Below are 72,089 nucleotides of genomic sequence, written 5' to 3'. Positions count from 1 at the left end.
CTTGGCATTCTGACGAAACGCCATCAGATCCAATTCCGGTCTGCCCCATCTGAGGATCAGAGTGGCAAAAACCTCCGGAAGGAATTCCCACTCCCCCGGATGAAACGTCTGTCTGCTTAAAAAGTTTGCTTCCCAGTTGTCCACTCCTGGGATGTAGATTGCTGACAGATAAGAGTGAGCTTCTGCCCACCAAATTATATTGGATACTTCTGTCATCGCCAAGGAACTCCTTGTTCCTCCCTGATGATTGATGTAAGCCACAGTCGTGATGTTGTCCGTCTGAAAGAGGATGAATTTGGCCGAAGCCAACTGAGGCCACGCCTGAAGCGCATTGAATATTGCTCTCAATTCCAGAATATTGATTGGAGCTTTCAGGGAATTCCAGACTGCACCCCAGCCTAGTAGACTGGCGTCCGTTGTCACTATAACCCATGAGGGTTTTCGGAAGCACATCCCTTGGGACAGATGATCCGGCAACAACCACCAAAGAAGAGTCTCTTGTCTCCTGATCCAGATCTATCTGAGGAAACAAATTTGCATAATCTCCATTCCACTGCCTGAGCATGCTCAGTTGTAGTGGCCTGAGATGAAAACGAGCAAACTGAATGATGTCCATCGCCGCCACCATCAATCCAATTACCTCCATGCACTGAGCCACTGATGGCCAAGGATTGGACTGAAGAGCTTGGCATGTATTCAGAATCTTTAACTTTCTGACCTCCGTCAAGAAAATTTTCATAGACATGGAATCTATTAGAGTTCCCAAGAAGGGACCCCTTGTCTGTGGAATTAATGAACTCTTTTCTAGATTCACCTTCCACCCATGAGTCCTCAGAAAGGACAGAACCATGTCTGTATGAGACTTTGACAGATGGTAAGACGCCTGGATCAGAATATCGTCCAGATAAGGCGCCACTGCAATGCCCCGCGGCTGAGAACCGCCAGAAGTGACCCTAGAACCTTTGTGAAGATCCTGGGTGCTGTGGCCAACCCAAAGGAAAGAGCCACAAACTGAAAATGTTTGTCAAGAAAGGCAAACCTTAGGAACTGGTGATGATCCTTGTGGATAGGATTATGAAGATATGCATCCTTCAAGTCCACGGTAGTCATATATTGACCCTCCTGGATCAATGGCAGAATTGTTCGAATAGTCTCCATCTTGAAGGATGGGACTCTGAGAAACTTGTTTAGACTTTTTAGATCTAAAATAGGACGAAACGTGCCCTCTTTTTTGAGGACCACGAAGAGATTTCAGTAAAACCCCTGCCCCTGTACCAGTTCGGAATGGGACGAATTACTACCATAGTAGAGAGGTCTTTTACACGACGTAAGAACGCCTCTTTTTATCTGGTCTACAGACAATCTTGAAAGAAGAAACCTCCCCCTTGGGAGAGAATTTTTGAATTCCAGTTGATACCCTTGGGACACGATTTCCAGTGTCCAAGAATCCTGAACATCTTACCCAAGCCTGGGCAAAGAGAGAAAGTCTGCCCACTACTAGATCCAGTCCTGGATCGGGGACCGCCCCTTCATGCTGTCTTGGTAGCAGCAGCAGGCTTTTTGGGTTGTTTACCCTTGTTCCAAGCCTGGTTGGGTCTCCAGACGGACTTGGCCTGAGCAAAAATTCCCTTCCTGTTTGGTGGAAGAAGAGGAGACTCCTTTAAAGTTCTGACAGGAACGAAAATTATTTTGTTTACCCCTCAATTTAGCAGTTCTATCCTGAGGTAGGAGATGACCCTTACCTCCCGTAATGTCAGAAATTATTTCTTTCAAGTCAGGCCCGAATAGGGTTTTTCCTTTGAAAGGAATAGCCAAAAGCTTTGACTTAGATGACACATCAGCAGACCAAGATTTTAACCATAACGCTCTAAAATAGCAAATCCGGCATTCTTAACCGCCAATTTTGCAATCTGAAAGGCGGCATCTGTAATAAAAGAATTAGCCAGTTTAAGAGCCTTAATTCTATTTTAAATATCCTCTAAAAGGAGTCTCAGTCTTAAGAGACTCTTCCAATGCATCAAACCAGAAGTCTGCCGCAGTGGTAACTGGTACAATGCAGGCCGTCGGTTGAAAAAGGAAACCCTGATGAATCCCAGAGACTTTTTTTTTACTTTCTGCGATGAGATTTTTTTTAGTGAAAATTTTTCTGCAGGTCATTTTTAAATAAAATTGTAAATTTGTCAGTTACACTAAAGCACCAGATCAATTGCAATGTGTTGGTTAACTGGAGAATAAAGCAATATTTAAAGTTGTATAATCTAGTGCAGTAGTTGAAAACTGCATTGCAAATCAGCTGCAGACAAAAAAAGTAATTGTAAAATGTCTCTTGAATTAATTTGTTTTCTTTTCTCTTAGTCTAACATAGAAATGTAGTAATAAAAAAGGTGCATTGCTCATACGAACATCTTACATTCAGAGGAAAACAGCTTTGCAGCCTGTGAAAAGCTAGGGAACGAGCTTGCAAAAATCTCAGAGCCAGACAACAATCTATGCACTGCTTCTTTGTAGCACTACTGCATATTTGACTGTCGTCTTCAAACAGCACTTTGCTCTGGATGCACTGTTAAGGAAAACTTATACAATGCAGCCAGAGAACAGCTCTGTTTAAAAAGAACAGCCTAATGTGGAGCAGCACTGAAAAGTGCCAACAGTTCCTGTTCTTTCTGCAGACATGCTGCATTTTCTGCAATGACATCTCAGATCACTCTATGTTCTGCCTTGGGGCTGATGAATAAACAGTTTCTTTAGAAGACCCTCCAATTTCTTATCCATAGGGTCTTTGAAAGCACAACTATCCTCAATAGGAATAGTTGTACGCTTAGCCAGGGTAGATATAGCTCCCTCCATCTTAGGGACTGTTTGCCAAGAGTCCCGAACAGTGTAAGACATGGGATACATTTTCTTAAAATTAGGAGGTGAGAACGGGATACCCGGTCTGTCCCATTCGCTCTTAATAATCTCCGAAATTCTCTTAGGAACCGGAAAAACATAATTTATGTAGGAACTTACCTGATAAATTCATTTCTTTCATATTAGCAAGAGTCCATGAGCTAGTGACGTATGGGATATACATTCCTACCAGGAGGGGCAAAGTTTCCCAAACCTTAAAATGCCTATAAATACACCCCTCACCACACCCACAATTCAGATTAACGAATAGCCAAGAAGTGGGGTGATAAGAAAGGAGTGAAAGCATCAAAAATTAGGAATTGGAATAATTGTGCTTTATACAAAAACATCATAACCACCACAAAAAGGGTGGGCCTCATGGACTCTTGCTAATATGAAACAAATGAATTTATCAGGTAAGTTCCTACATAAATTATGTTTTCTTTCACGTAATTAGCAAGAGTCCATGAGCTAGTGACGTATGGGATAGCAGATACCCAAGATGTGGAACTTCCACGCAAGAGTCACTAGAGAGGGAGGGATAAATAAAGACAGCCAATGAAAAAATAATCCACAACCCAAATCAAAAAAGTTTTAATCTTATAAAGAAAAAAACTGAAATCATAAGCAGAAGAATCAAACTGAAACAGCTGCCTGAAGTACTTTTCTACCAAAAACTGCTTCAGAAGAAGAAAACATCAAAATGGTAGAATTTAGTAAAAATAAGCAAAGAAGACCAAATTGCTGCTTTGCAAATTTGATCAACAGAAGCTTCATTCCTAAAAGCCCAGGAAGTAGAAACTGAACTAGTAGAATGAGCCGTAATCCTTTGAGGCGGGGTTTTACCCGATTCCACATAAGCATGATGAATCAAAGATTTAAACCAGGAAGCCAAAGAAATGGCAGAAGCCTTCTGACCTTTCCTAGAACCAGAAAAGATAACAAATAGACTAGAAGTCGTTCTGAAATCTTTAGAAGTTTCAACATAATATTTCAAAACTCTAACTACATCCAAAGAATTCAAAGACCTCTCTAGAGAATTCTTAGGATTTGGACACAATGAAGGGACAACTATTTCTCGTCGTAATGTAGTTAGAATTCACAACCTTAGGTAGAAATTTAAATGAAGTCCGTAACACTGCCTTATCCTGATGAAAAAAATCAGAAAAGGAGATTCACAAGAAAGAGCAGATAACTCAGAAACTCTTCTAGTAGAAGAGATAGCCAAAAGGAACAATACTTTCCAAGAAAGTAATTTAATGTCCAGAGAACGCATAGGTTCAAACGGAGGAGCCTGTAAAGCCCTCAGCACCAAATTGAGACTCCAAGGAGGAGAGATTGACTAAATGACAGGCTTGATACGAACCAAAGCCTGTACAAAACAATGAATATCAGGATAATTAGCAATCTTTCTGTGAAAAAGAACAGAAAGAGCAGAGATTTGTCCTTTCAAGGAACTTGCAGACAAACCCTTATCCAAATGGTGAGAAGAAAAAGAGAGCGCCTCATAGTGCAGATATCTCTTAACAGGTAGAAAGTATTTTGTAAACCAAAAAGCAGGTACTCACAAGTGGAGTGGCACTTTTCATTAAAAAAAGTGCAAACAAGCAGGCTGACATTCTCAGCAGTCAGCACGCTGACCAAAGCAATGTGGTGCCGGTCTGTAAATGTCTCACGGTCAAAAGACAACTTCCAATTTCCCTCTGGTAGTGTTCGATGCCGTGCTTAGCAAGGTGTTTCTTTGTTCCAGTCGGGATCGAGACCTCTTAGGCAAACAAACAGTGTGAACTGTTAAAAGATTAAAATTCACGTCTCTTTGCACATAAAAACAAAACTCAGTCCAAGCTGAGTAACTGGGAAAAAGTTTTTTATTTTTGGAGCTGATAACGCGTTTCTCGGCCGTTAGCTCCTGGCCGTTTCATCAGATCAATTACATACATTGTTAGCAGGTACATTTAAAAAGGTGTGCATATCACCTGATTGGATAAAACAGAACCAATAGACATATTGATAACATTGTTGCAAAGAGACGATTTTGTTAGGCATTCTTCTAAGTGGCTGGGAGGTCAATAAGATACAATTTTTAAAAGAATAAAAAACAAAGTAAACTAACTAATTGAGAACACATATCTATATCAATCAAGTGGATAGAATTGGTAAAAAAGCTACATTTAAAATTATTAAAGTAAGTCTGTGACGGGAAAACAATTTTTCTGTAATACAAGACAGATTAGTCAATTTGTAGGAGGGTTTTTCTCTTTTTCCTGGTAAAGGATAAACAGTCTGCGAGTAACCCAGATTCTTTTTATTCTTGTTTGTTGAAAAAGATGTTGACGCTATCAAAATATATACATGCTAAACATGTTTGTCAATAGCTTGTAAATATTTGGGAAGTGTTTGAAGTAGGAATCTTCCTATTGCAGGTCAATTCTTTTCTTTTATTCTAGTTTCATAATGCTATGTATATGAAAACACTGGTTTTTATGTTATCGTTTGTTGAGGAGTTGGATCGTATGAGACATCTATAGATGACACTTGGCTATTAGATAAATCTGTCGATAAGATTGTGGATAATAAGGAAAAAATGCATTTTTTAAGAAAGTAGTGGATAAATCTGACCAAAAATGCATTTAACCTAAAAAAACTGGGGTATAATATGAATCTTTCATTGGACCTAGGAGTAGAATGGAACGTAATGTTTAACCTTTTAAAAACAAAGTTTTGTGAGAACTAGATACAGACAACGCTTAAATACACCTGAAGAGAATATATTCACGGTGCATTTACATCGTAGAAAAAAGTATGGTCAGTATGGGAACAGATGTTTGTAGTAATGAAATGGGGAATAAAGGTCACTGAGACTTCCACTGTGTTTGCGTATATAATGTTTGTATCTTCAATGATAGAAATATATAATAGACATCAAAATGCATATGAAACGAGTAAACAATCAGTTAAAGGCAGCTAAATCTAAATTGGAGTTGAGGCCTGCTGGATACAAAGTTTTTAATTTGTGAATCCAGAAAGTCTTGCGTTGTCTAAGTGAAATCATTCTGTTATAGTCTGTGGACGGGGGAATGAAGTCTATCGGATAAAATTTGAAAATAGAAGGATTGCCACCATGTTTTCGGAGGCAATGTTCGGGTATACTATGTTTAATAGTGGTCTTTTTACAGTTCTTGCAATTACGCCAGTGCTCACCCCAGCGTGTTCTGGCCTTTCTGGAGGTGTGACCCACGTATTGTACCCCACAAATGCATTCCAGAACATATATAACATAGCTGGAATTACAATTGAAAAATCTGGTTATTTCAAAAGTTTCTCCTGTTGAAAATGATTTAAAAGTTTTTTTGCCTGAAGTGATGTGTTTACATGTTTGACATCTCTTCATGCCACATTTATATATTCCCACCTGTTTTAGGAAAGAGTTTGCTTTTTTAAGATTAAGATTGGAAACTTTGTTTTACTTTTTTGCTGGGGGCCAGTTTGCTTCTTAATGTGGGGACTCTAGTGTACACAATTCGGGGATGTTCTGATAATAACGGTTTTAGAATTGGATCTCTACAGACTATGTGCCAGTGTTTATTCAGGATATGATAGATTTGTCGATAATTGTTATTGTATTGGGTTATGAAAAGAGGGTCCGACTGTAAAGTGTTGTTAATGTTGTTTTTTCCGGATTTTTTCTCTAAGAGAGTGTTTCTGTCTAGTGATCTAGCTTTATTTAAACAGTTATCTAAAAGTTTTTTAGGATATCCTTTGTCAATGAATCTCTCATAAATGATGTTACTCTGTTGATCAAAGGTTTCTGGGTGTGAACAATTTTGTTTTATCCTTTCAAATTGGCTATAAGGAATATTTGCTAGCCATTTTTTGTGATGATTGCTGGTAAAATTTAGATAGCTGTTACTGTCTACTTGTTTGAAAAACGTTTTTGAGCAAAAAGAACCCTCATTATCCCAACTCAAAGATAGATCTAAGAAATCTATTGATCTTTCGTGTATAGCTGATGTGAAATTAAGACCCATTTGGTTCTCGTTAAGAGATGCAACAAAAGCTGTAGCTGATGTTTGATCTCCTCTCCATAGAAAGATCATCTATATAACGGCCATAGAACACCAGACTCGCCCCCATTGAGGAATTATAGATGTAATTTTCCTCAAACATGCCCATAAACAGATTGGCAAAACTGGGGGCGAATAACCAGATTTTTCAATTGTAATTCCAGCTATGTTATATATATATATATCCAGAAAGGCCAGAACACGCTGGGGTGAGCACTGGCGTAATTGCAAGAACTGTAAAAAGACCACTATTAAACATAGTATACCCGAACATTGCCTCCAAAAACATGGTGGCAATCCTATTTTCAAATTTTATCCGATAGACTTCATTCCCCCCTCCACAGACTATAACAGAATGATTTCACTTAGACAACGCAAGACTTTCTGGATTCACAAATTAAAAACTTTGTATCCAGCAGGCCTCAACTCCAATTTAGATTTAGCTGCCTTTAACTGATTGTTTACTCGTTTCATGTGCATTTTGATGTCTATTATATATTTCTATCATTGAAGATACAAACATTATATACGCAAACACAGTGGAAGTCTCAGTGACCTTTATTCCCCATTTCATTACTACAAACATCTGTTCCCATACTGACCATACTTTTTTCTACGATGTAAATGCACCGTGAATATATTCTCTTCAGGTGTATTTAAGCGTTGTCTGTATCTAGTTCTCACAAAACTTCGTTTTTAAAAGATTAAACACTACGTTCCATTCTACTCCTAGGTCCAATGAAAGATTCATATTATACCCCAGTTTTTTTAGGTTAAATGCATTTTTGGTCAGATTTATCGACTACTTTCTTAAAAAATGCATTTTTTCCTTATTATCCACAATCTTATCGACAGATTTATCTAATAGCCAAGTGTCATCTATAGATGTCTCATACGATCCAACTCCTCAACAAACGATAACATAAAAACCAGTGTTTTCATATACATAGCATTATGAAACTAGAATAAAAGAAAAGAATTGACCTGCAATAGGAAGATTCCTACTTCAAACACTTCCCAAAATGTACCTGCTAACAATGTATGTAATTGATCTGATGAAACGGCCAGGAGCTAACGGCCGAGAAACGCGTTATCAGCTCCAAAAATAAAAAACTTTTTCCCAGTTACTCAGCTTGGACTGAGTTTTGTTTTTATGTGCAAAGAGACGTGAATTTTAATCTTTTAACAGTTCACACTGTTTGTTTGCCTAAGAGGTCTCGATCCCGACTGGAACAAAGAAACACCTTGCTAAGCACGGCATCGAACACTACCAGAGGGAAATTGGAAGTTGTCTTTTGACCGTGAGACATTTACAGACCGACACCACATTGCTTTGGTCAGCGTGCTGACTGCTGCGAATGTCAGCCTGCTCGTTTGCACTTTTTTAACGAAAAGTGCCACTCCACTTGTGAGTACCTGCTTTTTGGTTTACAAAATATTTTCTACCTGTTTAGAGATATCTGCACTATGAGGCGCTCTCTTTTTCTTCTCACCATTTAGATTTCTGATTCACCGACAGCACCAAGAGAAGCAGCCTCACTATACGGAACCCGCCTGTTGATTTGATTTTCACAAGACTTTTTTGTTTCACCAATGGACTTTTTGGGTTTGCATTAGTTTCTAACGCTCAAACATTGTACTATATCACTTGATTATTTGCATTAGTTTTTAACGTTTAAACACTGTACTATATCCCTAGATTATATAAGCACTATTATTACTCACTTCACTTAGTTTTTTTCTTGCGACTGTTTATTCGTATATATATTTTTTCAGTTTTAGATATATCACAAATATCACTTCACCAATTGAAATATTTCTTGTGATTTATAACAAATGTTTCGCCACAGACACACACTTTTTCCAAGGCATTTTTTTACAGCACGTAACAACGCACCCATTCTTTCAAAATTTTCTATACGGCGCCCCCTATTTATATTCAATAATATATACCCTCTTTAAACCCTTATCCAAACCATCTTGAAGAAATTGTAAAATTCTAAGAATTCTAAAAGAAAACCAAGAGAATTTATGTGAAGAACACCAAGAAATGAAAGTCTTCCAGACTCGGAAATAGATCTTCCTAGACACAAATTTACGAGCCTGTAACATAGTATTAATTACTGAGTCAGAAAAACCTCTATGACTAAGAATTAAGCTTTCAATTTCCATACCTTCAAATTTAATGATTTGAGATCCTGATGGAAAAAATGGGCCTTGAGACAGAAGGTCTGGCCTTAACGGATGTGTCCAAGGTTGGCAACTGGCCATCCGAACGAGATCTGCATACCAAAACCTGTGAGGCCATGCTGGAGCCACTAGCAGTACAAATGACCTCTCCATTAGGATTTTGGAAATCACTTTGGAAGAAGAACTAGAGGCGGAAAAATATAAGCAGGATGATAATTCTAAGGAAACGACAACGCGTCCACTGCTTCCGCCTGAGGATCCCTGGATCTGGACAGATACCTGGGAAGTTTCTTGTTTAGATGAGAGGCCATCAGATCTATTTCTGGAAGTCCCCAGATTTGAACAATCTAAAGAAATACCTCTGGATGAAGAGACCATTCGCCCGGATGTAACATCTGGCGACTGAGATAATCCCCTTCCCAATTGTCTAATTTCTGTGGTTCATATCCCAGGTATAGACAAGAGCTGGATTCCGCCCATACAAGTATCCGAGATACTTCTTTCATAGCCTGAGGACTGTGAGTCCCCCCTTGATGATTGACATACGCCACGGTTGTGACATTGACTGAAAACAAATAAACGATTCTCTCTTCAGAAGAGGCCAGAACTGAAGAGCTCTGAAAATCACACTGAGTTCCAAAATGTTGAGTGGTAATCTAGCCTCCTGAGATTTCCAAACCCCTTGTGCTGACAGAGATCCTCAGACAGCCTCCCAACCTGAAAGACTCGCATCTGTAAAGATCATGGTCTAGGATGAAAGAACCGAAGAGACCCGTAGAACTAAATGATGATGAACTTAACCACCAAATCAAAGATAGATAAACATTAGGATTCAAAGATATAAAAAGTGATATCCTAGAATCCCTGCACCATTATTTAGCATAAAAAAACTGAAAAGGTTTCCTATGAAAATGAGCAAAGGTAATTGAATCCAATGCTGCAGCCATGAGACCTAAAACTTCCATGCATATATAGCAACTGAAGGAAATAATAGAGACTGAAGATTCCGACAAACGGAACCCAAAAAAATTGTCACTTGTCTGTTAGAGACAAAGACATTGACCCAATCTATCTGGAAACCTAAAAAAGGTGACCCTTGTGTGAGGAATCAAGGAGCTTTTGATAAAAAGAACCTCTAACCATGTCTTGAAGAAACAAAGTGAATCGTATGAGATTCCGCAGAACGAAAAGACTAAGCCAGTACCACGAGACCATCCAAATAAGGAACACCGAGAACCTTGAAAAGATTCTTAGAACTGTCGCTAGACCAGAAGGAAAAGCAACAAATTGGTAATGCTTGTCAAAAAAAGAGAATCTCAGAAAATAAAAATAATCTGAAATGAAAACAGAAGATATGCATCTATTGTATACAAATAATGCATCACTGACCAAAAAACGCAAAATAGACCATATAAACACCATTCGAAAAGATGGTATACTTATATGACAATTCAAAAAGATTTTCTATCTTTAGAACAATGTTTAGTCCTGAAAAAAAAAAAAAACCCATTTCCTAAAAATGAAACTGGAATAAATACCCCAGAAAACTCCAGGTCTGAGCAGCGCTTGAGCCCCAACGGGTGACCAGCCGCGCTTCACCAATACCCAAAATATATAGGTCTGAAACACACTTAAGGAAAGTGTTAGCCTTACTGGAATAGCTGGAATATAATAGAGAAAAAAAAAAAAGACTTCTCACAGACTGTTTTGAATCTTATTCTGTACCCAAAATCTAAGAAATTTGGACCGAATAGAAACAAACAAATTTCAAAAAAGTCTTAACCTGTCCTTTACCAGCCAAGCTGGAATACGGCACATATGCAAATTTAGGGAGCTGACTTTGAACTGAAAAAAAACTTCCAATTAAAAACATGTTACTTGGGTAAGAAATTAGGATTTCGTTCCTTAGTAAGAACAACAAAACTAATAAGCTTAAAGCTTTAGTCTTAGAACTCAATCTTGAAGCCCAGAGTAACAGTTAAGAATTGAATCCAATTATGAACCAAATAATTGATTATCTTGGAAAAAACAAAACAAAACATAATTTATGCTTACCTGATAAATTTATTTCTCTTGTAGTGTATCCAGTCCACGGATCATCCATTACTTGTGGGATATTCTCCTTCCCAACAGGAAGTTGCAAGAGGATCACCCACAGCAGAGCTGCTATATAGCTCCTCCCCTAACTGCCATATCCAGTCATTCAACCGAAACAAACAGAGAAAGGAGAAATCACAGGGTGCAGTGGTGACTGTAGTTTAATTAAAATTTAGACCTGCCTTAAAATGACAGGGCGGCCGTGGACTGGATACACTACAAGAGAAATAAATTTATCAGGTAAGCATAAATTATGCTTTCTCTTGTTAAGTGTATCCAGTCCACGGATCATCCATTACTTGTGGAATACCAATACCAAAGCTAAAGTACACGGATGATGGAAGGGACAAGGCAGGGATTAAGCGGAAGGAACCACTGCCTGAAGAACCTTTCTCCCAAAAACAGCCTCTGAAGAAGCAAAAGTATCAAACTTGTAAAATTTTGAAAAGGTGTGAAGCGAAGACCAAGTCGCGGCCTTGCAAATCTGTTCAGAGGCCTCATTTTTAAAGGCCCAGGTGGAAGCCACAGCTCTAGTAGAATGAGCTGTAATCCTTTCAGGGGGCTGCTGTCCAGCACTCTCATAGGCTAGGCGTATTATGCTCCGAAGCCAAAAGGAAAGAGAGGTTGCCGAAGCTTTTTGACCTCTCCTCTGTCCAGAGTAGACGACAAACAGGGTAGATGTTTGACTAAAATCTTTAGTAGCTTGTAAGTAAAACTTCAAGGCACGGACTACGTCCAGATTATGTAAAAGACGTTCCTTCTTTGACGAAGGATTAGGACACAATGATGGAACAACAATCTCTTGATTGATATTCTTGTTAGAAACCACCATAGGTAAAAACCCAGGTTTGGTACGCAGAACTACCTTATCTGCATGAAAAATCAGATAAGGAGAATCACAATTTAAGGCAGATAACTCAGAGACTCTCCGAGCCGAGGAAATAGCCATCAAATAAAGAACTTTCCAAGATAAAAGTTTAATATCAATGGAATGAAGGGGTTCAAATGGAACTCCTTGAAGAACTTTAAGAACCAAGTTTAAGCTCCACGGGGGAGCAACAGGTTTAAACACAGGCTTAATCCTAACCAAAGCCTGACAAAATGCCTGGACGTCTGGAACCTCTGCCAGACGCTTGTGCAAAAGAATAGACAGAGCAGAAATCTGTCCCTTTAAGGAACTAGCTGATAATCCTTTGTCCAAACCCTCTTGGAGAAAGGACAATATCCTAGGAAACCTAACCTTACTCCATGAGTAATTCTTGGATTCACACCAATAAAGATATTTACACCATATATTGTGGTAGATTTTCCTGGTGACAGGCTTTCGTGCCTGTATTACGGTATCAATGACTGACTCGGAGAAGCCACGCTTTGATAGAATCAAGCGTTCAATCTCCATGCAGTCAGTCTCAGAGAAATTAGATTTGGATGATTGAAAGGACCTTGTATTAGAAGGTCTTGTCTCAGAGGCAGAGTCCATGGTGGAAAGGATGACATGTCCACTAGGTCTGCATACCAGGTCCTGCGCGGTCACGCAGGCGCTATCAGAATCACCAATGCTCTCTCCTGTTTGATTTTGGCAATCAGTCGAGGGAGCAGAGGAAACGGTGGAAATACATAAGCCAGGTTGAAGAATCAAGGCGCTGCTAGAGCATCTATCAGCGTCGCTTCTGGGTCCCTGGACCTGGATCCGTAACAAGGAAGCTTGGCGTTCTGGCGAGACGCCATGAGATCCAACTCTGGTTTGCCCCAACGATGAATCAATTGAGCAAACACCTCCGGATGGAGTTCCCACTCCCCCGGATGAAAAGTCTGACGACTTAGAAAATCCGCCTCCCAGTTCTCTACGCCTGGGATATGGATCGCCGACAGGTGGCAAGAGTGAGTCTCTGCCCAGCGAATTATCTTTGAGACTTCTAACATCGCTAGGGAACTCCTGGTTCCCCCTTGATGGTTGATGTAAGCCACAGTCGTGATGTTGTCCGACTGAAATCTGATGAACCTCAGTGTTGCTGAGGCCAAGCCAGAAGAGCATTGAATATTGCGCTTAACTCCAGAATATATATTGGGAGGAGTTTCTCCGCCTGAGTCCACGATCCCTGAGGGAGTTCCAGACTGCACCCCAACCTAGAAGGCTGGTATCTGTTGTTACAATCGTCCAATCTGGCCTGCAAAAGGACATACCCTTGGACAGATGGACCCGAGATAGCCACCAGAGAAGAGAATCTCTGGTCTCTTGATCCAGATTTAGGATCTGGGGGGGACAAATCTGAGTAATCTCCATTCCACTGACTTAGCATGCATAATTGCAGCGGTCTGAGATGCAGGCGCGCAAATGGCACTATGTCCATTGCCGCTACCATTAAGCCGATTACTTCCATGCACTGAGCCACTGACGGGCGTGGAATGGAATGAAGGACACGGCAAGCATTTAGAAGTTTTGATAACCTGGACTCCGTCAGGTAAATTTTCATCTCTACAGAATCTATAAGAGTCCCTAGGAAGGAGACTCTTGTGAGTGGGGATAGAGAACTCTTTTCCTCGTTCACTTTCCACCCATGCAACCTCAGAAATGCCAGAACTATCTCTGTATGAGACTTGGCAATTTGAAAGCTTGACGCCTGTATCAGGATGTCATCTAGATAAGGAGCCACCGCTATTCCTCGCGGTCTTAGAACCGCCAGAAGTGAGCCCAGAACCTTTGTAAAAATTCTAGGGGCTGTAGCCAACCCGAAGGGAAGAGCTACAAATTGGTAATGCCCGTCTAGAAAGGCAAACCTTAGGAACCGATGATCTTTGTGAATCGGTATGTGAAGGTAGGCATCCTTTAAGTCCACTGTGGTCATGTACTGACCCTCTTGGATCATGGGTAGGATGGTCCGAATAGTTTCCATTTTGAATGATGGAACTCTGAGGAATTTGTTTAAGATCTTTAGATCCAAGATTGGTCTGAAGGTTCCCTCTTTATTGGGAACCACAAACAGATTTGAATAAAAACCCTGTCCCTGTTCCGTCCGCGGAACTGGATGGATCACTGCCATTACTAGGAGGTCTTGCACACAGCTTAGGAATGCCTCTTTATCTGGTTTGCTGATAACCTTGAAAGATGAAATCTCCCTTGTGGAGGAGACGCTTTGAAGTCCAGAAGATATCCCTGAGATATGATCTCCAACGCCCAGGGATCCTGAACATCTCTTGCCCACGCCTGGGCGAAGAGAGAAAGTCTGCCCCCAACTAGATCCGTTTCCGGATAGGGGGCCGTTCCTTCATGCTGTCTTGGGGGAAGCAGCAGGCTTTCTGGCCTGCTTGCCCTTGTTCCAGGACTGGTTAGGTTTCCAGGCCTGTCTGGAATGAGCAACAGTTCCCTCTTGTTTTGAAGTGGAGGAAGTTGATGCTGCTCCTGCCTTGAAATTTCGAAAGGCACGAAAATTAGACTGTTTGGCCTTTGATTTGGCCCGGTCCTGAGGAAGGGTATGACCCTTACCTCCAGTAATGTCAGCAATAATTTCCTTCAAACAAGGCCCGAATAAGGTCTGCCCCTTGAAAGGAATGTTGAGTAACTTAGACTTTGAAGTCACGTCAGCTGACCAGGATTTAAGCCATAGCGCCCTACGCGCCTGGATGGCGAATTCGGAATTCTTAGCCGTTAGTTTAGTCAAATGAACAATGGCATCAGAAACAAATGAGTTAGCTAGCTTAAGTGTTCTAAGCTTGTCAACAATTTCAGTCAATGGAGCTGTATGGATGGCCTCTTCCAGGGCCTCAAACCAGAATGCCGCTGCAGCAGTGACAGGCGCAATGCATGCAAGGGGCTGTAAAATAAAACCTTGTTGAATAAACATTTTCTTAAGGTAACCCTCCAATTTTTTATCCATTGGATCTGAAAAAGCCCAACTGTCCTCAACCGGGATAGTGGAATGCTTTGCTAAAGTAGAAACTGCTCCCTCCACCTTAGGGACCGTCTGCCATAAGTCCCGTGTAGTGGCGTCTATTGGAAACATTTTTCTAAACATAGGAGGTGGGGAAAAGGGCACACCCGGTCTATCCCACTCCTTGCTAATAATTTCTGTAAGCCTTTTAGGTATAGGAAAAACGTCAGTACACACCGGCACCGCATAGTATTTATCCAGCCTACACAATTTCTCTGGTACTGCAACTGTGTTACAGTCATTCAGAGCAGCTTATACCTCCCCAAGCAATACACAGAGGTTCTCAAGCTTAAATTTAAAATTAGAAATCTCTGAATCAGGTTTCCCCAAATCAGAGATGTCACCCAGACTGAAGCTCTCCGTCCTCATGTACTGCATATTGTGACGCAGTATCAGACATAGCTCTTACAGCATTTGCACGCTCAAAACTAAAAACTAATTGCCGGCAAAGAATATAATTTAAAAACCTTGAAAAAGGAATAAAAGAAAATTCTCAGCCTATTCCATTCCCTACTATCAGGAACTGGAAAAAAAACCTCTGAAAACACAGAAGATTAATAAGCAGAAATAAAATGTTAGCTAGTCTTGAAAAAGAACTAGTTACCTCAATATCCAAAATAATCAACACCTTTTCAACAAAGAACAAATGTACTCTAATAAAAATAAAAAAGTAGATTTGTTAGTGTCAATATCTGATGAAGAAAATTCTAAATGAGAAAAAACCATCAGAGAAGGATATTTCAGTATGTTATTGGTCATTTGAAACTTCATCAACTAAAAAAAGAAGTTTGAAAAAGACCTAAAAATTTTATTAGAAGGCGGGATTGTCAGACAAAGCCTTTAACATAGAATCAGAAAAATATTCTTATAAATTTCTAAGTATATCTTGTACATAAGATGTAAAAAGAATAGCAATATAAGAAGCATAAATACTAATAGATTCTGCATGTAAAAGTTTATCATGATAACTTATTACAAACCATAGCTAAAGATAAACATTCATAACATTAAAATAAATGAACTTAGCTTTGGTAGGACTGATATCAGTCAACAGGAATCCGTTAGCATTTTCTGATTCAGGAACAGTATGTGAAATATCTTGCAATATGAAATAGAAAAAAAACATATAAAGCAAAATTATCAAATTCCTTAAATGACAGTTTCAGGAATGGGAGAAAAATGCAAAACAAGCCTCTAGCAACCAGAAGCAGCAAAAATATGAGCCTTAAATAATGTGAGAAAAACATAATTTATGCTTACCTGATAAATTCCTTTCTTCTGTAGTGTGATCAGTCCACGGGTCATCATTACTTGTGGGATATTATCTGCTCCCCTACAGGAAGTGCAAGAGGATTCACCCAGCAGAGTTGCTATATAGCTCCTCCCCTCTACGTCACCTCCAGTCATTCGACCAAGGACCAACGAGAAAGGAGAAGCCAAGAGTGTAGTGGTGACTGGAGTATAATTTAAAAAATATTTACCTGCCTTAAAAAACAGGGCGGGCCGTGGACTGATCACACTACAGAAGAAAGGAATTTATCAGGTAAGCATAAATTATGTTTTCTTCTGTTAAGTGTGATCAGTCCACGGGTCATCATTACTTGTGGGATACCAATACCAAAGCAAAAGTACACGGATGACGGGAGGGATAGGCAGGCTCTTTATACAGAAGGAACCACTGCCTGAAGAACCTTTCTCCCAAAAATAGCCTCCGAGGAAGCAAAAGTGTCAAATTTGTAAAATTTGGAAAAAGTATGAAGCGAAGACCAAGTTGCAGCCTTGCAAATCTGTTCAACAGAGGCCTCATTCTTAAAGGCCCAAGTGGAAGCCACAGCTCTAGTGGAATGAGCTGTAATTCTTTCAGGAGGCTGCTGTCCAGCAGTCTCATAAGCTAAACGAATTATGCTACGAAGCCAAAAAGAGAGAGGTAGCAGAAGCTTTTTGACCTCTCCTCTGACCAGAGTAAACGACAAACAGGGAAGACGTTTGTCGAAAATCTTTAGCTGCCTGTAAATAAAATTTAAGGGCACGAACTACATCCAGATTGTGCAAAAGACGTTCCTTCCTCGAAGAAGGATTTGGGCACAAGGATGGAACAACAATCTCCTGATTGATATTCCTGTTAGTGACTACCTTAGGTAAGAACCCAGGTTTAGTACGCAGAACTACCTTATCCGAGTGAAAAATCAAATAAGGAGAATCACAATGTAAGGCTGATAACTCAGAGACTCTTCGAGCCGAGGAAATAGCCATTAAAAATAGAACTTTCCAAGTTAACAACTTTATAACAATGGAATGAAGGGGTTCAAACGGAACACCCTGTAAAACGTTAAGAACAAGGTTTAAACTCCATGGTGGAGCCACAGCTTTAAACACAGGTTTAATCCTGGCCAAAGCCTGACAAAAAGCCTGAACGTCTGGAACTTCTGACAGACGCTTGTGTAACAGAATGGACAGAGCTGAGATCTGTCCCTTTAAGGAACTAGCGGATAACCCCTTTTCTAAACCTTCTTGTAGAAAAGACAATATCCTAGGAATCCTAACCTTACTCCAAGAGTAACCTTTGGATTCGCACCAATATAGGTATTTACGCCATATTTTATGGTAAATCTTTCTGGTAACAGGCTTCCTAGCCTGTATTAAGGTATCAATAACTGACTCAGAAAAACCACGCTTTGATAAGATCAAGCGTTCAATTTCCAAGCAGTCAGCTTCAGAGAAGTTAGATTTTGATGTTTGAAAGGACCCTGAATCAGAAGGTCCTGTTTCAGAGGTAACGACCAAGGTGGACAGAATGACATGTCCACCAGATCTGTATACCAAGTCCTGCGTGGCCATGCAGGCGCTATTAGAATCACTGATGCTTTCTCCTGTTTGATTCTGGCAATCAATCGAGGAAGCATCGGGAAAGGTGGAAACACATAAGCCATCCTGAAGGTCCATGGTGCTGTCAAGGCATCTATTAGGACCGCTCCCGGATCCCTGGATCTGGACCCGTAGCGCGGAAGCTTGGCGTTCTGTCGAGACGCCATGAGATCTATCTCTGGTTTGCCCCAACGTCGAAGTATTTGGGCAAAGACCTCTGGATGAAGTTCCCACTCCCCCGGATGAAAAGTCTGACGACTTAAGAAATCCGCCTCCCAGTTCTCCACTCCCGGGATGTGGATTGCAGACAGGTGGCAAGAGTAAGACTCTGCCCAGCGAATTATCTTCGATACTTCCATCATTGCTAGGGAGCTTCTTGTCCCTCCCTGATGGTTGATATAAGCTACAGTCGTGATGTTGTCCGACTGGAACCTGATGAACCCCCGAGTTGTTAACTGGGGTCAAGCCAGAAGAGCATTGAGGACTGCTCTCAATTCCAGAATGTTTATTGGAAGAAGACTCTCCTCCTGATTCCATAGTCCCTGAGCCTTCAGAGAATTCCAGACAGCGCCCCAACCTAGTAGGCTGGCGTCTGTTGTTACAATTGACCAGTCTGGCCTGCTGAATGGCATTCCCCTGGCCAGATGTGGCCGATAAAGCCACCATAGAAGAGAATTTCTGGTCTCTTGATTCAGATTTAGAGTGGGGGACAAATCTGAGTAATCCCCATTCCACTGACTTAGCATGCACAGTTGCAGTGGTCTGAGATGTAGGCGTGCAAAAGGAACTATGTCCATTGCTGCTACCATTAGTCCGATTACCTCCATGCATTGAGCTACTGACGGGTGTTGAATAGAATGAAGGACACGGCATGCACTTTGAAGTTTTGTTAACCTGTCCTCTGTCAGGTAAATCTTCATTTCTACAGAATCTATCAGAGTCCCCAGGAAGGGAACTCTTGTGAGTGGAAAGAGAGAACTTTTCTTTTCGTTCACTTTCCATCCATGCGACCTTAGAAATGCCAGTACTATCTCTGTATGAGATTTGGCAGTTTGAAGGCTTGAAGCTTGTATCAGTATGTCGTCTAAGTACGGAGCTACTGAAATTCCTCGCGGTCTTAGTACCGCCAGAAGAGTGCCCAGAACCTTTGTGAAGATTCTTGGAGCCGTAGCCAGTCCGAATGGAAGAGCTACAAACTGGTAATGCCTGTCTAAAAAGGAAAACCTTAGATACCGGTAATGGCTTTTGTGAATCGGTATGTGAAGGTAAGCATCCTTTAAATCCACTGTGGTCATGTACTGACCCTCTTGGATCATGGGCAAAAATGTTCGAATAGTTTCCATCTTGAACGATGGAACTCTTAGGAATTTGTTTAGGATCTTTAAATCCAAGATTGGCCTGAAGGTTCCCTCTTTTTTGGGAACTACAAACAGATTTGAGTAAAACCCTTGTCCTAGTTCCAACCGCGGAACTGGATGGATCACTCCCATTAATAAAAGATCTTGTACGCAGCGTAGAAACGCTTCCTTCTTTGTTAGGTTTGTTGACAACCTTGACAGATGAAATCTCCCTCTTGGGGGAGAGGATTTGAAGTCCAGAAGGTATCCCTGAGATATGATCTCTAACGCCCAGGGATCCTGAACATCTCTTGCCCAAGCCTGGGCGAAGAGGGAAAGTCTGCCCCCCACTAGATCCGGTCCCGGATCGGGGGCCCTCAATTCATGCTGTCTTAGGGGCAGCAGCAGGTTTTCTGGCCTGTTTGCCCCTGTTCCAGGACTGGTTAGGTTTCCAGCCTTGTCTGTAGTGAGCAACAGCTCCTTCCTGTTTTGGTGCAGAGGAAGTTGATGCTGCTCCTGCTTTGAAATTACGAAAGGAACGAAAATTGGACTGTCTAGCCTTGGCTTTGGCCTTGTCCTGAGGCAGGGCATGACCTTTACCTCCTGTAATGTCAGCAATAATCTCTTTCAAGCCGGGCCCGAATAAGATCTGCCCTTTGAAAGGAATATTAAGCAATTTAGATTTAGACGTAACATCAGCTGACCAGGATTTCAGCCACAGAGCTCTGCGTGCCTGAATGGCGAATCCTGAATTTTTAGCCGCAAGTTTAGTTAAATGTACTACGGCATCTGAAATAAATGAATTAGCTAACTTAAGGAATTTAAGTTTGTGTGTGATGTCATCTAGTGTGGATGATTGAAGTGTCTCTTCCAGAGACTCAAACCAAAATGCTGCTGCAGCCGTGACAGGCGCAATACATGCAAGAGGTTGCAATATAAACCCTTGTTGAACAAACATTTTCTTAAGGTAACCCTCTAATTTTTTATCCATTGGATCTGAAAAGGCACAGCTATCCTCCACTGGGATAGTGGTACGCTTAGCTAAAGTAGAAACTGCTCCCTCCACCTTAGGGACCATTTGCCATAAGTCCCGTGTGGCGGCGTCTATTGGAAACATCTTTCTGAATATAGGAGGGGGTGAGAAAGGCACACCGGGTCTATCCCACTCCTTAGTAACAATGTCAGTAAGTCTCTTAGGTATAGGAAAAACGTCAGTACTCGTCGGTACCGCAAAATATTTATCCAACCTACACATTTTCTCTGGGATTGCAACTGTGTTACAATCATTCAGAGCCGCTAATACCTCCCCTAGTAACACACGGAGGTTCTCAAGCTTAAATTTAAAATTTGAAATGTCTGAGTCCAGTTTATTTGGATCAGAACCGTCACCCACAGAATGAAGCTCTCCGTCTTCACGTTCTGCAAACTGTGACGCAGTATCAGACATGGCCCTTGCATTATCAGCGCACTCTGTTCTCACCCCAGAGTGATCACGTTTACCTCTTAGTTCTGGTAGTTTAGCCAAAACTTCAGTCATAACAGTAGCCATATCTTGTAATGTGATTTGTAATGGCCGCCCAGATGTACTCGGCGCTACAATATCACGCACCTCCTGAGCGGGAGATGCAGGTACTGACACGTGAGGCGAGTTAGTCGGCATAACTCTCCCCTCGTTGTTTGGTGAAATATGTTCAATTTGTACAGATTGACTGTTTTTTAAAATAGCATCAATACATTTAGTACATAAATTTCTATTGGGCTCCACTTTGGCATTAACACATATAGCACAGAGATATTCCTCTGAATCAGACATGTTTAACACACTAGCAAATAAACAGCAACTTGAAAATACTTTTCAAAGTAATTTACAAATAATATGAAAACGAACTGTGCCTTTAAGAAGCACAGAAAAAAATTATAACAGTTAAAATAATTAAGTTATAGCATCAATCTTTGTCAGAATATACAGTTTTAGCAAAGGATTGTTCCCCTCAGCAATTAAACAACACAACTTTAGCAAAGGTTTAATCCCATTAGCAAAGATAACAATTTCTGAAAGCAGGAAACAAATTACAGAATAAACGTTTTTATCTCAGTCAATGCTGACTGAAATATTTGATGCATAGTAAAAGCGCCCCTCCCCCCCACACACAGCAGTGAGGGAGAACAGAAACTGACAGAAAAAAACAGATTTAAGCAACTGCCAAGTGGAAAAATAGTGCCCAAACATTTATTCACTCAGTACCTCAGTAAATGAAAACGATTTTACATTCCAGCAAAAACATTAAACATAATCTCTAGTTATTAAACAGCTTTATGTCTTTCTTACAGTGTAATTCTAGTGAAGTACCATTCTCCCAGAATACTGAAGTGTAAAGTATACATACATGACATTATATCGGTATGGCAGGATTTTCTCATCAATTCCATTGTCAGAAAATAAAAACTGCTACATACCTCTATGCAGATTCATCTGCCCGCTGTCCCCTGATCTGAAGTTTACCTCACTCCTCAGATGGCCGAGAACAGCAATATGATCTTAACTACTCCGGCTAAAATCATAGCAAAACTCTGGTAGATTCTTCCTCAAACTCTGCCAGAGAGGTAATAACACACTCCGGTGTTATTTTAAAATAACAAACTTTTGATTGAAGATATAAAACTAAGTATAATCACCATAGTCCTCTCACACGACCTATCTAGTTGCTGGGTGCAAGAGAATGACTGGAGGTGACGTAGAGGGGAGGAGCTATATAGCAACTCTGCTGGGTGAATCCTCTTGCACTTCCTGTAGGGGAGCAGATAATATCCCACAAGTAATGATGACCCGTGGACTGATCACACTTAACAGAAGAAAAGTGGAACAAAAAAGATGCCCACATTTTTGGCGCCAAGTATGACGCCCACATTATTGGCGCCAAGAACAACGCCCATATCTTTTGGCGCCAAGTATGACGCCACATCCTCTGATGCCGAAACCAACGCCCACATTTTTTGGCGCAAAAAAACGGCTGAATACACATAGGTAAAAAAAAAGACATCACTACAAACAACTTCCGGCGACAACTACGGCGCCGGAAATAACCAAATTTTGCACCAAAAAAGTTTGCGCCAAAAATAACGCAATAAAATGAAGCATTTTCTGCCCCCGCGAGCCTAACAGCCCGCAGGGAAAAATAGTAATTTCAAGGTAAGAAAAAAATATTTATTCATATGCATTATCCCAAATAATGAAACCGACAGTCTGAATGAAGGAATACTGATTATCCTGAATCATGGCAAATATAAGTTTAAACACATATATTTAGAACTTTACATATAAAGTGCCCAACCATAGCTTTGAGTGTCACAAAAAAAAATAAGACTTACTTACCCCAGGACACTCATCTACATATAGTAGATAGCCAAACCAGTACTGAAACGAGAATCAGTAGAGGTAATGGTATAAGAGTATATCGTCGATCTGTAAAGGGAGGTAGGAGAAGAAATCTCTACGACTGATAACAGAGAGCCTATGAAATAGATCCCCTAGAGGAAGACCATTGTATTCAAATAGGCAATACTCTTCACATCCCTCTGACATTCACTGCACTCAGAGGAAAACCGGCTTCAGCCTGCTGCGAAGCGCATAACGTAGAATCTAGCACAAACTTACTTCACCACCTCCATGGGAGGCAAAGTTTGTAAAACTGAATTGTGGGTGTGGTGAGGGGTGTATTTATATGCATTTTAAGGTTTGGGAAACTTTGCCCCTCCTGGTAGGAATGTATATCCCATACGTCACTAGCTCATGGATTCTTGCTAATTACATGAAAGAAAACATCAGTGTAAGCAGGTAAGTATTTGTCCATTTTACACAATTTCTCTGGTGGTACCACAATACAGTCACAGTCATCCAGAGTCGCTAAAACCTCTGGAAGTAACAGGCGGAGGTGTTCAAGCTTAAATCTAAAGGACATTACGTCCGAGTCAGTCTGAGGCAACACACTTCACGAATCGGAAAGTTCCCCCTCAGACAGAAGTTCCCTGACCCCCAATTCAGATCCCTCTGAGGGTACATCGGAAATAGCTAACAAAGCATCAGAGAACTCAGTATTCACATTGACTTCTGTCCTGCTGCGTTTGCCCTGTAACATTGGCAACATAGATAACACCTCTGTAAGGGTAGTCGACATAACTGCAGCCATATCCTGCAGAGTAAATGAATTAGACACGGTTGAAGAACCCGGCGTCGCTTGGGTGGGCGTTAAAGGTTGTGATGTTTGGGGAGAATTTGGCGGCATACCCTGATTCTCAGACTTAGAATCATCCTTAGACACACTTTCTTTATATAAAATCTTCTCTTGTTGTAAGGCCCTCTCAGTACACGAGGGACAAAAAGTAAGAAGGGGTTCCACAATGGCATCTAAACACATAGAACAAGTAGTTTCCTCAAGTTCAGACATGTTAAACAGACTAGCAATAATAGTAATTCTTTACTTAAAATATTGAGCTCTGAATTCAAATTATATAGACAAAAATATTAACACAAAAAAGTGTACTGCACCTTTAAATAATAAAAGCGCAACAATTTTTCTGTTATCTTCAAAACAGCATTTGTGCCAATAAAAATAGTTTTACTGTGCCCAAAACAGTCTAACAGTATTGCACCAACTTGCTTAGATGTGTAAAAAAGCAATATAAAGCGATTTAACAGTCATGACAAAAACTATTTATTTAGGCCCCTGCACCTCGCTACCTGCCCCCAGAATACACTGCTGCTGCTTGAGAAGCTTTTAAGACCCTTCGAATGGCAAAATAACTTAGGCCCCACCGGAGCCCAGGCCTTTGCTGTCTATGCGATCCGGATGATACTGCGCGTCTGAGCGCGTGAAAATAAGCCCGACCCCTGTGGGCGTAACACTAGCCTTTACAGAGACCTGCATGGGTTGCAAGGAAAAACCAAACATGTTGTTTATAATAAATATGAAGCCATGTGCCCCTCTTGCACAAACTTGCCAAAATCAAGCCTAACTGCATGACAAAAAAAAAAAAAAATATTCCCTTAGGTCAGATTAATGTATGACCGTTCTTAGCCAGCAACCGCATCTCCCAGCGTTTAGCCCATACTGAATAATTCTCACAAGATATGACACATATAGCAGTCAATATAAAGGAAATTCCAGGTACACCATTACCATACATGTAGTGCATACTGATTTACCCCTCCCCAGATAGGGAATAATGTCAGCCTGTTCTGATGCATCAAGTCTCCACAGAAACAAATGACTGAACATACCTCAATGCTGCTTGTAGCATATGACCGTTCTCCACACTGAAGATGTTTCTTTACACTACCTTCAACTGCTCTGTGGGAACCAGCATGGATCTTAGATAACATTTGCTAAGATCAACATCAGAGCAGAAAAATAAGATGTCTCCACTCCTCTTGGGAAGATATAGACTGACGATTTCTCCCTGAGGAAAATGGTATTCACTGGCACCATTTTAAAATAAACTTCTTGATTGAAGAATCTAAAACTAAACACCTCACTTTACCTTTTCCTATCACTAAAACAGGCAAAGAGAATGACTGGAGGGGGAGGGAAGGGAGGAGCTATATATACACAGCTCTGCTGCTCTTTGCCACTTCCTGCTAGCAGGAGGTTTAATCCCACAAGTAAGGATGAAATCCGTGGACTCATATCTTGTAAAAGAAAAGGGATACCCGGTCTCTCCTATTCCCTAGCAATAATCTCTGTAGCTCGATCTGGTACAGGAAAAACCACCATGGAACGTATATCAAAATACTCGTTTAGTTTACTAGACTTCTTAGGATGGACTACGACAGTAGTGTCGGCGGCGTCCAGGGTAGCTAAAACCTCCTTAAGTAACAAACGGAGGTGTTCGAGCTTAAACCTGAAAGAAACAACTTCAGTATCAGCATGAGGGATATTCCTAATAGTAATTACATGATCGGTGGACTCACCATGTCATTAGAAATTGGGTTTAGTATCCCTTTAATGTTCTGAAAAGTCTGAGACATATTTATGCAGCAGAGGCCTAAAGTGTAGTACATAACAATAAAGGGTTTTGTGAAGCAGAGTAACACACAACAGCTCACATACAAACATTAGGTTTATTTCTCACAAATACTGTACAAAACCTTATAAAAAAAACACTGGAAGATACCTTGCAGGACCATCCTCCAGAAATATCATGCCCCCACCTAACACTGACAGAGAAACAGGACCAGCACTGGCCCCACAGACTCCCACTTCCTTCTCATACAAGGAGGAGCACAAGGGAGGCAAGTTACAAGAAAACAAGCAATAATTTTACAAGTATATTTACATGTCAGCCACTGTACAAGCTGCTCCCACAGCCATCCTTCACTCATTTACAGAATATGAATATATATATATATATATTTATAGAATATTATCTCACATATTAACAGTATTGTATAGAAAAGTTCAGTTCATTTAATTAAAATGCAAGTATTAGAGCACCATATTTGGTTATAAATTAATCTCCGAGCAAGAAGATAGGTGCAAAATGTAGGACGAATCCTCATCGGCTAATGTCCCTGCAAGTGTCCCAGTGTTTTGCAGCAGATTCTGATTTAAATGGGTCAAAAAATGGGTGCTTTAAAGACTCCGTTAACGTGATTCGCTTAGACGGCTCATAATCCAACATGCATTCAATCAGGTCAAAAAGTTGTTGATGTTCTTCGGTTTCAGATATCATGTACCGCTGCATGGAGAGGGAAAATAAAAAAAATATATGAGTAAAAACATTAACAAATGCTCACTACATACTATTTATGAAGTAAGAGTCCGTACCCTTAGAGGTTTGCAATTCTCCCTTACATATCGGCCTGCAGATGTGCTGTCATCCCAATCTAAACGACCATGGTAGAAGTACTTCTGTTTTCTGTGGGAATGAAGGAAAAAGAGTTTATGCTTACCCGATAAATTTATTTCTTTTTTGACACGATGAGTCCACGGATCATCTTAATTACTAATGGGATATTCACCTCCTGGTCAGCAGGAGGCGGCAAAGAGCACCACACCAGAGCTGTTAAATAGCTCCTCCCTTCCCTCCCACTCTAGTCATTCGACCGAAGTTAAGGAAAGACAGGAAAAGCCAAGGTGCAGAGGTGTCTGAAGTTTAAAATAACCAACAACCTGTCTTATAAGAACAGGGCAGGCCGTGGACTCATCGTGTCAAAAAAGAAATACATTTTATCAGGTAAGCATAAATTTTCATTTTCTTTTTTATGACACGATGAGTCCACAGATCATCTTAATTACTAATGGGATTCAAAACCCAAGCTAGAGTACATAGATGATACGGGAGGGCAAGACAGGGAACCTAAACGGAAGGCACCACTGCTTGAAGAACCTTTCTCCCAAAAGAGGCCTCAGCCGAGGCAAAATAATCAAATCTGAAAAATCTTGAAAAAATGTGAAGGACCAAGTTGCAGCCTTGCAAATTTGTTCCACAGAAGCTTCATTTTTGAATGTCCATGAGGAAGCAACAATCCTCGTGGAATGAGCGGGAACCCTCTCAGGAGGTTGCTGTCCAGCAGTCTCACATGCAAAACGTATGATACTTTTCAGTCAAAAAGAAAGACGTAGCCGTAGCTTTCTGTCCCTTACGGTTTCCTGAGAAATCACAAAGAAGAAGATTGACGAAAGTCCTTAGTCGCCTGCAGGTAAAACTGTAAAGCATGGACCACGTCCAAATTGCGTAGAAGTCGTTCCGTCTGAAAAGAAGGATTAGGACACAAAAAAGGAACAACAATCTCCTGATTAATTGTCCGATCAGAAACAACCTTAGGAAGAAATCCTAATTTAGAACGTAAAACTACCTTATCTGAATGGAAAATAAGATAAGAAGATTCGTACTGCAATGCCGAGAGCTCTGAAACTCTCCGAGCAGAAGAAATAAACTTTCCAAGATAACAATTTAATATCCAAGAAATGCATAGGCTCAAACGGAGCCCCTTGAAGGGCTTTTGGAACTAAATTAGAACTCCATGGAGGAGTAACTGGTTTGAACACAGGCCTGATCCTGACCAAGGCCTGACAAAAATGATTGTACATCTGGGACATCCGCCTGACGTTTGTGTAACAAACCTAGATAAAGCCGAGATTTGACCCCTTAGGGAACTAGTCGATAAACCCTTCTCCAAACCTTCTTGGAAAAAAGACAAAATTCTACGTATCCTAACTCTACTCCATGAGTAGCCCTTGGAGCCTACGAGCCTCAATCATGGTCTCCATGACCTAGTCAGAAAACCCCCGCTTGGATAAAATTAAAACGTTCAATCTCCAAGCAGTCAGCTTCAGAGAAACTAGATTTGGGTGAAGGAAGGCCCCCTGATCAGAAGGTCCTTCCTCAACGGAAATCTCCAAGGTGGCAGAGATGCCATCTCCACGAGATCTGCATAACAAATCTTGCGAGACCAGGGCGATGCTATGAAGATCACGAGGCCCTCTCCGGTTTGATTCGAGCAGTTACCCGAGGAAAAAAAGCAAATGGAGGAAATAGGTATGCTAGATGCTCTGGTGGTTCTTTGGAACTTCAGTCTATCAGTGCTGCCTGGGGGTCCCTGGACCTTGACCCGAATCTCAGGAGCTTGACATTTTGTTGAGATGCCATGAGAACCCCACTTGAGAATCATCGACCACCCCTGAGGATCTCCGACAGACAGCAGGAGTAGACTTCCGCCCACTGGATTACTTGACTACTTCTGTCATCGCTAAGGAACTCTTCTCGTTCCTCCCTGATTGATGTAAACCACAGAAGTCATTCCGTCAAACAGGAACCTGATAAACTGTACCGAGGCCAACTGGGCCAGGTCAGAAGAGCATTGAAGCTTGCCCTCAGCTTCAAACTGATCACAAGTATAATAGACTGAGTCTTTAGATATCCCCAGCCCCCATACTAGAAGGCTAGCGATTGTCACGATCACCCAAAACGATCTGCGAAAGCAGGATCCCTGGGGCAGATAAACTGACAACCATTTCAAAGTACCAGCACCAATGGGAGGATCTGAACTCTCAAACCTCTGTTTTCCAAACACTTAAACTAATCATTAAGCTATTTCGGAAAGATAGCCACGGTAGAAAAAATCCTGTGTCTCCTGCTTCCAGTAAAATTAGAGAAGACAAGTCTGCATAAACTTCCTTACATTGTTCGAACATATTTAACTGCAGAGAAATGAAGTTGACCAGACCAAACAGGATGATGTCCAACACGACAATCATCAGCCTGATACTTCCGTGCACTGAACCACTGATGTCTAAGAGTGGGCTGCAGAACTAGACCAAAGTCGAAATTCTTATTTTTCCTAACAAAAAGTTATTTTTTTTTAAAAAAAACAGCTCTTTTCCAAATTCACCTTCCAACCGAGTAATCGCAGGAAGGAAAACATTTAAAATCAGCTGCAGCTGGATTCAAACTCCCAATTTTGGTTTGGTTTGCAAGGTGACTGTTTGTAAGAAAAGGATGACACTCGAATCAGGATGTCATCCCGATAGGGCGCTACTGCAATGCCTCGTAACCGAGGCTTCACCAACTGCAAAACCGAAGGGAATAACCACAAATTGGAAGTGTTTGACTAGAAAAGCAAACCCTTAAAACCTGTGATGAATAGGAATATGTAGGTACACGACCTAAATGCCATGAATTGACCTTCTTGGACCCCAGAAAGAATGGAACTAATAGCTTCCATCTTGATTAGACAGAAACTATCACCCTAAGTCGGAGAAGCTCTCTACAAGAGGAAGAGCACTTCTCATTCTGTCTGGTCTACTGAAATTCTTAAAGACAGAACCTTGGAAGGAGAACTAAAGTCAAAACCAATCTTTAAGGTCGCAAATTGGAGGCAGGCACTTCTTGCTGTCCTTATTAAAAAACATGCTATTTGAACTACATTCCCCTATTCCAAAACTGATTTGGTCCTTCAGGAAGGCTTGAACTGCACCCGCATGGAAAAAGGAGTGTAGGATATTCCTTGAAAACTTGAAAGGAAATAAAATTACTCTGATTTATTGTTCATCAAAAGCTTTAGACTCTATACGAGACATCCGCAGACCAGGATCTTACCATAACTTACTGCAGGCTATTATAGGAAGTTTTTAACCTCCTAGGAGACCGTATGCCAAGACTCCACCGTACACCATGGACTATCACAGTACTGATTAGGTATGACTACGCCCATAATGTCGGAGTCATACAGCCAAGTCAAAACCTCCTCAGTAAGTAAATGGAGGTGCTCCACTAAAAATGCAAGAAAACAACTTTTGTAACAGTTTAAACATACATTTGGAAGTGCAGTATGTATGTATTGGGTACTTGTAAAGTGCAGCTAATCACCCGTAAGGGTCCCAAGGCGCTGCTCATTTTATCGAACTCGGAAGGATGAAAGGCTGAGTGGACCTCACCGGGGATCGAACCTGCAACCCTTGGGTTGCTACAGAGCTCAGCCACAGTGCCTTAGCATGCTGAGCTGTCAGGCTTATAACGGAAGTACCCAGACAAACTTAGACTTTTTCTAACACCCCACTTTACCACATCCTATCACTAACGTAGGCAAAGAGAATGACTGGAGTGGGAGGGAAGGGAGGAGCTATTTAACAGCTCTGCTGTGGTGCTCTTTGCCGCCTCCTGCTGACCAGGAGGTGAATATCCCATTAGTAATTAAGATGATCCGTGGACTCATCGTGTCATGAAAAAGAAAAGTGATTCGACTACAAAAAATAATTTATTATGGTCTAAATATGCGAGTGAAAGATAGATTGCTTAATGGAGATATAAGAGCAAAACTCTACATATAATAAAAAAAACAAACAAAAAGTAGGAGAGTTGCAATTAAAGTAGGAAGAAGAAAATAATTCCATCTCACCTGGTTTTCCGCACCATTCGTGTTGGGACAGGGCCCAAAATTCTTTCCATCATGGCTAAATGCTCCCTGTTGTCATGAGTCTAAAGAAACAGATATTGTGTTAAATGCAATGTGCTCAAGACGCACTACTAGAGAGGTGAAACATATGGCCGTGTGTTTAAAATGAAATTGCATCACAGCAGCAAATGCTATTTTGGCAACCTAGCAAACATTCTATAGCAGTGAAGAGTACCACAAAAAGAATCTATAAAATTATACCTCTACCATGGTAGAGCAGTTTCCCAATTTCAGTTCTATGGAGCAATGGGCCAGATTTGTATGTTAAATATCCAGTTAAAAGGGAGAGTCAAAATTAAACTGATTAGATGGAGCATGGATTTTTAAAACTGTCCAATTTACTTCTATTGTCAATTTGCTTGGATCTCTTGGTATCCTTTATTAAAAAGTTAACCTAGATGAGCTCAGCAGCGTAAACACCTCTAAAGTCACCTGGCAGCAGTTTTTGCAACATTACACTGCTGCCATAGACTGCTTTAGACACATGCGCGCTGCTAAGTTCCTGTCAGCCTAACTAGGTTTAGTGTTCAACAAGGATACCAAGAAAAAAAAATTAGATACTAGAAGTAAATTAGAACGTTGTTTAAAATTGCATGCTCTATAATGAATATTTAATTTTGACTACTGTACCTTTAATGTGCAGCAAAGTGTTTCTTCAGACATCCTGAAAATCTGTTAGTAATAGAGGACTTTAATTTGAAAACTGTTTTGTGAACAAAAAACGGTCTACAGCAGGCATGTCCAACCTAAGGCACGGAGCACAACGCAGCTATGTTGATGAAAATTATTTTTACAGTACTATGCTTAATAGAAATCACCATATTCAAGAGGAAAAGGAATAGATTACGTTAAAGGCAGAAAACTGGAGCTCATCTGGTGTGTGTATATGCACATACAAGTTTGTAAAAAAATAAAATATAATAAAAAAATAAATAATAATCCTGTATTACACAATGCACAATGTTAGGCAGGTATCGAGGTTTGTTCAAGTCCATAACAATGTATATACCCAAGTATTACTCATTTGAAGTTTACATACAATTAAAAGGGACAGTCTACACCTTAGTCATCTTTGTCTTTTTTTTTTTTTTATAGATTAAGCTGTAAATATTCTCCAACACCCACTTTCTATATCATGAAGCAGTAACAGTAAAAAAGGTATTTTAAGATTACTTGTTTCTGGTCACTTTCAATAGGCTGCCAAGCTCTGCTCACTGATGACATTTGGGCTGCATCTATGCAAACTGCTGAATAGCATTGACAGTCTGTTGAATCCAATTAGTAAGTCTTTTGTAACTAGTGAAGAAGCCATTAATGCAGCGCAGATCATGATGTCAGAGGGAAGAACTTTGCAGCCATTTCAAAGTGACCAGAAACAATAGTCATTTTTAAGTAACTTTTTTTACCATTACTGCTGCATGATTATAGAAAGGGTACAGGAGGATATTAGCTGCTTAATCTAAAGTAAGACTTTAAGATGACTAGGGTGTAGACTGTGCCTTTAAGTTTTTGTATCAATAAATAGAATTGCAAAAATTGTTCATGTCTGACTGAAGTAAAATATTAACGTGGACCTTCATTGAAAAGTTGCACACGCCCTTTTAGTAGCCGTTACAAAAGTTTGTTGTATCAGCCAATAAGATGTTAATGCAGTTTACAATTTGTGTTTAGTGCAATTGATAGCTAAAAACTGGAAATATAGTGGAGCTCCACCGTTAGACCTGTGGGTACAGAAGGTTTCCGATTTGATTATAGTAACTAGAGGAATACTATTACCTTAAAAATGAGAAAATGGATATTTATGCAGTGATAACCCAAACTTGGAATACATATCTTCAATTGTTAACAGAAAAACAAACGAAAGTAAGATTGGCTGGTTAGGATTCCCGGGCGGGACGGGATGGACCCACTTTAAATCCTCCCTTTCCTTTCCCTATTTTTAAGTTTTTTCTACCCCTCTCCTTTCTTAATTTGGGGAGTTTAACTTTTCTTTTTAAAGGTTTTGATAGAGTTCCTTAGACACTCCCCAAGGAGTATTGGATATAACCACGATTATTAGATGTAGATTTCAAGACTGCTGAATACTCATGTTATGTTATATTTTGTATTAGTCTCATGATAATAAAAATATGACAACTATTGGAACTGTAACAACAAGGAGCTGCGCCTCCTAATACATGTATCACATTATATAATATTCAATAAAGTTGTTTAAAAAAAAAAAATTAAAAAAAATTGTGTTTAGTGGTCCTTTTAAAATGTAGTGATAGCAATAATTTGTGGTAGCTAAGGGGTTAAATTACAATTTTAAATCACTATATACACATTAGGACTACAATTAAAATCATGGTTTTCATGTTCCAATGTTCTTTTTAAAATATATTCAGATTTTTGCAGTTTTATCATTAAAACAATTTATGTAAGAACCTGATAAATTCATTTCTTTCATATTGGCAAGAGTCCATGAGCTAGTGACGTATGGGATATACATTCCTACCAGGAGGGGCAAAGTTTCCCAAACCTCAAAATGCCTATAAATACACCCCTCACCACACCCACAATTCAGTTTAACGAATAGCCAAGAAGTGGGGCGATAAGAAAGGAGCGAAAGCATCAAACAAGGAATTGGAATAATTGTGCTTTATACAAAAAAAAAATCATAACCACCATAAAAAGGGTGGGTCTCATGGACTCTTGCCAATATGAAAGAAATGAATTTATCAGGTAAGTTCTTACATAAATTATGTTTTCTTTCATGTAATTGGCAAAAGTCCATGAGCTAGTGACGTATGGGATAGCAGATACCCAAGATGTGGAACTTCCATGCAAGAGTCACTAGAGAGGGAGGGATAAATAAAGACCGCAAATTCCGCTGAAAAAATAATCCACAACCCAAATCAAAAAGTTTTAATCTTATAATGAAAAAAACTGAAATTATAAGCAGAAGAATCAAAACGGAAACAGCTGCCTGAAGTACTTTTCTACCAAAAACTGCTTCAGAAGAAGAAAAATCATCAAAATGGTAGAATTTAGTAAAAGTATGCAAAGAAGACCAAGTTGCTGCTTTGCAAATCTGATCAACAGAAGCTTCATTCCTAAAAGCCCAGGAAGTAGAAACTGACCTAGTAGAATGAGCCGTAATCCTTTGAGGCAGGGATTTACCCAACTCCACATAAGCATGATGAATCAAAGACTTTAACCAAGACGCCAAAGAAATGGCAGAAGCCTTCTGACCTTTCCTAGAACCAGAAAAGATAAATAGACTAGAGGTCTTTCTGAAATCTTTAGCAGCTTCAACATAATATTTCAAAGCTCTTACTACATCCAAAGAATGTAAAGATCTCTCCAGAGAATTCTTAGGATTAGGACACAATGAAGGGACAACAATTTCTCTACTAATGTTGTTAGAATTCACAACTTTAGGTAAAAAATTAAATGAACTCCGCAACACTGCCTTATACAGATGAAAAATCAGAAAAGGAGATTCACAAGAAAGAGCAGATAACTCAGAAACTCTTCTAGCAGAAGAGATGGCCAAAAGGAACAAAACTTTCCAAGAAAGCAATTTAATATCCAGAGAATGCATAGGTTCAAACGGAGGAACCTGTAAAGCCCTCAGAACCAAATTAAGACTCCAAGGAGGAGAGATTGACTTAATGACAGGCTTAATACGAACCAAAGCCTGTACAAAACAATGAATATCAGGATGATTAGCAATCTTTCTGTGAAAAAGAACAGAAAGAGCAGAGATTTGTCCTTTCAAGGAACTTGCAGACAAACCTTTTTCCAAACCATCCTGAAGAAACTGTAAAATTCTAGGAATTCTAAAAGAATGCCAAGAGAATTTATGAGAACACCAAGAAATGTAAGACTTCCAAACTCGGTAATAAATCTTTCTAGACACAGATTTACGAGCCTGTAACATAGTATTAATCACTGAATCAGAGAAACCACTATGACTAAGTATTTAGCGTTCAATCTCCATACCTTCAAATTTAATGATTTGAGATCCTGATGGAAAAATGGGCCTTGAGATAGAAGGTCTGGCCTTAACGGAAGTGTCCAAGGTTGGCAACTGGCCATCCGAACGAGATCCGCATACCAAAACCTGTGTGGCCATGCTGGAGCCACCAGCAGTACAAACGAACGCTCCATTAGGATTTTGGAAATCACTTTTGGAAGAAGAACTAGAGGCGGAAAGATATAAGCAGGTTGATAATTCAAAGGAAGTGACAACGTGTCCACCGCTTCTGCCTGAGGATCCCTGGATCTGGACAGATACCTGGGAAGTTTCTTGTTTAGATGAGAAGCCATGAGATCTATTTCTGGAAGTCCCCAGATTTGAACAATCTGAAGAAATAGCTCTGGGTGAAGAGACCATTCGCCCGGATGCAACGTCTGGCGACTGAGATAATCCGCTTCCCAATTGTCTATACCTGGGATGTGAACCGCAGAGATTAGACAGGAGCTGGATTCCACCCATACAAGTATCCGAGATACTTCTTTCATAGCCTGAGGACTGTGAGTCCCACCTTGATGATTGACATACGCCACGGTTGTGACATTGTCTGTGAGTTCCAAAATGTTGATCGGTAATCTCGCCTCCTGAGATTCCCAAACCCCCTGCGCTGTCAGAGATCCCCATACAGCTCCCCAACCTGAAAGACTCACATCTTTTGAGATCACAGTCCAGGTTGGACGAACAAAAGAGGCCCCTTGAATTAGACAATGGTGATCCAACTACCAAGTCAGAGAAGATCGAACATTGGGATTTAAGGATATTAATTGTGATCTCTTTGTATAATCCCTGCACCATTGGTTCAGCATACAAAGCTGGAGAGGTCTCATGTGAAAACGAGCAAAAGGGATCGCGTCTGATGCAGCAGTCATGAGACCTAGAATTTCCATGCACAAAGCTACCGAAGGGAATGATTGAGACTGAAGGTTTCGACAAGCTGAAACCAATTTCAGACATCTCTTTTCTGTTAGAGACAAAGTCATGGACACAATCTATTTGGAAACCCAAAAAGGTTACCCTTGTCTGAGGAATCAAGGAACTCTTTGGTAAATTGATCCTCCAACCATATCTTTGAAGAAACAACACAAGTTGATTCGTATGAGATTCTGCAGAATGCAAAGACTGTGCAAGTACCAAGATATCGTCCAAATAAGGAAATACCGCAATCCCCTGTTCTGATTACAGAGAGAAGGGCACCGAGAACCTTTGAAAAGATCCTTGGAGCTGTTGCTAGGCCAAAAGGAAGAGCAACAAACTGGTAATGCTTGTCTAGAAAAGAGAATCTCAGGAACTGATAGTGGTCTGGATGAATTGGAATATGAAGATATGCATCCTGTAAGTCTATTGTAGACATGTAATGCCCTTGCTGAACAAAAGGCAGAATAGTCCTTATAGTCACCATTTTGAATGTTGGTATCCTTACATAACGATTCAATATTTTTAAATCCAGAACTGGTCTAAAGGAATTCTCCTTTGGTACAATGAACAGATTTGAGTAAAACCCCAGACCCCGTTCCAGATCTGGCACAATTACCCCAGCCGACTCTAGGTCTGAAACACATTTCAGAAACGCCTGAGCCTTTACTGGGTTTACTGGAATGCGTGAGAGGAAAAATCTTCTCACAGGTGGTCTTACCTTGAAACCTATTCTGTACCCTTGAGAAACAATGTTCTGAATCCAAAAACTTTGATTCGAATTGGTCCAAACATCTTTGAAAAATCGTAACCGGCCCCCTACCAGCTGTGCTGGAATGAGGGACACACCTTCATGCGGATTTGGGAGCTGGTTTTGACTTTCTAAAAGGCTTGGATTTATCCCAGACTGGAGGTTTCCAAACGGAAACTGTTCCTTTAGGGCAGAGCTTTCCAAACTTTTTATGTTGGTGACACACTTTTTAGACCTACATCATTTCGCGACACAGTAATTCAGTTGTATCAGCAAAAAGGAGGTTAAACTAACTTGTTTTAAGAGATACGGACACATACATGAATCATATAATAATGAAATGTATTTACAAGTAACAGTATGTATGTGCAAGAATTAAAAAAAAGTTTAATAACACCAATACCTACTTACTATTTTAATGGGATGTATGAGGTTGAATTTCTGAATATTTGGTGGAATATTAGATAAAGACACTCGCATTTCATCATCAAGCATTTCTAAAGCTTCCAGTTCCTATCCATATATCAAGAGCAGGAGCAGCAATGCACTACTGGGAGCTAGTTGCAAAAAAAAACCCCACTGACTTCTGCTCAGCGTTTAAGCTGCTTCCCTCATAGCTCGGTGAGTCTGACTACTGCCCACGCTGCAAACACACTGCTCTCCCACTGACTACACGTGCAGTCACAAGCAAATTAAGGAGACTACACGTGCAGTCAGGAACCAATGTGCCGCCAATGGGAATAGTTTTAGTTCCCACTGAGCTGCGCCAATAGGTTAAGATGATCTGTGTCCCCCTAGGTATCAATCACGTGTCAACCATGTGATATGCATAATATGCAGGTGGAAAGTCAGAAACCAAAAAAAAAAATTACAAATAATTTGTGCTGAAGCAGGGACACACCTACACACTGCTGCCGACACACTAGTGTGTCCCGACACACAGTTTGGAAAGCACTGCTTTAGGGGAAGGGTCAGGCTTCTGTTCCTTATTCTGACGAAAGGAACGAAAACGATTAGCAGCCCTATATTTACCCTTAGATTTTTTGTCCTGAGGCAAAAAGGCTCCCTTCCCCCCAGTAACAGTTGAAATTATTGAATCCAACTGAGAACCAAATAATGTATTACCTTGGAAAGAAAGAGATAGCAACGTTGACTTAGAAGTCATATCTGCATTCCAAGACTTAAGCCATAAAGCTCTTCTAGCTAAAATAGCTAAAGACATATACCTGACATCAATCCTAATGATATCAAAAATGGCATCACAAACAAAGTTATTAGCATGTTGAAGAAGTTTAACAATGCTATAAGCATTATGGCATGACACTTGTTGCGCTAAAGCCTCCAACCAGAAGGTGGAAGCTGCAGCAACATCAGCCAAAGAAATAGCAGGTCTAAGAAGATAACCTGAACATAAATAAGCCTTCCTTAGAAAGGATTCAAGCTTCCTATCTAAAGGATCCTTAAACGAAGTACTATCTGCCATAGGAATAGTAGTACGTTTAGCAAGAGTAGAGATAGCCCCATCAACTTTGGGGATTTTCTCCCAAAACTCTAATCTATCAGATGGCAAAGGGTACAATTTCTTAAACCTTGGAGGAGTAAATGAAGTACACAGACTATTCCATTCCCTAGAAATTACTTCTGAAATAGCATCAGGAACTGGAAAAACTTCTGGAATAACTACATGAGGTTTAAAAACTGAATTTAAAAGTTTACTAGTTTTAATATAAAGAGGATTAGACTCCTCCATATCTAATGCAATCAACACTTCTTTAAGTAAAGAACGAATAAACTCCATTTTAAACAAATATGAAGATTTATCAGTGTCAATATCTGAGGCCGAATCTTCTGAACCAGATAGAGCCTCATCAGAGATAGATAAGTCAGAATGATGGCGGTCATTTAAAAATTCATCTGAAATATGTGAAGTTTTAAAGGACCTCTTACGTTTAGCAGAAGGAGGAATAACAGACAGAGCCTTCCGAATAGAATTAGAAACAAATTCTCTTACATTAACAGGAACATCCTGAACATTAGATGTTGAAGGAACAACAACAGGCAATGGATTATTACTAATGGAAATATTATCCGCGTTAGATAGTTTATCATGACAACTAACACAAACTACAGCCGGAGGAACAGTTAACAAAAGTTTACAACAAATGCACTTAGCTTTGGTAGAACCAACATCAGGCAGCGTCTTTCCAGAAGTAGATTCTGATCCAGGGTCAGGTAGTGACATCTTGCAATAGGTAATAGAAAAAAACATATAAAGCAAAATTATCAAATTCCTTAAATGACAGTTTCAGGAATGGGAAAAAATGCAAAACAAAACAAGCCTCTAGCAACCAGAAGCAAGTAAAAAAATGAGACTGAAATAATGTGAAATAAACGGCGCCAAGTATGACGCCCACATTTTTTGGCAGCAAAAAACAAGCGTCAAAAATGACGCAACCACGTGAAAACTTCCGGCGTCAACTATGACGCCGGAAATGGCGATATTCTCACGCCAAAAATGACGCAATAAATTGTAGCATTTTCTGCACCCGCGAGCCTAACAGCCCGCAAATTAGAAAAAAAATTTTTTTTTAAAAGGTAAGAAAAATATTTTATTCATATGCATTTTCCCAAAAAATGAAACTGACAGTCTGAAAGAAGGAACACTGATTATCCTGAATCATGGCAAATATAAGTTTAAAACATATATTTAGAACTTTACATATAAAGTGCCCAACCATAGCTTAGAGTGTCATGAATAAAATAAGACTTACTTACCCTAAGACAGTCATCTACATATAGTAAATAGCCAAACCAGTACTGAAACGAGAATCAGTAGAGGTAATGGTATATAAGAGTATATCGTCGCTCTGAAAAGGGAGGTAGGAGAAGAAATCTCTACGACCGATAACAGAGAACCTATGAAATAGATCCCCTAGAGGAAGACCATGGTATTCAAATAGGCAATACTCTCTTCACATCCCTCTGACATTCACTGCACTCTGAGAGGAAAACCGGGCTTCAGCCTGCTGCGAAGTGCATATCAACGTAGAAATCTAGCACAAACTTACTTCACCACCTACAAGTTTGTAAAACTGAATTGTGGGTGTGGTGAGGGGTGTATTTATAGGCATTTTGAGGTTTGGGAAACTTTGCCCCTCCTGGTAGGAATGTATATCCCATACGTCACTAGCTCATGGACTCTTGTCAATTACATGAAATTATTGATTTAGTTATATACAATTAGAAATACATAGATGAAATATCTTCAGTTTAATAGGTTAATCATGCTTCCATGCAGCCTCAAAAAGAGCATTTAAAAAGGGGAGGCATTTAAACCAACCTAAAAATGGTGAGATTTCAGACTGTGGGCTTTCTGCTCATTCCCTAAAGTACCAGTGTTTTTACTGGCGAGTATTACAAACACAAGCAAAATATATAAAATGTAAGAGATACTTTACATACTCAAATCGTTTATGCCCTTCTTTCATAAAGCATTACCTGGAAAAGTGTGAATCCCACATAATACTCAAATACGATGCAGCCGATACTCCAAACATCACATGGCTGGTTCCAACCAAGCTCTGAAGAAAAATTAGCAATGTTTCAGAGTTAAACAAGTTCACAAAGTATACTAGTACATGGGAATTTAAGTTTTTAATCTCATTTCACTCATAACATTATGATGTCATATCCAAGTTTCATATTTTAGGCATGAACGGTTATAAAAACATAATATATGCTTACCTGATAAATTTCTCTTTTTCCAGATATGGCGAGTCCACGGAATCAATTATTAGTGGGAATATCACTCATTGCCAGCAGGAGGAAGCAAAGAGCCCTACAGCAAAGCTGCTATATATGTCACTTTGCTTACCCATAACCACCAGTCATTTGGCTGAAGAAAAAAATGGAAAAAACACACAAAAAGTGTAGAAATGCCTGAGGTTTTAGAAAAAAAATAACGGTCTTAATAAAAAGGGTGGGCCGTGGACTCACCATATCCGTAAAAAATAATCAAATACCCAAGCTATAGGACAGATAAGGGAGGGACAAGACAGGTAGACCTAAACAGAAGGCACCACAGCTTGAAGAACTCTTCTCCCAAAAACAGCCTCAGCTGAGGCAAAAGTATCAAATGTATAAAACTTTTAAAAAGTATACAAAAGAGGACCAAGTTGCAGCCTTGCAAAAAAAGTCCACAGAAGCTTTATTTTTAAATGCCCAGGAAGACCAAACAGCACTCCTAAAATGAGCAGTGATTCTCTCAGGAGGTTGCTGTCCAGCAGTCTCATAGGCCAAACGAATAATACTCCTTAGCCAAAGAGAAATAAGTAGCCGTAGCTTTCTGACCCTTGCGCTTCCCACAAAAACAAAGCAGAAGACTGAAGAAAGTCCTTAGTCGCCTAACGATAGAACTTCAATGCACGCACATCTAGGTTGTGTAATAAACGCTCCTTAGGATAAGGATTAGGACACAAAGAAGGAACCACAATCTTCTGATTAATATTCTTGTTTGAACGAACCTTAGGTAGGAAACCTAACTTAGTACGTAAAACCACCTTATCAGAATGAAAAATAAGATAAGGAGAATTAAACTTACGAGCCTGAATCATGGTCTCAATGACTGACTCTGAAAACCGACGCTTAGATAAAATAAAGCGTAAATTCTCCAAGCAGTCCGCTTCAGAGAAACAAGATTTGGATGAAGAAAATGACCCTGGAGTAGAAGGGAGTCTCCACGGAGGTAGAGACAACATACCAGATCCAGCGAGGCCAAGCCGGTGCTATGAGAATCACCAACGCCCTCTCCTGCTTGATCGCAATGACTCTTGGCAGGACAGCGAACTGAGGAAATATGTATGCTAGACTGAAATTCCAAGGAACCGCCAGAGCATCTATCAAGAAAGCCTGTGGATCCCTTGACCTCGAGCCGTACCTCAGAAGCTTAGCATTCTGACCAAAAAAAAACAAAAAAATATGAGAGCCAGTTCTTGCTGCCCCCAATTGAGGATTAAACTGGAAAATACTTCCGGATGGAGCGCCCACGCCCCCGGATGAAAGGTCTGTCGGCTCAGAAAATCCACCTCACAATTGTCCACTCCTGGGTTGTGTATCGCAGAAGACAACAGTTGTGAGACTCCATAACAAAGGAGGAAAACCAATGGCACTACTTCTTTAAATAAAAAATAAGCTCTAGATCTCTTAGTGTGATAGATTCTGGGGTGTATTCCAGATCTGTACTTTATAATAATAGAGTCGGTGGTGCTGTGTACTATATATAAACTTGGAGAACAAAATGTGGTCAAGAGAATAACCACAAAAAAAAAAAAAAAAAAAAACACTTGTAGCACTCAAGAGCTGGTTAAATTGCTAGAAAAAAAATTCTAAAAAGCTCAGTGAGTTGGAACATTAGAAAGACAACATTAGTCTCCAGGAGTACTAAACCTAACTAAGTTAAAAAACATTTATTTATTATGCAGTGCTAAAATTTGCGGAAAACACGAAAATTAAAAACACTAACCGTGATTGGAGCTAGAATAAGTCTGGAATAATTAGGCTAATTGGACCGATTAATAAATCTGTAACTCAGAGTCTCCTCTATATAGGCTATAGTATTGTGGCTAGGGTTATATACAGTGAGGATAATTTGAGATCTAATATAATCTACATATAATCTTGGATATCACCCAGTTTAGATTACTTCACTTGATTAGTATAGATACAAGTTTACTTATAAAGTGTAGTCAGTTTATTGTGAATACAACTTTCAGGTTAAATTACTGCAAGGGTGCGTGTTACAAGTTTTCTATAATTATTATATCTCGATGCTAGACAAAGAAATATGCTTGTACTGAGATAGAATTTATTGTATTGAGGTATATGTGTAACAGTCCCTTTATCTGGTTCACTCTTAACTGGTATCGTTACTATACGCAATAGTGTGGTTCTATCTATGTAGCTAAACTTAGATATATTTCGGCCAAATATAACCTGTTAGTTATGGAGAGAATTTTTCTAGTTGGGTTTATGTAGGAATAAGTGTCAATTTTTGATACATTGTAGCTGTTACAGTCATGCTTGTGCAAACATTGGTTGCGTTGAAGTATCTTAATTTATTGAAATAAAGACACAAAGATATAGTTTTTAAATTGAAGCCTACTTGGCTTACATTAAATATTGTGCCTGAGTTTTTTTTATTTCATATGTTGAAATTTAACCATATGTTATTGGCCCACAATCAGATGTTCAGTATTGTATCGGCATTAAATTGTTTTAACAAGAAACGTTTTGAACCAAGTATAATAATCCTCAGTATAATATAGCATACAGTTATGACCAGCGACATTCAATACTCTGGTTACATCTATCTCTGACAGCGCTGTAGTTAGAATTGTGATAAAATTTAGTATTGTCTTGTACTAAACGAAACTCTAGTTAGTTTGTATGTGCTTTTGAGTCGCCATATGGTTATTTTGTAATGTATCGCAGCTCAGTATTTTATCAATACAATGTATTGCTGCAATATGTTGAAATTTAACCATATATTATTAGCCCACAATCAGATGTTCAGTATTGTATCGGTGTTAAATTGTTTTAACAAAATACATTTTGATCTAAGTACATTATTACTCAGTATAATATAGCATACAATTATGATTAGCAATATTGAACACTCTAATTACATCTATCTCTGACAACGCTGTAGTCAGATTGTGATAAAATTGAGTATTATCTTGTGCTGAACAAAACTCTGGTTAGATAGTGTGTATGTACTTTTGAGTCACCGTGTAGTTATTCTATGATGTATCGCAGCTCTGTGTTTAATCAGTACAATATATTGCTGCAATAACACAGGATATAACTATTACTAGCTGAAGCTGTCAGAGTATACCTAATAGCCGAGTAGCTGAATTGGCGCTTTTCAGTTATTTTTGAATTGGGCTGACCGTTAGGGAAATATCGTTCCTCAGCGGTTTCAATAATTAACAAGTAAGCTTCAAAGTTTAGCCAATTGTAGTAATAACCTCAGCTATTATGAATAAACCTAACCGTTAGGGCAGTATCGCTTATAAGCGGTTACAATAATTACCGAGTGAAACTTAAAGCTTAGCTTGGTTGTAACAATTATAATCTTCTACCCCTATGTGCCGAGAGAGACCCTGAATAGTTTTGTAGTTTTAGTAAAGGTTCAATATTATAGCCATAATTAAATAATAATTTGCCATACTAGCACCAATTTAAGTTAGCCGCTAAAAATACAGGAGCTCGCAATGACTCCTCACCATTTCCCTAGTTCCCTAACATGTTTCGCCGTCTAACACGGCTTTCTCAAAGGTAATCACGGTTAGTGTTTTTAATTTTCGTGTTTTCCGCAAATTTTAGCACTGCATAATAAATAAATGTTTTTTAACTTAGTTAGGTTTAGTACTCCTGGAGACTAATGTTGTCTTTCTAATGTTCCAACTCACTGAGCTTTTTAGAATTTTTTCTAGCAATTTAACCAGCTCTTGAGTGCTACAAGAGTACTTTTTTTTGTGGTTACTCTCTTGACCACATTTTGTTCTCCAAGTTGTGAGACTCCGCCCACTGGATTAACTGGGCCACCTCTGACATGGCCAAGGAACTCTGAGTTCCCCCCCTGGTGGTTGATGTACGCCACCAATGTTATGTTGTTCAAATGGAACCTGATAAATCGGGCTAAGGCTAACTGAGGCCAGCCCAGTAGAGCATTGAAAATCGCTCTGTTCTAGAATGTTTATAGGGAGAACTGACTCTTCCCGAGTCCCAAGACTCTGAGTCTTCAATGACCCCCAAAATTGCTCCCCAAACTAGAAGGCTGGCATCTGTGGTCACGATCACCCAGGAAGGTCTACAAAAGCAAGTTCCCTGGTAGAGGTGAACCTGAGACAACCACCACAGAAGAGTCCCTTGTCGCCTGATCCAGAACTATTTGCGGAGACAAACCCGCATAGACCCCGTTCCATTGCCTTAACATGCATTACTGCAGAGGTCTGAGATAGAGCCGAGAAAACAGAATGATGTCCATGGAAGCTACCATCAGACCAATTACCTCCATACATAGAGCCACTGACGGCCGAGGAGAGGACTGAAGGACGAGATAAGAGCCGAAGATCTTTGTTTTTCTGACCTCTGTCAGAAATATCTTCATTAGTAGGGAATCTATTATGGTCCCTAAAAACACTATTGTGGCTGGAATTAGAGAACTCTTTCCCAGATTTACCTTCAAACCGTGGGAGCAAAGAAAAGACAAGAGCTCCGTATGAGAGAGTTTGCTCGTTGAAAAGACTGTGACTGAACCAGAATGTCGTCCAGATAAGGTGAAACAGCAATACCCCGAGACCGGATCACTGCAAAAAAGAACCCCCAGGACTTTTGAGAAAATTCTGGGAGCTGTGGCAAGGCTGAAAGGAAGAGCCACAAACTGGAAACCTTAGAAACTTGTGATGATCCCGGTAAATGGGAACACGAAGGTACGTATCCTTTAAGTCTATGGTTGTCATAAACTGACCCTCTTGAATCATAGGAAGAACGTATAGTCTTTTTGAAGGACAGTACACTGAGGAACTTGTTTAAACAGGTCTAAAATAGGTCTGAAAGTCCCCTCTTTCTTGAAAACCACTAACAGATTTTGAATAAAATACCAGACCCTGTTCCTGCAGAGGAACTGGAACTATAACTCCCAGGGCAAAGAGATACTGGATACAATTTAAGAATGAATCTCTTTATCTGGTCTACAGATAATATTGAGAAGAAACCTGCCTCTGGGAGGAAAAAAAAAAAAAAAAAAGTCTTGAATTCTATCTTGTACCCCTGGGATACAATTTCCATGTCCCACAGGTCTGGGACATCTCGTAACCAAGCCTGAGCAAATTAAGAAAGCCTGCCTCCTACTAGGAATTGTTCCTGGATCGGGGGCCGACCCTTCATGCTGACTGAGTCAGCCGCAGGCTTCTTAGACTGTTTCCCCTTGTTACAAGACTGACCAGACTTCCAGGAAGACTTTGGTATAGTTTCCTGCTTGGAAGAGGAAGTGGAGGGTTTACCTCTAAAGTTACGAAAATTACTCTGACGCCCTTTCTGCTTATTTTTATCCTAAGAAAAGATCCCTTTCCTCCTGTGATATCTGAAAGAATTTCGGCCAAAGCAGGCCCAAACAAGGTCTTACCCTTTTAAAGAATAGCTAATAACTTAGATTTAGAAGAAACATCTGCAGACCAGGATTTTAACCAAAGTGCTCTGTGAGCTAGGACCGCAAAACCAGACATTTTTGCTCCCAGTTTAATGACCTGTAAGGAAGCATCCGAAATAAAGGAATTGGCTAACCTTCATAGCCTTAATCATGTCCTGGATCTCCTCAAGAGGAGGATCTGTCTGAAAAGAATCAGACAAAGCATCAAACCAGTAAGCTGCAGCACTGGTAATAGTAGCAATACACACACCGCAGGCTGCCATTGAAGACCTTGGTGAACATACATTTTCTTTAATAATGCCTCAAATTTCTTATCCATTGGATCATTAAAAGAACAACTATCCTCTATGGGAATAGTGGTCCTCTTAACAAAAGTGGAAATAGCTCCTTCCACCCTAGGAACCGTTTGCCACGACTCCTTAATAGTCAGCTATAGAAAACATTCTTACAAATAAGAGATGGAGAAAAAGGAATACCATGTCTCTCCCATTCCTGTGCAATAATCTCAGAAGCACGATCTGAAACAGGAAAAACCTCCACCGCAAAGGGAACATCAAAATACTTGTTCAGCTTAGTAGACTTCTTAAGCTTAACAACGATAGTAGTATCGGAGTCATCCAAGGTAGCAAAAACCTCCTCAAGTAACAAGCGGAGGTGTTCCAGCTTAAATCTGAAGGACAACTTCAGCATCAGTAGAAGGAATTATACTGCCTGAATCCGAAATTTCACCCTCAGAATGCATCAGACTTCTGAGAGGAAAGACTGATTAGCCACCTCAGGATCAGAAACCTTACTTACTGTTTCTTTAAAATTCCATTTGCGTTTTCCCTGCAGCATGGTAAAAGCAGACAGTGCCTCAGATACCGCAGAGGATACCTGGGCAGCAACATCTTGCAAAGTAACTCCAGATGGAGCAGGAGAGGAAATGCAGGGCACTGCATGTGCAGATGAATAGGATTGGGACGCTTGAGGAGAAAGCTGCAGCACATCTGAAACAGGAGGCTCCTGAACAGCATCCGCTTGGCTAATAACTGTTTAGAATTAAAACAAAAACAAAAAACAAAAAAACTATTTCTATAAGCTAAAGTTCTTTCAATACATTAACAAAAAGGTACTGGGGATTCCACCTGGGCATCAAAACATAAGCTACAGGTAACATCCTGCACAGCCTCCTGATCCATAATTAAAAAAAAAACAACTTTTTTTTTTATCTTTTAAAAAAGGATATAATATAGAAAACCAAAAAAAAACCCATTCCACTTAAATGTACCAAATCAATAACAAATACCCCAAGTAACTACACCTCAGCAGAATTACTGAGGTGCCCCTACCTGTCCTGCAATCCAGATCAAACTGAGGAAAGAAATTATCCCTTTTACAATCTGGATTTCCAGAAAAGCAAAAACAACAAGAAGCCTTCTAAACAGCAGAGCATCAGATATATGTGCACCTCACTCTTACAGGAAGTGAAAAAAAAGCGCAAATAAAAAAAAAACGGACATCAAAGAATCAGAACCTCCCTAAAAACATAATTTATGCTTACCTGATAAATTCCTTTCTTCTGTAGTGTGATCAGTCCACGGGTCATCATTACTTCTGGGATATTACTCCTCCCCAACAGGAAGTGCAAGAGGATTCACCCAGCAGAGCTGCATATAGCTCCTCCCCTCTACGTCACTCCCAGTCATTCGACCAAGGACCAACGAGAAAGGAAAAGCCAAGGGTGAAGTGGTGACTGGAGTATAAATTAAAAAATATTTACCTGCCTTAAAAACAGGGCGGGCCGTGGACTGATCACACTACAGAAGAAAGGAATTTATCAGGTAAGCATAAATTATGTTTTCTTCTGTTAAGTGTGATCAGTCCACGGGTCATCATTACTTCTGGGATACCAATACCAAAGCAAAAGTACACGGATGACGGGAGGGATAGGCAGGCTCTTTATACAGAAGGAACCACTGCCTGAAGAACCTTTCTCCCAAAAATAGCCTCCGATGAAGCAAAAGTGTCAAATTTGTAAAATTTGGAAAAAGTATGAAGCGAAGACCAAGTTGCAGCCTTCCAAATCTGTTCAACAGAGGCCTCATTCTTGAAGGCCCAAGTGGAAGCCACAGCTCTAGTAGAATGAGCTGTAATTCTTTCAGGAGGCTGCTGTCCAGCAGTCTCATAAGCTAAACGAATTATGCTACGAAGCCAAAAAGAAAGAGAGGTAGCGGAAGCTTTTTGACCTCTCCTCTGCCCAGAGTAAACGACAAACAGAGAAGACGTTTGTCGAAATTCCTTAGTTGCCTGTAAGTAAAATTTTAGAGCACGGACTACATCCAGGTTGTGCAGTAGACGTTCCTTCTTTGAAGAAGGATTTGGGCATAAAGAAGGAACAACAATCTCTTGATTGATATTCCTGTTAGTAACTACCTTAGGTAAGAACCCAGGTTTAGTACGCAGGACTACCTTATCCGAATGAAAAATCAAATAAGGAGAATCACAATGTAAGGCTGATAATTCAGAGACTCTTCGAGCCGAGGAAATAGCCATTAAAAATAGAACTTTCCAAGATAACAACTTTATATCAATGGAATGAAGGGGTTCAAACGGAACGCCCTGAAAAACGTTAAGAACAAGGTTTAGACTCCATGGTGGAGCAACAGTTTTAAACACAGGCTTAATCCTGGTCAAAGCCTGACAAAAAGCCTGGACGTCAGGAACTTCTGACAGACGTTTGTGTAACAGAATGGACAGAGCTGAGATCTGTCCCTTTAATGAACTAGCAGATAAACCCTTTTCTAAACCTTCTTGTAGAAAAGACAATATCCTAGGAATCCTAACCTTACTCCAAGAGTAACCTTTGGATTCACACCAATATAGGTATTTACGCCATATCTTATGGTAAATCTTTCTGGTAACAGGTTTCCTAGCCTGTATTAAGGTATCAATAACTGACTCAGAAAACCCACGTCTTGATAAAATCAAGCGTTCAATTTCCAAGCAGTCAGCTTCAGAGAAGTTAGATTTTGATGTTTGAAGGGACCCTGTATCAGAAGGTCCTGTTTCAGAGGTAGAGACCAAGGTGGACAGGATGACATGTCCACCAGGTCTGCATACCAAGTCCTGCGTGGCCACGCAGGTGCTATTAGAATCACTGATGCTCTCTCTTGTTTGATTCTGGCAATCAATCGCGGAAGCAACGGGAAGGGTGGAAACACGTAAGCCATCCTGAAGTCCCAAGGTGCTGTCAGAGCATCTATCAGGACTGCTCCTGGATCCCTGGATCTGGACCCGTAACGAGGAAGCTTGGCGTTCTGTCGAGACGCCATGAGATCCATCTCTGGTTTGCCCCAACGTCGAAGTATTTGGGCAAAGACCTCCGGATGAAGTTCCCACTCCCCCGGATGAAAAGTCTGACGACTTAAGAAATCCGCCTCCCAGTTCTCCACTCCCGGGATGTGGATTGCTGACAGGTGGCAAGAGTGAGACTCTGCCCAGAGAATTATCTTTGATACTTCCATCATAGCTAGGGAGCTTCTTGTCCCTCCCTGATGGTTGATGTAAGCTACAGTCGTGATGTTGTCCGACTGAAACCTGATGAACCCCCGAGTTGTCAACTGGGGCCAAGCCAGGAGGGCATTGAGAACTGCTCTCAATTCCAGAATGTTTATTGGCAGGAGACTCTCCTCCTGACTCCATTGTCCCTGAGCCTTCAGAGAATTCCAGACGGCACCCCAACCTAGAAGGCTGGCGTCTGTTACAATTGTCCAGTCTGGTCTGCTGAATGGCATCCCCCTGGACAGATGTGGCCGAGAAAGCCACCATAGAAGAGAATTTCTGGTCTCTTGATCCAGATTCAGAGAAGGGGATAAGTCTGAGTAATCCCCATTCCACTGACTTAGCATGCACAGTTGCAGTGGTCTGAGGTGTAAGCGTGCAAAGGGTACTATGTCCATTGCCGCTACCATTAAGCCGATTACCTCCATGCATTGAGCCACTGACGGGTGTTGAATGGAATGAAGGGTGCGGCAAGCACTTTGAAGTCTTGTTAGCCTGTCCTCTGTCAGGTAAATCTTCATTTCTACAGAATCTATAAGAGTCCCCAGGAAGGGAACTCTTGTGAGTGGAACGAGTGAACTTTTCTTTTCGTTCACCTTCCATCCATGTGAACTTAGAAATGCCAGCACTAACTCTGTATGAGACTTGGCAGTTTGAAAGCTTGAAGCTTGTATCAGAATGTCGTCTAGGTATGGAGCTACCGAGATTCCCCGCGGTCTTAGTACCGCCAGAAGAGCACCCAGAACCTTTGTGAAGATTCTTGGAGCTGTAGCCAATCCGAATGGAAGAGCCACAAACTGGTAATGCCTGTCTAGGAAGGCAAACCTTAGGTACCGATAATGATCTTTGTGAATCGGTATGTGAAGGTAAGTATCTTTTAAATCTACAGTGGTCATGTACTGACCCTCTTGGATCATAGGTAAAATTGTCCGAATAGTCTCCATCTTGAACGATGGAACTCTTAGGAATTTGTTTAGGATCTTTAAGTCCAGGATTGGTCTGAAAGTTCCCTCTTTTTTGGGAACCACAAACAGATTTGAGTAAAACCCCTGTCCCTGTTCCGATCGTGGAACTGGATGGATTACTCCCATTAACAAGAGCTCTTGTACGCAGCGTAGAAACGCCTCTTTCTTTGTCTGGATTGTTGACAATCTTGACAGATGAAATCTCTCTCTTGGAGGAGAGTATTTGAAGTCCAGAAGGTATCCCTGAGATATTATCTCTAGCGCCCAGGGATCCTGAACATCTCTTGCCCAAGCCTGGGCGAAGAGAGAAAGTCTGCCCCCCAATAGATCCGATCCCGGATCGGGGGCCCTCAATTCATGCTGTCTTAGGGGCAGCAGCAGGTTTCCTAGTCTGCTTGCCCTTGTTCCAGGACTGGTTAGGTTTCCAGCCTTGTCTGTAGCGAGCAACAGCTCCTTCCTGTTTTGGTGCAGAGGAAGTTGATGCTGCTCCAGCTTTGAAATTACAAAAGGAACGAAAATTAGACTGTCTAGTCTTGGCTTTGGCTTTGTCCTGAGGCAGGGCATGGCCTTTACCTCCTGTAATGTCAGCGATAATCTCTTTCAACCCGGGCCCGAATAAGGTCTGCCCTTTGAAAGGTATATTAAGCAATTTAGACTTAGAAGTAATATCAGCTGACCAGGATTTTAGCCACAGCGCCCTGCGTGCCTGAATGGCGAATCCTGAATTCTTCGCCGTAAGTTTAGTAAGATGTACTACGGCCTCCGAAATGAATGAATTAGCTAGTTTAAAGGACCCTAAGCCTGTCCGTAATGTCGTCCAGAGTAGCTGAACCAATGTTCTCTTCCAGAGACTCAATCCAGAATGCCGCTGCAGCCGTGATCGGCGCAATGCATGCAAGGGGTTGCAATATAAAACCTTGTTGAACAAACATTTTCTTAAGGTAACCCTCTAACTTTTTATCCATTGGATCTGAAAAAGCACAGCTATCCTCCACCGGGATAGTGGTACGCTTAGCTAAGGTAGAAACTGCTCCCTCCACCTTAGGGACCGTTTGCCATAAGTCCCTTGTGGTGGCGTCTATTGGAAACATTTTTCTAAATATCGGAGGGGGTGAGAACGGCACACCGGGTCTATCCCACTCCTTAGTAACAATTTCAGTAAGTCTCTTAGGTATAGGAAAAACCTCAGTACCGCAAAATATTTATCCAACCTACACATTTTCTCTGGTATTGCAACTGTGTTACAATCATTCAGAGCCGCTAACACCTCCCCTAGTAATACACGGAGGTTTTCCAGTTTAAATTTAAAATATCTGAATCCAGTCTGTTTGGATCAGAACCGTCACCCACAGAATGAAGTTCTCCGTCCTCATGTTCTGCCACCTGTGACGCAGTGTCTGACATGGCCCTAATATCAGCGCACTCTGTTCTCACCCCAGAGTGATCACGCTTACCTCTTAGTTCTGGTAATTTAGCCAAAACCTCAGTCATAACAGTAGCCATATCCTGTAATGTGATTTGTAATGGCCGCCCAGATGTACTCGGCGCTACAATATCACGCACCTCCCTCTGAGCGGGAGATGTAGGTACTGACACGTGAGGCGAGTTAGTCGGCATAACTCTCCCCTCGTTGTTTGGTGAAATTTGTTCAATTTGTACAGATTGACTTTTATTTAAAGTAGCATCAATACAGTTAGTACATAAATTTCTATTGGGCTCCACTTTGGCATTGCAACAAATGACACAGGTATCATCCTCTGAATCAGACATGTTTAACACACTAGCAAATAAACTTGCAACTTGGAAATACAATTCAATTAGAATAATATTAAAACGTACTGTGCCTTTAAGAAGCACAGAAGATCTATGACAGTTGAAAATTAATAAATTGAAACAGTTATAGCCTCAATCCTTGTAAACAACACAACTTTAGCAAAGGTTTAATCCCATTAGCAAAGATAACAAATTCTGAAAGCAGGAAACAAATTACAGAATAAACGTTTTTTATCTCAAACTATAATTCTCACAGCTCTGCTGAGAGAAATTACCTCCCTCAAAATAAGTTTTGAAGACCCCTGAGCTCTGTAGAGATGAACCGGATCATGCAGGGAATACAATGAGTTGCTGACTGAAATATTTGATGCAGTAAAAGCGCCAAAAAAACGGCCCCTCCCCCTCACACACAGCAGTGAGGGAGAACAGAAACTGTCAGAAAAACAGATTAAGCAACTGCCAAGTGGAAAAATAGTGCCCAAACATTTATTCACTCAGTACCTCAGTAAATGAAAACGATTTTACATTCCAGCAAAAACGTTAAACATAATCTCTAGTTATTAAACAGCTTTATGTATTTCTTACAGTGCAATTCTAGTGAAGTACCATTCCCCAGAATACTGAAGTGTAAAGTATACATACATGACATTATATCGGTATGGCAGGATTTTCTCATCAATTCCATTGTCAGAAAATAAAAACTGCTACATACCTCTATGCAGATTCATCTGCCCGCTGTCCCCTGATCTGAAGTTTACCTCTCCTCAGATGGCCGAGAAACAGCAATATGATCTTAACTACTCCGGCTAAAATCATAACAAAAACTCTGGTAGATTCTTCTTCAAACTCTGCCAGAGAGATAATAACACACTCCGGTGCTATTTTAAAATAACAAACTTTTGATTGAAGATATAAAACTAAGTATAATCACCATAGTCCTCTCACACATCCTATCTAGTCGTTGGGTGCAAGAGAATGACGTAGAGGGGAGGAGCTATATGCAGCTCTGCTGGGTGAATCCTCTTGCACTTCCTGTTGGGGAGGAGTAATATCCCAGAAGTAATGATGACCCGTGGACTGATCACACTTAACAGAAGAAAGGGGCGGTCCTACTGCAAACAAAAGCCATTTTTTTCTTGAAAACAGGATTAAAAAAAACACAATAAAACCCCCCCAAAAAATACAATCCATTATTAAAAACAGATCCTCACTGAGCCATCAATAAAATAAATAACTCCTCACACCAACAGTGCCTGCAAAAACTGTCATAAAAACCTGCACCCTGACGGGAATAAAAAATGTCCCCCTGCAGCGTTTCAGCTTAAGCGCCAAATTTTTCCCTGCTACATAGAAAAATAAAATTGGCACTTACTGTAATATTCCTCCGTCCGGCAGCAGGACAGATCACCTGGTCTTAGAGGATGCCTTCCCTCATATGGACCTGTGGAAATACAGAAAGGCTATCTAAATAGGGCAGCAAAATGTTTTGGGAAAACGCAGAGAGGATTGTACCCCACAAGTTCCCAATTGCTTAAAAGCCACCACCCCTACTGAAGAGACTGACATGGGCTAAGACTAGACCCTTTAGAAAGATCAGAGAAAACCTACTCTGCTAAAAAAAATAAAAAATCTTGATTGTAGATCAGACATCAAAACTTCACATCCTCCTTGCACCGCAGACAAAGAGAATGACTGGAGCGCTTATTGGTAAGGGTAGTTACATATAGAACAGCTTTGCTGTAGCGCTCTTTGCCTCCTCCTGCTGGCCAGGAGTGATATTCCCACTAGTAATTGAATCCATGGACTCACCATATCTTAGGAAAGAAATAATGTTTTCAATAGGTGATGGTATTGCATAGGGCTCTATAGAAACACTCCAAACTGTTGGGAACAGTAATGCGTTGGGTACGTTTCTAGACAGATTATGTAACAAGATCTGTTCTATAAAAGTTCAAAAGCACAAGACACTGAGACAAGCATTCTTACCCAAGATAACCTCTGGTGCTCGATAATGTCTTGTTGAAACAATTGTGCTGTGATGTTCGTGATCAAAAGTGGCGCTGCCAAAATCCACAATCCTGATCTCTGTGTTTTTTACACTCCTCTCATCTTTCTGTGTTGAGAGAAACAGAAAATTAATTAACACCACACTCCGATACTAGGTTGCAGCTTTGAAAGCCCCATCACATGGTTATTATAACAAGCAATAGCATGTGTGACTAGACCATTACATCCAACAAGGACCAGATGAAACAGGCCTAGCTTAGTAAACAGATACAAAAGGAGGAAATACTTCTTTCACACTGGCATAAAGTATGGAGGCTAGGTGTGCACACACAAACCATTACAGTCTTTCGTGCTTACCTTTTCCAAACTGTAAGTGGGTTCTGAATCTGAATTCACAAATAAAATATTCTCCGGCTTCAAGTCAGTGTGGGTTAGCTTATTGTCATGAAGAACTGAAAGTAAAGATATATTTCAGAATATTCTTCTGCACAAGCTAACTCAAGAAGCTATCAATTAGTGTTCTAAGTAAATAGTTATACAAGTGACATTTTAACTACAAAACAAAAAATGCACATCTCTACAAGAAAAGAAAGCAGTTGGTCTGTAAGGAGAAGGGAGGTAGCATTTACCTGAATTCTAATTTTAGGCACTCACCTTTGTTTACATTGATGTGACATGATAAAGTATGGGAACCATAACTCATTCCAATATAAAATGCTTTCTTAGAAATTCTCTTCAGATCTATTGCAGGACTAGAGAAGCTGTATAAATCTGCACTAACCCCTCCTTAAAGGGGCAGTAAACACAATACATTTCTGTTGTGTTGCTATAGACACATCAGCCCAGTGTAAACATTTTGAAAACAAATTTACTTCCTTTTTAATGCAATTGTTTGTCAATAGTAAAACTACTTCCCTTTTCCTTATTTTGAGGAGCCAATACAGTTCTTCAGTCTGAAGACATGAAGACAAGGCTAGCGATGGTCATAATATTAGCATAAAATGCATTGTTCTGCAGTTATTTGTTAAAAACCCGATTAGGGAGAGATGTGGCAGGGTTATCCTTGAGAAGTCTGCATGATGCTTATCAAGTTCTAAGAATTAAAAAAGCCTCACTATTCAGAGCTAAAATTACATAAAGTTGCAAAATAAAGGTTTTTTTTTTTGCAATTTCAATGAAGTTGTTTCATTATGCATAACTAAGCGTTATATGTAAAAATCTTAAGGCATTTACTGTCCCTTTAAGTTATCTTGGCCTATATAACTATATCCTTTTCTGCTAAATCTGTTTATGCATTGCTTACTTATTAAATGTTTGTTAACAAATGTTTTGTGGGACACAAGGTCACAGTCAATACAGAAAAATCATACAGATCTTGGTCGATGGCAACACACAAGCATAAAAGATTCATCAAACAATAAGATCCATTAAAAAAACTAATACAAATGAAAATGCCCTTTTGAAACAAAGGTGAGCGTTTAAGAGAAGACTAACATCACAACTAATATGACCAGCAACCTATTAGGGGTATAATAAAAAGGACAACATTACCATCAAATCCAAAAGATTAAAATTTAGTCTGTACAGCTTGGGGTGTTGTAGTCATGTAAAACACTTACATTTTACAGCCTTGCACACCTGGAAGGCCATGTGTCGGACTTGGTGGATGGAGTATGGAAAATAGTTGTTCTCCTTCAAGAAGTCAAAGGTACTCAGGCCAAGCAGCTCAAAGGAGATACACATGTGACCATGAAAGTCAAACCAGTCAAACATCTGTACACAAAGGCTGGAGAGAGAGAGGAGGAGAAAAAAAAAAAAAAAAAAAAAAAAAAGTGTACCAGTTTTAACAGTGTATGTTCATTATGGGGTAAATTTATTAAACTGTATGATCAGCTTCTAAAACTTTGCAGGGTAGGCAGGAATCATCAAGCCTGCAGTCAGAGTTCCTGCTTCTTAAAGGAAAGGTAAACTTTGATGAATGAAAGCCTGTTTTTTTAAAAATTCTATTAAAAACACGGGCACTTTTATTCATCAAAATTTAGAAAGCAGCCGTAGGCATATATGGCTTTGGCATTGCTTTTTAATTTGTAATTAGAAGCCGCTGCGCACCACACTTGTATTATGAACAGCTCTTCCCTCCCCCACAATTGTTACCGCCATCTTAAGTACTGGCAGATATTCTGCCAGTACTAATATAAAAGGCTCTGTTTTTATAAATATATATTCTAGAGTCTAGGATCGACCCCTTAGCCCCCAACCTCCCTGATCCCCCACATTTCTCTAACCCTCCCTCCTCTGTTTGCCACCATCTTTGGTACTGGCAGCTGTCTGCCAGTACACAGTTTGTTAGATTTTGATCCGGAGTTGTTGTTTTTTAATTAAATATATAGAATATATATAGAAATATCTTGTTAGTTAGCTGTCCCACCTCAATACCATACCCACCACCCAGATCCCTTTCCCAATATGTATCCCCCTCCCTTTTCACAATTTTGTTCCATGGCTTACATGGAAGCGGGTAAGGAGCCCCCCCTTCATGGATAACTGCACATTCTACTGGTGCTATGTCTACTTCTTGGGTCTTCAAGAATGAGGCCTCAGTTGGAACAGATTTGCAAGGCTACAACTTGGGTCATCTTTACACACTTTCACAAAGTTTAATAAATTTTATGTTTTTCCTCAATGGAAGCGTCTTTTGGGAGAAGGGTTCTAAAAGCGGTGGTGCCTAGTAATTAAGACTGCCTTCCCTACTTTTTCCTCCCGATTATTCGCTAACTCCACAGCTTGGGTATTAGTTTTCCATAATTAATGAAAGCTCAGATTTTGACATTTCCGGTTGCTTGCTACTCAATTCACTAGTGGACAGGAGGCGTGTCACACCCAAATTGGAATGCCCACAGACTTGGTACTGTTGCACTTGTAACACTGCGCAATAGCAGCTGAATGTGGCTAGCCCGGTTGGGCTATTGATCGAGTGACACTCTTCTGCTCCATGACTATTTGAATCTGTATAGGTACGCACTGATTGTTTTTGTATACACCTCATTTCTTTTTACTGTGTGTGGTTATGCGGAGTAGCGATGCATATACATTATCCACCAGATTTTGATATAGTCTTAGAGACCTGGATTATATGTATTTCCCCCTCATATCTTTGAGTCTTGTATTATGGGATAACATTCACTCACACTGTTTGCACTTTTCTATGTCTATGGGACATTGTTTCTCTGCATATTGTAATACAACACCTGTATTTGACACTTTGTATACAATGAAATGTAAAACAGATTCTGCTTTGTTTTTTCAGGTTTTCAAATTATGTGTTATCACATAGGTTGCTATGCCTACTGCTTTTTCAATAGGGGAGGGGCTTATATGGTATTAAAGTTTGGTATTCACTTGTGTTCTGTTGGGCAGTGAGTGGTGTGCGTGTGTGTCTGTAGTGTTAAACTTTAGAATGCAAAATGAAGGTGTTAGTCAATTATAAGAAAATTGCAATTAAATCAAATATATATATATGTGCACACATATATACACTCTGCTACTTGTAAAACAATTGGAAACATTAAAAAGGGTAAATTTACAGTTCACTGTCCCTTTGAACTAGTTATGATGCTTATTTTTACCTGCTACATCCTTTAGAAATTACTCCCTTGGTGTGTGCAGTTAGTTACAGATCTAAGTTTCTTTATTATTTTATAGATATGGAACTTCGATGCTTTGGAAACATCCAGCTCTTATCTTTATTTATTTTTTAACAAAGCACTCTGTGATGCAAGTAATATAAAAGTATTTACTGCAGATATGCTTAAAAATCTCTAAGCAACTTCTCTGGCTGATTAGGTTCTGTTAAGATCTACTTTGTTCATGTTGCATAACTTTGGTGTGTGTGTGGGGGGGGTAGATAATACATATACACAACCAACCTATCAAGACTACAAATTCTATATACAAAAAAAAAAAGTTGCACTACCCATGATTATTAACCTTTAGGAAGAAGCTGCATTCATAACTCAGGTTTTTATTAATTTAAATGGGTTTTGGACACATCAATCAAAAAGATACAACGTATAAACAGCCTTTCAGTTAATTTGGACTATAGTCAATAATAAAACTCTACACAATCTTATGGTTCTGCTGTGTTGCACCTTCATAACTTAACACTACAAGATTAGTTTATGTCTTAATTGCATATTATAATAAAAGTAGCAATGTTCATATTTGAATCATGACTCTTCCTTCATTCACAATTGCATATGTATTTAATTGTTGTCAGATTTATAATTAAAAAAACCAGAAGTCACTTACTGTTTGTTGTCTGGGTCCTTCTCGTTTATTTTCTCTAGGACATTTATCTCCAGTCGTGCAGCTTCTTTGTACTTCTCCACATTTTTGATGATTTTCAGTGCTACTCTACATCCACCTCTAAAGACACAGGAGATTGGGGGGGGGGGGGGTAAGACAGTTTAAATCAACCTGCAGTAATGTATTCTCATAACGTATGAAGCAATTCCACAAAGGTTTTAAACATTTAAGGCACATTTAAAGGGACACTGAACCCACATTTTTTCTTTTGTGATTCAGACAGAGCATGTAATTTTAAGCAACTTTCTAATTTACTTCTATTATCAAATTTTCTTTATTCTCTTGGTATCTTTATTTGAAATGCAAGAATGTAAGTTTAGATGCCGGCTGATTGGTGCATAAATTCATACACCAATGAATAAGTGCTTTCCAGGGTTCTGAACTAAACAAATAGCTTAGATGCATTATTTTTCAAATAAACATAGAAAGAGAACAAAGAAAAGTTAATAGGAGTAAATTAGAAAGTTGCTTAAAATTGCATGCTCTATCTGAATCATGAAAGAAAAAAATGGGTTCAGTGTCCCTTTAAGTGATGATAAACTCTCCCCTTTATAAAAACAGATCCAGAATATTAGCGATATTTTAGATTGAGTTTAATTCATCAGTTGTAATCAAGTTGCGCTATACAAAATTTAATATAGATCTGAAATTAAAATACCCCGAGCTCCGCAGCCCACTACAAAAGTCAATTTTTATGAGAGCTAACAGTTTAAATTAAACTCCATCTAAAATATCACTAACATCCTGGAACGGTTTTTATAAAGGGAAAGAGTTTACCACCACTTTAAGGTTATTTTTAATGAACTTTTATACAGAGCCATCATTTTCACGTTACAAAAGCACAGCTTGAAATAGACTAACATAAAACAGATAACACAAAAACGCCCTTATTGCTTTGTAGAAAAAGCCACAGTCACCAATATCTCCAGCATTATTTACTTCCCTCTTTATTCCTCTGCATTAACTCTATAGTTAGTTGCAAGTGTCCTCAGAAAATCCTTAGATAAAAGCTTAAAGGGACAGTATACACCAATTTTTCATATAACTGCATGTAATAGACACTACTATATAGAATATGCACAGATACTGATCTAAAAATCCAGTATAAAACCTTTTAAAAACTTACTTAGAAGCTCCTAGTTTAGCATTGTTGATGAAGTTAGCTGGAACACCCAGTGAAAGAGGGTGGGTAAACAAAAATAGACACTCCAACATATTAAAAGACAGATAAACGGGAGCCTGCAGGAGTCTGTAAACGTTGTATACATCTGAAACTGTGGGGCTTGGTTAGGAGTCTGAAAATCAGCACAACGTTCTTAAAAAAATAGGCAAAACTATACATTTTTATAAAAACACTACCAGATGGGGTATATAAAATGGATCATCTACAAAGCATTTATGTAAAGAAAAATAGTGTACAATGTCCCTTTAATGTACAGGACAAAGCATTTGAAGGCAGAAAAAAAATACACACTGGAGCAAGAAGGCACTTGTCTGTTACTTTAAAATTCCTTTCATTCAGACTGTGCCTTAGGGGAAACCTAAGACCAGATGCAAATACAAGCTCTATTAAAAAGGGACACAAAACCCCAAATTTTCTCTTTTGTGATTCAGATAGAACATCCAATTTTAAGCAACTCTCTAATTTACTTCTATTATATTTTTTACTTTGTTCTCTATTTGAAAAAGTAGGAATGCAAGCATAGGAGCCAGCCCATTTTTGGTTCAGCACCTGTGTAGCACCTGCCGATGGGTCCCATTTTACAACAGCAGGACAAGGTACACTGCCCGTGTTTAACATTGCTCAAGCGGCTGTCAAATGTGATATCCAAGAAATAACAGTCCCAGACCGGCTCCTCCTAATAGCGACTTAACCTGTAGGTGCTGTGGAAGTGACAGGTTTTGCTGTAAATATTTTTTATTGCTGTTGATGTTTAATCTTTTTTTAAGTGAATGGAATAAAAGTCGCTATTAAGAGGAGCCGGTCTGGGACTGTGTTATTTCTTGGATATTGTCTTGGACTTACCCACAGGGCTCTCCTTGCGAATCACTGACGCAATACACTGACCTATGAACCCGGAAGTGGCAAGATTGGGTGACACGGAGAAATTGAGACGGAGTGTGATGCTGCATCACGGAAAATACGACTCCCAGTAAGTTCAACCCATTTCTCGGATACAAAATTGTTCTATATCACAACTGTGGGATAATTTTATGGCAGAGTATGAACACTAGACCTCATTTTTTCCTGAAGTGCACGAACACACTTTGTTTGTTTGTGGCTGTCAAATGTGTCTGGGGCGATTTTAATCCCCCAGCTCTGCTGGCATACAGGTTAGGAACCAGCGGTCTGCCGACAGCTGCTTCTCAACTTTCGGCTGCAGGCTTGCCTGCATTCCGGGTGCTCCAAAGCTGGATATGCAGCTTGATAAATGGAGCCCACTTAGTGTATAAAAAAATAAAATAAACTATTACAATAAAATGTAGCACTTATTGGCATAGGTGCTCACAAGGAAAGAAGGGGAGGAGTCAAAACAAGCCTCCATTATGCTATTTCTGTAATAGAAATATCATGGTTGTTGTCACGACACCTACCCTTTAACAGCCCAGGACACAGCCACTGTATGGGGTATGGCACGTGTACTTAAAGGGACACTGTACCCAAATGTTTTCTTTTGTGATTCAGAGAGCATGACATTTTAAGCAACTTTCTAATTTACTCCTATTATCAAATTTTCTTCATTCTATTGGAATCTATATTTGAAATGCAAGAACGTAAGTTTAGATGCCGGCCCATTTATGGTGAACAACCTAGGTTGTCCTTGCTGATTGGTGGATGAATTTATCCACCAATCAAACTGCTGTCCAGAATTCTGAACCAAGAAAAAAGCTTAGATGCCTTCTTTTTTTATATAAAGATAGCAAGAGAATGAAGAAAACTTGATAATGAGTAAATTAGAAAGTTGCATGTTCTATCTGAATCACAAAAGAAACATTTTTGGTTCAGTGTCCCTTTAAGGGCTAAAGGGCAGGTGGCATACCCTGTTAAGTACAAATATTTGAAGTTTACAATTCTAAAATCCATCAAGGTTTCATTAAAAAAAAAAAAAAAAAACCCTGCATGGTCTACACTGGTTACAGCCAAGCCCCAGAGTGCTCTGCCATATGCTTATTTATGGCAGAGTCCATTTAAGTGGCACAAGTTTTCCTGTTATTGTACCATAATGTCAAATTAAAATGTTCCTTTATTTAATTAAACCCATTTACAGAAATAATCTTAAACAAATGTGACTGCACTTAAAAGGTATTCAGGAAAAAAAAAAAAAAAAAAAAAAAAAACACAGGAAAAGACTAAAGTGGGAACTCACCTCCGATGATCTACACACTGAACCACTCGCCCAAATGTTCCTTCACCCAGAGTACTAATAATTTCATCTGTAAAGGGAAGCAAATGGAGGATTAAGAGGTGTCTCAAAACAACTGGTGGCTAGTTAGAGTCTGTGATGAATCTGCCTACAATTACACTTGCCAGGGCCGTGAGAGCTCACACCAACAATTCAATATCAATAATACAGGTCTGAGGCTGAAGGTGTGAGACACCTTATACTAACTTCCTGACCTCCCAACTATCAATACAAAACAGTATGTACATAGTAGGCTTTTAAAAAAAAGAGTAAAAGAATAAGGAAGAGGAAAGGGTGTTGGCTTTCATTTGGTTTTAAAACTAAATAAAAAATAAAATAAAAACAAACACAAAAAAAAAATAAAGACAGACAGGTCTGCAGCGTGTCTTTGGGGAGGGGGATCTTAGAACTAGAGATCTAAATTATGTTACGATTTGGCTGTACATCTTTCTTGTAGCCAGTCGCCGCCGTGATAGATCAGATGGCCCTCCTGGTCGTCTTCCACACTCTTGGCTCGCCTGCTGCTCTGGCGACTTCTCTGTTGAAACGGGGCCCGTCATTCCCGGCAAAACACCACCATTCACCAGCCAATCAGATTTTCAAACCAGCGGCACATTGGTTGGTTGGTTTGGAAATTCACATTGTTGTTTGAGGTAGGTGGAGGGTGTGCAGTAGATTCCCAGCCAATGCATACGGCACATAGGAATATATAACGATAGGGATATTGCAAGGGAACATGTCAAGATACAAATACACTAACTCAGAAAAAAAAATTTAAAGAAAAAGAAATTAAAAAAAAAAAAAAACATTCTGCTTTGTTTTTGTTTTCATCTTTGCAAAGGAAGGAAAATAGGAACAAAAAAAGAACACACTTTGAAGACCCACCCGAGTTAAGAAAACAAATGCTAACAATTAACTTTCATAAACCTTGCTGCATATTACAGCCTGGTAGATGTAAATTTTATTCACACTGCCATATCAAACCCTACATCACAACTCAAACTCCATTTGCATTACATGTATCCGTCACTTAATGTCAGCACTGTCTGTACAACAAAGCAAAAAAGTGCAAGCTAAACTAAAGGGCTCAGAATGCTTACACATTAAAGGAATAGTTTAGTCAAAATTAAACTTTCATGATTTAGATAGAGCATGCAATTTTAAGCAACTTTCTAATTTACTCCTATTATCAATTTTACTTTGTTCTCTTGGTAACTTTTTTGAAAAGCAAGAAAGTAAGCATAGGAGCCGGCCCATTTTTGGTTCAGTGCCTGGGTAGCTCTGATTGCAGTCTAAAATGTACCCACCAATCAGGAAGCACTACCCAGACGCGGAACCAAAAATGGGCCAGTGCCTAAGCTTACATTCAAATAAAGCTAGCAAGAGAACGAAGAAAAAAAATAGGGGTAAATTAGAAAGTTGTTTAAAATTGCCTGCTCCAAATCATAAAAGTTTCAATTTTGACTAGAATATCCCTTTAATTTTCATAACCAGCATTTGACATGCAGTTTACTACACTCAACAACCAAATCACCCCACAAAGGTAAGCAATTACAGGTTACAACTCTTCCAAAAAAAAAAAAAAAAAAGTTTATTAATATAAATAAAATATATTGCCAAATGTTCAAATCTGGTAAGTTAATGGGTAGAATACTACAGGAAAAGTACTTCATTTTCATTAAGCTATTTAAAATGTTTTCACTAGTGAGCTTTTGTGGTATGCCTAAACGTCTCCAATAAGAAATACAATCATTACCTAGATCTCAAAATATTAGAATCCAGGCGACTAATTTTTTATTTATTTTTTATTTTTGAGAGCTAGAAAATGGGATTTTCAACATGGGGATGTTTAAGAGTAGATATGGCTCCTATGACATGTAAAGCCCTGAGCTAGATTATAGCCAACTGAAACTCAAGAATAGGCCCAGTGTCCTGTGACCTCTCAAAAAACTCCCATCATGCATTTGCAAAAAAGTTATTCATAGCTCAAGATCCTAGATTAAACCTACATCTTTGCAAAAGCTGCAACCAGAGCTGTAAATTTCCACTAGTATACCAACATGGGACAAATGAAAACTTATACATTGACTAGGGATACTGACACCCATTTACATTTACTTTAAAAGTGCCTATACATTTTGATCTGCAGCTTCTTACACTAGGAAACCCTATAAAAATATGCTTAACAGAAGCATTGTCAGTCAAGTTTAAAGGAACAGTGTATTGTATTTTTTCTTCAATCCTTTAATATGTTCCCAAAGATCGAGTTTACCTGCTGCAGTGTACTGTACTAGTTAGAGAAACTAGAAGGTTTAGATTAAATTATGATCCCAGTAGGGGTGTGACAGATAAGAAAAATGTTGATGTTTGAGTAAAACAGTGAGATATAGGAAAATGAGAAGCTGGTTAGGTCTGTTCTTGATACAAGCTCAGCCCATTTCATTGGGTTGCAGCTTCAGAAATAGCTATACCTATAAGCCATTACCCATAAATTTAAACTATGCAGCTGGTATAGCAAGTCATTGGAAATACATTAAAGGAACACTAAAGTCAAAATTAAACTTTCATGATTAACAGAGTAAGAAATTTTTAACTGTCCAATTCACTGTCAACAAAACGTGCACACTTTGAGTCACCAGCTCCTACTGAGCATGTGCAAGAATTCAAAGCATATACATATGTGCATTTTGTGATTGGCTGATGCCTGTCACATGATGCAGGGGGGGAGAAAAAATTAAATTGAGACTAAGTGCTTTTGCATTAACTTTTTATTGTGCATTTGATAATGAAATTAAACTGTATTTAATGGTCCTTTAAAGGGAAAAATTGACACAGTACACAGTCCCTTTAAACGTCTCTATTAGGCACAAATATGGGGCCAGCAAGCTGTTGCATTTGTCTGTTGAAGATTTTATATAAATTAATAAAATACAGCATAATTAATGCATGGCTAATATAAGTAAGGGGGACGAATCTATTATCCAACACAAACTCCAATCATTTACCAATATCTAGTTCATTTTATGTCACTAGAGAGATGAATACAAACATCAACATGAGCAGGGACTGAGGAATAAACAAGTTGTTAGCATTCTGGTGGTCAGCAAGATGTGCAGACATCACTTACAGGCCCTTTAAAATCTAGATACTATGGGAAGTCTGATGATCCTCAGACATGACCTACACAGCAAATCCAGGAATCTTAGGGAGCAAAAAATCTGACTACACTCAAACAAGATTAATTAATGCAGAAGGGCTGATCCAACCATGTACAAATGTACACTATCATTCAGAATTTCACCATATTATATATAGCAGGGAAGGGAATGTTTACTCACCAAATCTTCCAAGCTTTGAATGTAAAGATAAGGGAGGGGATTAACCTAAGCACCAGGGGAATACTCACCGATGAGGACTGGCTAAAAGACCTGGTTCTACGCTTTCTCCGCTTCTGCTTGCGACGGCTGCTCTTGCAGCTCCTATAGCTGTCCTCATGGGATCGCTTGTAGTCATAAGACCGACTATACTCTGTGTTGTAGTATACGTCTTCTCTATCCCTGCTGTAGTTTCTCCTGTAGTCACAGTGCCTCCGGTCATAGGCTCTTCTGTCTGAAGCTCTTCTATCAGAAGATCTGTTTTCATAACTGAAAAATAAAAGTAACAGTTAGAAAAACCATTAACGCTCTAAACTATGCAGCCTAAACAGTAACAGAAGCCAATATAATGATTTTATGTTTTTAGGTGTCCGCGTGACAAAAAGGTACCTTCGAGATCTTTCATGGTAGCTGTCACTGTGCCGGCGTCTCCGATCACGTGTTCTATCACTGCTACTTGTTCGGGATCTGCTTCTTCTCCGTCTATGTTTTCGGCTTCTGTAACGCTCATAACTATTTCTGCTGCCCCTTTCTGAAGAACGGTACCTTCTTGAATGCGGCATCTATGGATGGAATTCAGAAAATAGTTAAAAAAAACAACTTATCTGTATATAATATGGTGAAAGAAAGGAGATAAGATTAGAAGTGTGGGTTGCACTGGTGTCCTGCTCTTAAAAAGGGACACTAAAGTCAAAAATTTAATTTCAGGGTTCAAATAGAGCACACAATTTTTTTTAACAACTTTCTAATTCATTTCCATTATTAAACTCTGCGCAACCTCTTTGTAAGCACCAGCTCGTACCAAGTATGTACAAAAAGAGTATATATGCATTTTGTGATTGCAGTCACATGATACAGGGGAGAAAAATGTAACACTGAAATTTGTAAGAAAAAAAAATAAAAAATATATATATATATATACATACACATATATACATATATATATATATATATATATATATATATATATATACACATATACACACACATATATATATATATATATATATATATATATATATATATATTACACATATACACACATATACACTTTAATTTCATAATAAGCTTCCTTAAAGGGACAGTCTATTTAAAAATGTATATTGATTAAAAAGACAGATAATCCCTTTATTACCTATTCCACAGTGTTTCATAACCAACATGGTTATATTAATATACCGTACTTTATACCTCTGTGAATACCTTGTGTCTAAGACTCTGCAGACTGCCTCCTTATCTCAGTGCTATTTACAGACTTCCATTATAGCCAATTGGTGCTGACTCATGAATAACTTCACGGGAGAGAGCACAATGTTATCTATATGGCACACAAATGTGCAGTGTCTTGCTGTAAAGAGCTAAAAACATGCTCTGATATATAGGTGGCTTGCAGTGGCTTAGAAACAGGCAGAAATGTGCAAAGCTGAGGAATGGGTAGTAAAGGTGTTCTAACTTTTAAAAAAATAAATTTGGGAGTAGCCTGCCCCTTTAAACTGAATAGGGAAACATGACTGCCTGCACATTCCCTCTCAAGTCCTGGAACTAGCACTCTGATTGGCTGCTTAAAGTCCCTTTACAATGGGGTATGAATACTTAGGAAATTTGAAGTTAAATATCTTCCTTTTTTACATAAAGATGTCCAGGTGATATTTTCTTGTCAGCTTTTTACAGCTTTGCTGCATTACTTTCAAGTGCTCCAACATTCGGGTATCATGTCCCTCTAATGATGTATTGTAACAGGCTAATTACTAAAATAAATTCCATAAAACAAGGAACTTCTATCCAGGACTGGTTTTTGGGGGGGGGGTTATGACCAGAACAGTGAAGCATTTCTTCAAAAATATTCCATATAGCCATATATGGTTTACATGGCTTTAAAATTACATTACACTTAATATATTTAACCCTTTTGCAGAGTAGTGTTTACACACGTGTGCCACAGCCGTTTAGTTCAACACTCCCTGCACGTGCACATAAAATGCAATTTTCTATATGTTAGGTACCCACATGTATTATACCTCTTATCAGCAGGACAAACATTTTTTTTTTAAATTAACTTTAGTTTGCAGTAATACCATAATAGGAAGAAAAAAATGTACCAAAAATAATCCTATATCATATTGCTGTCAGTTTGTAATGTCACTGTTACAGTGTGCATCTGATTTAGCCTAGAACTGGCACAGTCCACAATGCAGGCTAATTTAAAGCCCTCCCTCACTCTTTAATACTTGTGTGCAGCATATCTCCTGCTGTCAGGAAAGAGACACCAAGCAGAAAACATTTCAATGGTGGGCTAAAATGTGTTGGTTTATTTGAAAACTTTATCTAAAATGATATTGCCACCGTCTTAACAAGCATGCTGTACATTGTCACAGATCTTTGTGTGTTGCCCTTTCAGACACATAAATACGGCTCAGAAGAGCCAAATTACTATATCTGCTTAGACAAACGAATGACGACTGCAAGTCTACACAAAAGTAACAAGACCCTCTATTGTCCCGTTGTGTTTGCATGCCCTGGCTGCCCATATCAAGCACAGGAAGTAGAAACAAGGAAAGGAGGAAGAGGAGAGGGATGAATTATATGCAGAAAGGACATTTGGCTGTCCCTGTGCACTAGAGAGGAATGTCACAAAATGCATATACCTATATTGTGAATCTTGCATATGCTCAGTAGAAGATGGTGCCTCAGAACGTGTGCGTATGAAAAGATTATGCATAATTATATAATGGATGTCAATAGCAAAGTTGTTTAAAATTGTGTGCTTATTTTTGTAACTTTTTACTTTAGTAAAACTTGTTGCTACAAAGTAATTGCAGTCAGTGCAGCATGGTACAATGTAAAACCATAGACTAATGATACCGCACCAAGGTAAAATGTGTTAAATGGTGAACAAATATAAAATATAAAACATAACAGATTGTTGGGAAGCACTCTTTTTCAACATGTATCTTGCTTTACAACCAATACTTGCCAACACAAAGTAGCAAGTAAACGTGGCAGTGTAGGTTAATGCAGGTTGGGGGATGTGACCGTGTGTGTGATTATGGCGAAGGTAAATACAAAGAGGAGTCAATATGGAAACCATGTCATAGAGGGAGGAAAAAAATATGTAGAGACTCAAACTAATGGAGATACATGGCAGAAAATCTGCTACTGAGAAGTAAAACAACCGTGTAAACTAAAGGTATTTTAAAATTTTACATGGGAAAGTAAAGTGAACATGAGTAGAAACGCATCACAGTATTCTGTGACAGCCACTCAAGTGTTAACTACACCTCCAAACAATACTTTTGTAGCATCTGACGATCCATATTCATAGCAAAGATAAACAGGATTTTAAGAGGAATGTGGTTAAAACCTCATTAACATTCTGAGAGAGATTCTGTCATACATAAAATCTGATCTGTAAAATAAGGTTGAAACCAATTTGGAATGTTCAAAATTAAGGGTTGCAACAATGTAGTCAAAATTAACCCAATCGTAAAATAAGCAAACGTACGCCTTTGATACCAGCGCGTTACACGTTTTCCCTTTACTACGTCATAACCACAAAAATACTAATGCCAGCTCTGTACATTTAACAGAAAGACAAACTCAGTAAATTTGCACGAAGTAGGAAAATAATTCGGAAATTATGTTTATATGCAGGTTCAGAAGCTTTCCCACCAACGTGTTTTCCAGAGAGGGATCGGGATCATCCCATTTTATTTGTCTCCCCAAACGCATTCCATCGAAATTAAGAAGGTTTACGACATAGTTATGTTTAAATCACAATGTAACATCAGCCATTGGTATTTAAACCCAATATTAATCAATTATTGTTTGCAACGCACTATGGTCTTAGAAACAGCTATCTTAAGACTTGTCTACTCCACTGGCCGCCATTTCCTTAGCCACTAATCCGCCATCTTGAGTCTCTAGCCATCACCCAGTTAAGCTCTTCCCAGGCCCATCACGACCTAATCACATTATAACACCCAGGCCCTAGTCACCCTCTCACCGTTCTCGCAGCCAAGCCGGTGCGCTTGTCCCACAGGAAGTCCGTGTTTGCGGTATCTGTATCTCACCAACAAACCGCCAGCTGTTACGGACACAAATGAGTCACAACGTAGCAAAATCTCTGAGTCACGCATGCGCACTGTGCACATAAACTAATTCCTTATTAGACCACGCCTTTCCTGTCAGCGACAGCGACTCAAATTCGTAGATAATGCAAATGCAATGTCTGCTATTTTGAGTGTGGAAAAATGCCATTCTTCACACATTTTGTTTGTCAGCTATGATTATTTGAAATCTAATGATATTTGTGTTTTTACTTATTGTTGTCTAAGAATACAGTTACATGCTATAAAAGTAGCAGACCTGTCCACTTAAAGGGACATAATACTCATATGCTAAATCACTTGAAACTGATGCAGTATAACTGTAAAAAGCTGACAGGAAAATATCACCTGAGCATCTCTATGTAAAAAAGGAAGATATTTTACCTCACAATCTCCTCAGCTCAGCAGAGTAAGTTCTGTGTAAAAAACATAATTTATGTAAGAACTTACCTGATAAATTCATTTCTTTCATATTAACAAGAGTCCATGAGCTAGTGACGTATGGGATATACATTCCTACCAGGAGGGGCAAAGTTTCCCAAACCTTAAAATGCCTATAAATACACCCCTCACCACACCCACAAATCAGTTTAACGAATAGCCAAGAAGTGGGGTGATAAGAAAAAAGTGCGAAGCATATAAAATAAGGAAATGGAATAATTGTGCTTTATACAAAAAAATCATAACCACCACAAAAAAGGGTGGGCCTCATGGACTCTTGTTAATATGAAAGAAATGAATTTATCAGGTAAGTTCTTACATAAATTATGTTTTCTTTCATGTAATTAACAAGAGTCCATGAGCTAGTGACGTATGGGATAATGAATACCCAAGATGTGGATCTTTCCACACAAGAGTCACTAGAGAGGGAGGGATAAAATAAAGACAGCCAATTCCTGCTGAAAATAATCCACACCCAAAATAAAGTTTAATGAAAAACATAAGCAGAAGATTCAAACCGAAACCACTGCCTGAAGTACCTTTCTACCAAAAACTGCTTCAGAAGAAGAGAATACATCAAAATGGTAGAATTTAGTAAAAGTATGCAAAGAGGACCAAGTCGCTGCTTTGCAAATCTGATCAACTGAAGCTTCATTCCTAAACGCCCAGGAAGTAGAAACTGACCTAGTAGAATGAGCTGTAATCCTCTGAGGCGGAGTTTTACCCGACTCAACATAGGCAAGATGAATTAAAGATTTCAACCAGGATGCCAAAGAAATGGCAGAAGCTTTCTGGCCTTTTCTAGAACCAGAAAAGATGACAAATAGACTAGAAGTCTTTCGGAAAGATTTAGTAGCTTCAACATAATATTTCAAAGCTCTAACAACATCCAAAGAATGTAACGATTTCTCCTTAGAATTCTTAGGATTAGGACATAATGAAGGAACCACGATTTCTCTACTAATGTTGTTGGAATTCACAACCTTAGGTAAAAATTCAAAAGAAGTTCGCAACACCGCCTTATCCTGATGAAAAATCAGAAAAGGAGACTCACAAGAAAGAGCAGATAATTCAGAAACTCTTCTGGCAGAAGAGATGGCCAAAAGGAACAAAACTTTCCAAGAAAGCAATTTAATGTCCAATGAATGCATAGGTTCAAACGGAGGAGCTTGAAGAGCTCCCAGAACCAAATTCAAACTCCATGGAGGAGAAATTGACTTAATGACAGGTTTTATACGAACCAAAGCTTGTACAAAACAATGAATATCAGGAAGAATAGCAATCTTTCTGTGAAAAAGAACAGAAAGAGCAGAGATTTGTCCTTTCAAGGAACTTGCGGACAAACCCTTATCTAAACCATCCTGAAGAAATTGTAATATTCTCGGAATTCTAAAAGAATACCAAGAAAAATGATGAGTAAGACACCAAGAAATATAAGTCTTCCAGACTCTATAATATATCTCTCTAGATACAGATTTACGAGCCTGTAACATAGTATCAATCACAGAGTCAGAGAAACCTCTTTGACTAAGAATCAAGCGTTCAATCTCCATACCTTTAAGTTTAAGGATTTCAGATCCGGATGGAAAAAAGGACCTTGCGACAGAAGGTCTGGTCTTAACGGAAGAGTCCATGGTTGGCAAGATGCCATCCGGACAAGATCCGCATACCAAAACCTGTGAGGCCATGCCGGAGCTATTAGCAGAACAAACGAGCATTCCCTCAGAATCTTGGAGATTACTCTTGGAAGAAGAACTAGAGGCGGAAAGATATAGGCAGGATGATACTTCCAAGGAAGTGATAATGCATCCACTGCCTCCGCCTGAGGATCCCGGGATCTGGACAGATACCTGGGAAGTTTCTTGTTTAGATGAGAGGCCATCAGATCTATCTCTGGAAGTCCCCACATTTGAACAATCTGAAGAAATACCTCTGGGTGAAGAGACCATTCGCCCGGATGCAACGTTTGGCGACTGAGATAATCCGCTTCCCAATTGTCTACACCTGGGATATGAACCGCAGAGATTAGACAGGAGCTGGATTCCGCCCAAACCAGAATTCGAGATACTTCTTTCATAGCCAGAGGACTGTGAGTCCCTCCTTGATGATTGATGTATGCCACAGTTGTGACATTGTCTGTCTGAAAACAAATGAACGATTCTCTCTTCAGAAGAGGCCAAAACTGAAGAGCTCTGAAAATTGCACGGAGTTCCAAAATATTGATCGGTAATCTCACCTCCTGAGATTCCCAAACTCCCTGTGCCATCAGAGATCCCCACACAGCTCCCCAACCTGTAAGACTTGCATCTGTTGAAATTACAGTCCAGGTCGGAAGAACAAAAGAAGCCCCCTGAATTAAACGATGGTGATCTGTCCACCACGTTAGAGAGTGTCGAACAATCGGTTTTAAAGATATTAATTGAGATATCTTCGTGTAATCCCTGCACCATTGGTTCAGCATACAGAGCTGAAGAGGTCGCATGTGAAAACGAGCAAAGGGGATCGCGTCCGATGCAGCAGTCATAAGACCTAGAATTTCCATGCATAAGGCTACCGAAGGGAATGATTGTGACTGAAGGTTTCGACAAGCTGTAATCAATTTTAGACGTCTCTTGTCTGTTAAAGACAGAGTCATGGACACTGAATCTATCTGGAAACCCAGAAAGGTTACCCTTGTTTGAGGAATCAAAGAACTTTTTGGTAAATTGATCCTCCAACCATGATCTTGAAGAAACAACACAAGTCGATTCGTATGAGACTCTGCTAAATGTAAAGACTGAGCAAGTACCAAGATATCGTCCAAATAAGGAAATACCACAATACCCTGTTCTCTGATTACAGACAGAAGGGCACCGAGAATCTTTGTGAAAATTCTTGGAGCTGTAGCAAGG

General features: G+C 39.6%; 1 protein-coding gene across 2 annotated transcripts; it reads right to left on the bottom strand.

Annotated features, from left to right (window-relative positions):
• Positions 1–25,470: 25,470 nt before the first annotated feature.
• Positions 25,471–68,811, bottom strand: CLK2 (CDC like kinase 2). 2 transcript variants are annotated; one of them, XM_053703310.1, is made up of 13 exons: positions 68,655–68,811; positions 65,042–65,214; positions 64,684–64,921; positions 61,722–61,815; positions 61,242–61,308; positions 57,817–57,933; positions 55,128–55,294; positions 53,866–53,960; positions 53,488–53,614; positions 39,508–39,590; positions 30,269–30,348; positions 26,196–26,286; positions 25,471–26,106 (listed from the first exon to the last, which is right to left on the bottom strand). In XM_053703310.1, the coding sequence occupies exons 2-13, from the start codon at positions 65,212–65,214 to the stop codon at positions 25,924–25,926; spliced, it is 1,515 nt and encodes a 504-aa protein (XP_053559285.1). In that variant the 5' UTR covers positions 68,655–68,811; the 3' UTR covers positions 25,471–25,923. The 2 variants fall into 2 exon arrangements, with proteins under 2 accessions (XP_053559285.1, XP_053559293.1); XM_053703318.1 differs by lacking the exons at positions 61,722–61,815; positions 65,042–65,214; positions 68,655–68,811 and having other exon boundaries at positions 64,684–64,821.
• Positions 68,812–72,089: the final 3,278 nt, after the last annotated feature.

This window comes from Bombina bombina, chromosome 1, assembly GCF_027579735.1.
Source record: "Bombina bombina isolate aBomBom1 chromosome 1, aBomBom1.pri, whole genome shotgun sequence".
In the NCBI taxonomy this organism is placed as follows: domain Eukaryota; kingdom Metazoa; phylum Chordata; class Amphibia; order Anura; family Bombinatoridae; genus Bombina; species Bombina bombina.
The sequence above is the reverse complement of the archived record's forward strand: the minus strand, read 5'-3'. Positions and strand labels throughout refer to the sequence as shown.

Bases quoted from the DNA above. Each gene is read 5' to 3' on its own strand.
- CLK2 (XM_053703310.1), bottom strand. From the start codon at position 65,214: ATGCCGCATTCAAGAAGGTACCGTTCTTCAGAAAGGGGCAGCAGAAAT. The intron at 53,615-53,865 runs GTAAGCACGAAA...CTCTCAACACAG, and splicing joins CCACTTACAGTTTGGAAAAG to AAAGATGAGAGGAGTGTAAA. The intron at 39,591-53,487 runs GTAAGAATGCTT...ATTTTTCTTCAG, and splicing joins AGCACCAGAGGTTATCTTGG to AGCTTGGTTGGAACCAGCCA.